Source organism: Notolepis coatsorum, assembly GCF_963971535.1.
Source record: "Notolepis coatsorum genome assembly, chromosome: 18".
Classification (NCBI taxonomy): Eukaryota; Metazoa; Chordata; class Actinopteri; order Aulopiformes; family Paralepididae; genus Notolepis; species Notolepis coatsorum.
In genome coordinates, this window is record NC_140182.1 from 82793496 (window position 1) to 82861742 (window position 68247).

General features: G+C 45.4%; 1 protein-coding gene across 1 annotated transcript; it reads left to right on the plus strand.

The window, feature by feature from the left end:
* Positions 1 to 18793: 18793 nt before the first annotated feature.
* On the plus strand, positions 18794 to 60560 carry LOC311245507 (transmembrane protein 231-like; the record flags this gene model as incomplete). Its single annotated transcript, XM_084335370.1, has 7 exons — positions 18794 to 18932; positions 20237 to 20403; positions 35109 to 35237; positions 36272 to 36415; positions 49312 to 49393; positions 59142 to 59251; positions 60402 to 60560. 7 exons carry the CDS (start codon positions 18794 to 18796, stop codon positions 60558 to 60560), a joined length of 930 nt encoding a protein of 309 aa, XP_084191496.1.
* Positions 60561 to 68247: the final 7687 nt, after the last annotated feature.

Here is a 68247-nt window from a genome sequence, read left to right on the forward strand (position 1 = left end):
GATCCTGTTTTTCGTTCAGACTGTTCTCACCCTTTTTTGCCTGTTGGATATTCACTTTTGGATTACCTAATTGTTTTCACTCTGGAGACTGCTCACTGTGTGTTTCACACCGAAGATTCTGTCACTTGGATTTATTGTTTGGACACTGCTCACTGTGTGTTTCACACCGAAGATTCTGTCACTTGGATTTATTGTTTGGACAAGTCACTTCACCAGTCACCTGTCAGTTTTCAATTGTGCACTGAGCTAACTCGGACTCTCTCTCTCCCTATCCGCCTCCACCCCGGAGTATATGCTGGGAGGATCTGCAGAGCGGCTCAGACGTCACGGACAAATTCCACAAACGTAACCCTCCGGGAGAAGCTGCAGAGCAGCAAACATTCCTCACATGCCTGTTTCCCAGTTTGTTCTGTTCCACCAAATTCTTTCTGTTTACTCAGTAAATAAACACGCCCTTGATTTTGGCTAACTCTGAAACAACTCTCTCTGTGCCGTTTGCGTTTGGGGTCGGTGTCAAACCATAACATTACGATCCAACCAATATGACGACCCCAGCCGACACAGAGAGAGTCAGAACAGCACTAGCTGGCCAGATTGAGTTAACCAAGGATCACAGTCACCAACTAGACAGGGCTGCGGCTGCAGTACAGGAACTCAGGGAGCAGGTCCAGCCTATTCAGGGGTCCCTGGGCGCTCTGGCAAGCCAGCAGTCAAGTATTCTCCTCCATCTACACACGCTGAGTGACACCGTTAACGCCTTGCTTGTACCCCCACTTCCTTCAGGAACCTTGGCCGGAGCATCACCCGCAGCCCTGGCAGGCCCCGCGCTTCCCGATCCCGCACCTCGGGAGCCCCGTCTCTCCGAACCACGGCTGTTCGACGGCAACTTCGAGGATTGTGCCACATTCATCATGCAATGTGAGTTGGTTTTTCGTCATCAACCCAGTCGTTTCACTTCAAGAGGAGCCCAAGTGGCCTATATGACTAACTTGCTCTCAGGCCGGGCAGCCCAGTGGGTCACTTCCTCCTGGGCAATGGAGGCAGACTTCTGTTTCTCCTATCCAGACTTCGTGGCTGAGCTCCGCAGGGTGTTCCACCATCCAGCCCGTGGTCTGGACCCTGGAGCCCGGTTGGGTACCTTCCGGCAGGGCAGCGGCGGGGTTACCGACTACGTGCTGGAGTTCAGACTGGCGGCGGTGGAGAGCGGTTGGAACGACCAAGCACTTCGTCTTACCTTCATGAGGGGGCTCAGCGACGCAGTCAGGGACCAGCTCGCGACCCGGGAGGAACCTGAGTCCCTCGAGGACCTGTTCAGCCTCGCCATTCGCATCTACGGACGCCTCCAGGAGAGAAGACGTGAGAGAACCCGACAGGGACCTCCTGAGTTACTCCGAACCCCCCGTACTCGTGACGGTACTGCTGGTCGCCCTGCCCCCAACACGACTGGTGGTTTTTTCTCCTCCCGTTCGGTACCCGAGGAGGAACCCATGCAGCTGGGACGTTCTCATCTGAGCCAAGCTGAACGGGAGGCGAGGTTCAGGTCCGGTCTTTGCCTCTACTGCGGTCGGGAGGGACACAGAATTTTCTCATTCCCAGAGCCGTGCACCACCTGGCCATCTGATGAGCGTCACCCTGGCCTGGGCGGACCAACGGGCCACGGTGGAGGCACTCATTGACTCGGGGGCAGACGAGAGTTTCCTCGACTTCGAGTTTGCTACCCGGGCCAACATTCCACTTGAGGACCTAGTGAGGCCTTTGGAGATATTCGCGTTGGACCAACACCGCCTGGCCGACATCTCTCAACGCACCTGCCCTGTCATGCTGACCATTGCTGGTAACCACGTTGAGAGACTCCAGTTCCTTATCACCAGATCCCCTCTTGTCCCAGTGGTCCTGGGTCGGCCCTGGCTCGCGCTGCACGAGCCCCACATCGCCTGGTCCTCCGGTACCATCAAGGGCTGGAGCTCCTCCTGTCATGCCCAGTGTCTACAGGCGGCGTCCTGTCCCCCGCCCCGGAGGTCCGTTGGTGAGCCGCCTCCAGACCTTTCGACCATACCCCCCGAGTACCACGACCTCATGGAGGTTTTCAGTAAGTCCAGGGCTCAGGCCCTTCCACCCCACCGTCCGTACGACTGTGCCATCGACCTCCGCCAAGGGGCTCCCCTTCCCGGCAGCCGCCTCTACAGTCTGACCGTTCCGGAGAAGGCGGCGATGGATCAATACATCTCTGAGTCCTTGGAAGCAGGACTCATTCGGCCTTCCTCCTCCCCGGTGGCGGCCGGTTTCTTCTTTGTTGGGAAGAAGGACGGGGACCTTCGACCCTGCATCGACTATCGCCAGCTCAACGAGATCACCATTAAGAACAAGTACCCTCTACCTCTCATGAACTCCACCTTCGAGCCTCTCACCCAGGCTACCGTCTTTACCAAGCTGGACCTCCGGAGTGCCTACCATCTAGTCCGTATCCGTGAGGGCGATGAATGGAAGACCGCCTTCAAGACTCCCAGGGGCCACTACGAGTACCTGGTGATGCCGTTCGGCCTCACCAACGCTCCGGCGGTATTCCAGGCGCTCATGAACAACGTCCTTCGTGACATGCTGGAGGAGTTTGTGGTAGTGTACCTGGACGACATCCTCATCTTCTCCAAGACCCTCGAGGAGCACATCCAGCATGTCCGCTGTGTGCTGGAGCGCCTCCTCCACAATCGGCTCTTCGTCAAGGCGGAGAAGTGCCGATTCCACTCCGACTCCGTCGATTACCTGGGCTTCATCGTGGAGAAGGGCTTGACCCGAGCTGATCCTCGCAAGATCCAAGCAGTGGAGGAATGGCCTGAACCCACCTCTCGGAAGGAGTTACAGAGTTTCCTCGGGTTCGCCAACTTCTACCGAAGGTTCATCCGGAACTACAGTCAAGTGGCGGAACCGCTTACCAGACTGACCTCTCCCGCCCTGCCGTTCGACTGGTCCCCAGCGGCGTGTGCTGCGTTCCGCTCCCTCAAGAAGAGGTTCACTTCCGCCCCGATCTTGCTCCACCCAGACCCCAAGAGACAGTTCATCGTTGAGGTGGACGCCTCGGATACTGGACTGGGAGCTATCTTATCCCAGCGATCGGCAACGGACCAGAAGGTACATCCGTGCGCCTTCTACTCGCGTCGGTTCCTCCCTGCCGAGAGGAACTATGACATCGGCAATCGGGAGCTGCTGGCGGTCGTGGCTGCTTTGGAGGAGTGGCGTCATTGGCTTGAGGGGGCCGAGGAGCCGTTTACCATCTGGACGGACCACAAGAACCTGACGTACATCCGTGCTTCCAATCGCCTCAACGGCCGGCAGGCAAGATGGGCCAGCTTCCTCAGTCGGTTCGACTTCTCGCTGACGTTTCGTCCTGGTTCCCGCAACACGAAGGCCGACTCCCTGTCCCGGTTACACTCCAAGGGGGCTCCAACCACTGAGGACCCGACTCCCATCCTCCCGGAGGCCAGGGTGGTAGGAGTCGTCACCTTGGGCATCGAGGGGGTGGTAAGGCGTGCCCTACGCTTCCATCGTGCTCCAAGCAATGTACCGATTCATCGTCTCTTCGTCCCCGACTCAGTCCGGTCCCGGGTCCTCCAGTGGGGCCATACCAGCCGGTTCGCCTGCCACCCGGGCGTTCATCGCACGTTCTCCTTCCTGGCTCGTCGATTCTGGTGGCCCACCATGAGGAACGACGTCAAGGAGTTCGTACTGGCCTGCGCGGTCTGCGCCCGCAGCAAGGCCTCCCACCAGGCACCCTCCGGGCTGTTACAGCCACTTCCCGTTCCGAGCCGTCCTTGGTCACATGTGGCGCTGGACTTCGTCACAGGTCTTCCCTCCTCCCAGGGGAACACTTGCCTTCTGACCGTGGTGGATCGGTTCAGCAAGGGGGTTCACCTCGTGGCCCTTTCCAAGCTTCCCTCGGCGGCCGAGACGGCGGACCTCCTGACACACCACGTGTTTTGCCTCCATGGTTTTCCCCAGGACATCGTCTCGGACCGGGGGCCCCAGTTCACTTCCCAGATATGGCGGGCTTTTTGCAAGGGATTGGGGGCGACGGTCAGTCTTTCCTCTGGTTATCATCCCCAGACTAACGGACAAACGGAGAGGATGAACCAGAGCGTGGAGTCTGCTCTTCGGTGTGTGGCAGCCGAGAGACCAGCTTCTTGGAGCCGTTTCCTTCCCTGGGTCGAGTACTCCATCAACTCCATGGTCAGTTTCCGCCACCGGCCTCTCACCCTTTGAGGTATCCCTGGGCTACCAACCCCCTCTTTTCCCTGCACAGGAGACGGAGGTGGCAGTTCCCTCCGTGCAGGACCACCTCGACCGGTGCCGACGGGTCTGGGAGATCACCAGGACCGCGCTGCTCCGGACATCAGAGCGCGCCTGTCGTGGGGCTGACCGGCGCCGGGTTCCTGCGCCGACGTACCACCCTGGGCAGAGGGTGTGGCTTTCCGCGAGGGACCTCCCGCTTTGGTCCTCGGCCAAGAAACTTAACCCCCGGTTCGTCGGACCTTTCGAGGTTCTGAAGGTACTCAGTCCGGCGGCGGTGCGTCTTAAACTTCCTGCGTCCATGCACATTCACCCCGTTTTCCATGTGTCCCGGGTTAAGCCTGTCTCCCTCAGTCCCCTGATGCCTCCTGCTCCGGATCCACCACCTCCCAAGATGGTGGACGGTCACCCCCAGTGGCAGGTCCGCCGGTTGATGGGCGTTCGACGGCGGGGTCGGGGGTTCCAGTACCTGGTGGACTGGGAGGGTTACGGCCCGGAGGAACGGAGCTGGGTCTCCCGCCAGCTCATCGTGGATCCCGGCCTGATCACAGACTTCCATCGTGCCCATCCGGGCGAGCCGAGTCGGCCTGGTCGCCGGGTGGCTCCCGTGGAGGGGGGGGTACTGTGAGGTTTTGTCCGCTGCTCACCCACTCGCTCTGTTCCTTTAAGGTATTTCGGTTAATTAATTGCATTCTCCTCTCCACACGCTTCTTCCTGTAGATGCCGTTTGATTGGTGCTCTCCCAACCACACGCTTCTGGAGCAATGATCAATTTCATCCCGCAGCTGTCACAGCTTGTCATTAAGCACCCCTTTGCTTTATATACCCTGATCCCCCTATTATTGATGTTGGATCGTTCTGAAATATTCTCTGCATTTGCCTGTTTCCTTCCGTCGCTGCTTTCCCTGTTCTTTGCCTCCCAGGACTCTCGAGAAAGATTCCGTTTGGAGAACCTGCTTCCCCGTTACGAAGCGTTCGCCCTGTTTGATCCGCCCGCTTCACGCGCTGCGCTCTGGTGAGTTTTTTGTAAAACAGTCTTTTGGATTCAATCGTTTTTTGTGTGTGTTAAAGCACTGAAGAGATCCTGTTTTTCGTTCAGACTGTTCTCACCCTTTTTTGCCTGTTGGATATTCACTTTTGGATTACCTAATTGTTTTCACTCTGGAGACTGCTCACTGTGTGTTTCACACCGAAGATTCTGTCACTTGGATTTATTGTTTGGACACTGCTCACTGTGTGTTTCACACCGAAGATTCTGTCACTTGGATTTATTGTTTGGACAAGTCACTTCACCAGTCACCTGTCAGTTTTCAATTGTGCACTGAGCTAACTCGGACTCTCTCTCTCCCTATCCGCCTCCACCCCGGAGTATATGCTGGGAGGATCTGCAGAGCGGCTCAGACGTCACGGACAAATTCCACAAACGTAACCCTCCGGGAGAAGCTGCAGAGCAGCAAACATTCCTCACATGCCTGTTTCCCAGTTTGTTCTGTTCTCCACCAAATTCTTTCTGTTTACTCAGTAAATAAACACGCCCTTGATTTTGGCTAACTCTGAAACAACTCTCTCTGTGCCATTTGCGTTTGGGGTCGGTGTCAAACCATAACAGGTAGCATTGAGCTGAAGAAGTTGATTCTAGGTAGGACGTCCATCTTAACTATTGATACCCATGCCTGTACTGAGTTTTTAAGTTTTGACCACCTGTCAAGGTCGTATTTGATTTTATTTTGGATTTTTATGTAATTGTGCTTCACCGTTTGGCTTATGGTAGGGAATACTTCTACTCCCAAGGATGCCATTTTGTCACAGGAAAGATTTGCCTCTAGGATGGAACCCAGGTAGGTAATTTCATCTTTCCTTGTGACAATATTGTCACCCACTGTAACCGAGAAGCCGTCGGTCTTGCTGAGTTTGTTATTTGAACCGAAGAGAATGGACTCTGTTTAGCCAATGTGTAATGATAGTTTGTTGTCGGCAAGCCATATGCAGATTTTGCCTAGTTCCGAGCTGAGGGCTTTTTCAACCTGTAACTTGTTCTTGTCAGAGACCAGCAGGGCTGAGTCGTCCGCAAACAGGAACAAGTTGCAGTCACAAGCTGACGACATGTCATTTGCATAAATTAGGAATAGTAGCGGTCCTAGTATGCTTCCTTGTGGAACACCACAGCTCACTGTGAGGGGGGGGGGATAGGGTACCGTTTACCTCCACCATCTGTTCTCTCCCCTCCAGGTAGGATTGTATCCAGCTCACTGATAGACTATCAAAACCAATTGCTTTTAGCTTGTCAATCAGAATGGTGTGATTGACAGTGTCGAAGGCCTTTTGTAGGTCCAGCATGACCACCATGCCGCAGTATTTGCCCGCGTCCACCTCTTGTTTGATGTGGTCGTTTAAATAGAGAAGGCATGTGTCAGTGGAGTGGGATGTTCTGAAGCCAGATTGGAATTTGTAGATTAGATTTTTTTCCGCAAGGTATTTTTCGACCTGTTCATATACAATTTTTTCCATGACTTTCGAGATGGAGGTAAGGATAGAAACAGGGCGGTAGTTGTCAGGGTCTAATTTACTGCCTTTTTTGTGCAGGGGTGTTACTCTCGCAATTTTGAAGTCCTTGGGGACGTGTCCCTGTTTTATGGAGAGGTTTATTATGTGTGTGATGACTGGGGTGATGGCGGCTGCTGAGTCTCTGAGGAATTTGGAGGGGATGTTGTCATGGCCAGTGGCCTTGTTAGGTTGGAGGGCACTCAGTTTTTTGAGTACCTCATCTGTTGTTACCATTTCCAGTTTGAAGTCGTCTTTGTGGACCCCTAGGTTCTTGTAGTATGCTACTATGTGTTCTACCCCATACTGCCCTGAGTGGGAGGGTAGTTTGTTTACCAGTGTTGTGGCTATGTTTGTGAAGAAACTGTTTAAGTAATTGGCTACATCCAGCTTGTCTGTGATGAGCGTGTTGTCCGTCTTTATGTTTATGTTTGAGAATCTGGTTTTAAGTTTTTACTGCAGCCTAGTTGGTTATTGAGTAATTTCCAAAGTTCACATGGTTTGTTTTTGTTTTCCTCGGTTTTGTCATTGATGATTTTTTTTTGCTGTTTTGATCATGGAGTTTACGTCATTTCTTAGTCTGTTTCTTTCCAGTTTTACCGGCTCAGTGGCCTCGTGGGTAGAGTGTCCGCCCTGAGTTCGCGAGGCTGGGAGTTCAAGCCCCGGCCGAGTCATACCAAAGACTATTTAAAATAGTACCCATAGCCTCCCTGCTTGACACTCAGCATCAAGGGTTGGTTTGGGGGGAAGTCCTTGCGACATACTAGCGTCATGTCCAAGGGATGTACTTGTACATCAAGCTGCCTCACGCTACAGAAACAGGAGATAGGCTCCTGCCCCATGTGCCGTTACGGCTTGAGAACCATTGGTTTCTCAAAGGCAAACTTCTTTCCAGTTTGAGTTCAGTCACGTGGGCTTGGAGTTCACTGCTCGTGCTTTTGGTAAGCTTTGACTGACTTTTACGAAACTCAGAGCATTTTTTGTCTCTGGTTTTCATAGCGGTCAGTATTTCAGCGTGCATCCACGGCTCAGCGCGATTTTTTACCCTGGTGGTTCTTAGGGGGGCCATGTTGTTTAGTATTGTTGAAAATTTGGTTTTGAAACCAAGCCATGTTTCTTCAACCAGTGTACTCATCTGACCAGTCCAGACTCTCCAGTTCAAGGTTAAAGGCCTCGCTAGAGTAGGTTTTGAGGTCTCTAGATGTGACTGTTTTGTGACAGCCAGCCTTTTGTTTTAGCTTTTTGCGGGTACAGAATATCATATAATGATCACTTAACCCGCATGCTATAACCCCTTTATTGGAGATCTTGGACTTGTCAGAGGTCAGGATGAGGTGACGTCAATGGTAGTCTGAGTTGACTCACATACACGTGTGGGTTGGGTGATTAGCTGGCTGAGGCCTTGCAGATCACAAAACCTATTGAAGGATTTGAAGACGGTGCATCTTTTTGTTGCATATCCGTGTTCCAATCCCCAATAAGGATCTTTTCTGCATCCTCAGCTCCAGCTAAGCACGCATCCAACACATCATAAAAGCCATTTTGGTCTGGCGGTCTGTAAATTGTGCCGACTATCACCTAGTCTTTGCATAGCATAACAAAGAAAGAGAAGTGCAAGACCAAAATACAAGCCCTGTGGGGGGTTTGCTTGAGCTGGTCTGTGCACACACGAGGGAACATGTATGCGCGTGCACGTGGCGTCCAGGCAGTTCTGATATTACGAATGCACCCCTGGAAATAACAACCATCGGCTTTCCTTTTCTAAGCATTTTCGGTGATAGAAGTGATTGGGGAACAGTTGCGGGACGCCAAGATGTACCCACAGTAGAAAGCTCGCGTGGATCCTTATATTGGTTCTTTTAATACAGCGTTTTTTAAATCACGCGAAACAAATAACCTCTGTTCTCCTTGCAATGCGTTTTTAATTCTTTCTTATACAGTAGGAAGGGGGAAGAACACTATATCGTGGGTGTTCCTATGACTTGTATTCTGCTTACAGCTTCGAAACTCCACTTATTTCGTTTTACAATGTCAAAGCCTTTTAAATATAATCAAAACGTTCCCGTATTTCTGCAATCTATGCGCCAATAACAACGAGTTGAGTTCTATTACATGCTGGGTAGGCTGATAGAGTGTCTGCGCGTTCAACCGAGAGGAGTCGGATTCTGCAACTGCCAGTGGCCACTCCCCCCCGCGATTTATATTTTGTTTTACAATGAGTCATGACAAACTAATTACATAATCCAACATTGTGTAAACAACTAACATATTCCAGGTAAATTTATCTATTTTGAATGAGTCGTTATGACTGAATCAATACATCCATTCATAAAGATTATTGTCCGCCATCTTGGTTTCATTCAGTAAAAGAATGAACGGCGGAGTGATTCGGAAACAAAGTAATTCGGTTGTGGGCGGGTTCTGGGATCATGTGGAGTGTGTTATGAGAAATAACAACGTCTGAAACAAGTGTTTCAGCCAATCAGAATCAAGAAATTTGAATGCCATTGTATAAATTTCAACAAACCACATTCTAAAAGTGACTAATTGATAACTGTGACCGACGAACCCCATTCTGTGTTTCTGGATTAAAATATTGGAAGATAATCACTTTAGTGGTCTAACAATCTATGTATTTATTTTGAATAAGTTCATGGTGTGGATCCAGGGAGGAGGAATAATTATGGGTTACAATGATTGTACCATATACGTAATCATAAAGTTTTGAAAATATCCTTCAAAATGTCCTACATTTTTAGATTCTCATGTGTTAGTTGGCTGTTTATTTTTTCCTCATATTTATATATTCAGATCTAATTCTATTGCCTATATTTATGTCTTTCTACTATTACCCTGCCTATACCTGTACCTCCCATCCCCCATGCGGCTATGATGTGGGATGAGGGGATCAATAAAGGAATTTATCTCTATGGTATAATTGATTAGCATTTGAATAGTGGTAACCAGAAATGTTCAATATCACAAAACAATATTTATTATAAATATATTGTTATAAAACAATATTTATTTTGTGCTTAAACATCCATTTCATTTTCGCTGGATCCTCACACTTGAGGCGTGCTGCTAAAAATCTGACGTGGGCGTGTGAATACCGTGGGTTTATGCCGGTATAACATAGCAAATCCAGAGAGAAGCATGCAGCTGCAGAGACGCAGAGCCGCTGAGCCGCAGAGCCGCAGAGCCACAGAGCCAGCGGCGCTCTCAGGGCCGTGCTCTGACGGCCGCGCTGTGAGGGCCGCTCAGCAGCGCCACCCAACCAATGGCTGAATTGGAGTATTGCACTGTGCGGGCACAGCTGTGAGATCCGCGTGAGGCCAGAGGATGTGTATACTGTATGAGTAAATTAACTATACTTTTGCTCACACAATATCTTGAATGAATGCGTTTATTTATTTCGAACATAAATTGAAAATAAATAATAATAAAAAACAAGTAATAAACAGATAAAAAAACAAACAAGCAGGATAGGAGGATGAAGTGTAAACGTATGTATTCCTACCCCCTTGATTGATTGATTGATTGATTGAAAACTTTATTAACAGATTGCCGAATGGGTACAATACAGTACGGCTCAATACACACAATTGTTAAGGGGATGCAGACCAGAGAGACTTCCTTGTCTTGTTTACATCAGGGTCCCCCATTTTCAATTCATCATAACTGTTAACAGAACTCGCTTTGGGGCGTCAATAATGTGGTCAAGAGGCATGGATTCTCTAATGTGCCTGAACTGGCTTGGCTTCTTTTATTCACATATGATCAGTAGCTGTACAACACTCTACTCTCGTTGAGAGCCATTGAGGGAGAGAAAGAGTTGAGAGCCATTGAGGGAGAGAAAGAAAGGGGTGGGGACATTCTCTTTTATAGTCACCTCTAAGGTAGAATACCTTGGTAGCTACGACTAGAGCGCCCTCCAGTGGAGACAGATATATACAAATGGCAATATCTGGTGGAGACAATGATCTACACAGGTAAACAACTACAAGTGTAAACAGTCTTATGTACAGTTGGACAGTCACTAACAGCCCCACACAGATTCTCTTAACTCAACACTCCCACTTGTTAGTGCACTGGCTGACTTCTTGGAAAGACATTTTAGTAACAAAAGAAATAACATATATATATATATATATATATATATATATATATATATATATATATATAATATATATATATATATATATATATATATATATATATATATATATATATAAACTCAAAAACAATCATAGGGTATGGCATTCAATATCTTCACTTTAAACATGACCCTTGCAAACTACCTTCACAATACCTATTACCCTGTTGTCCGTTGGATAGTAAATCGGTGTCATTCTTTCTTATCCGATGACATACCTGATGAGGGGATATTATTTTTGATGACATGTTTACATCTATATTGACACCTCGGGTTCCTAATAACCACAATGGTTCCCTGGTTAGGTTACCCTTATGAACAACAGTTTCCATATATACACAATGTCTATCATTTTAAATGGTTTAGACAGAACGCCCATTCTACAAAAACACCATATTTGGTAGAGAGGATATATTTCAATTACCTACTACATCTTGAACAATGTATTCATAACCTTATCTCCATTACTTCGAACAGTTGCTCTAGATCAGGGGTTCCCAACCTTTTTTCCCCCAGGGACCCCCAAACATCTCTGATGAAATTCCTGGACCCCCCTCCTAATAAAATACCATAAAATACTTTTTTTGTTGTCATTTTAATACTTTTTTTTGTCATTTTAATAACAAACTGCTTATACACAGGCATATGCATCATAATTAGACCCACTATGCTTCTTTGACTTGTGCCTTCAATCAACAAATCTCATCTTGCACCATATGTATTTCAAAATGTTGGCCAATATTCAAATCCTGTATTCATCCTCTCAAATCAGGCCCTAATGGTGAACGGTTTGCATTTATGTTGAATGAAGTAAGAATCCACTGCAGTAAAAATATCCTCACCTCGAGTGGTGGTAGTAAGGTTGACTGACATGAGAATGTCCTGCTTCAGATCCTCATTTTCGATATACTGCACATAAACGATGAGCACAGCCTCGTCTGCGACAGTTGTAGTTTCATCAAGTTGTATGGCAAATGGACCCTTTCTAAGCCTTTCTGACAGCTGCTGCTCGCAATCACTTGACATCTTATCAATTCGGTCTTTCACTACATTGTTCGAGAGTGGTACTGATTTTAGTTTATCCGCCACCTGTGGGCCGCACAGTTTTTAAACCATTTTGATGCAGGCTGGTTTGATGAGCTGCTCGCCAATATTGTGCGGTTTCTTTGCTTTTGCAATTAAAAGCGAACACTCAAAGGAGGCTTCGGTAGCCTTCTGTAAATTACTGCCACCCCTGCTCCACGCTACTCTAACATCAACGGGCTTGTTCGCCTTGAGAGACTGTTCTTTCCTCCAAAAAAAGTCTGGATCCTTCCCAACGGTTTCTGGGTGCTTAGACGCCTGATGTCTCTTCAGCTTGCTGGGCTTCAGGCTCGAGTTTGCCAACTTTTCTCCACAAATCACACACTCAGGTCGTTTGTCTGGTCCCTCAGTGAAGCCCATGGTGATGTAATTTTCGCGATTGCTGTAGGTCCTAACTTTTTTTGCAGATGAGCTGCCGTCATCTCCTTTTAGTTTGTCAAACATTTTCGCCTCTGGCGGCTGACTGCAGACGAGCCGAGAAAGTTAACTAGCATGCTAGGCTAGCTACGGAAAGTGATATAGTCAACTGATTCGCGTTTTAGCGGCTACCCGGTAGCCTACTGTTAACGTTCAAAAATCATGTCTAGATGTTTATTTATTTATCTTTATTTTTTATTGTAGTGGAGAGACTATTCATGCTTCTGATGATAAAAATATGCTAATTAAATATTTCTCTGAAAAAAAAAAAAAAAAAAAAAAAAAGGGACCTCATCTGTGGTCTGGCGGACCCCCTGCGCCCCCTGGTGGACCCCAGGTTGGGAATCACTGCTCTAGATAAACATCTTTTATTGTCATAGAGATATATACTCAGCCCCACACAGCTGACAATATCTTTGTAGGCTCTAAGCCTTTAAGTTCTTGCTGTCCACCTGCAGCACCTCTGGGGTAACAAAAAAAAGAAAACAAATTTGATGAAGTTCAATGATTCTCTGTGTGATCAACAAAGGGATACTATGACATCCTTACTCACCACAGAACATAGGTCACGGCGAGTACAGGCTGTCTAATAGAATGAAGTTACCCACAGGTTATCTATACATTTTCACTTCAGTCAAACACAAAAAAAAAATTAAGACCCTCTGGGGTATCTCTTACACAAATGGCAGATTGTTCGAAGTCCATACCTATAAAATGGTTTAACTTGCCTAGGTCTTTCTTTTGTGGTCTGGAGTGATGATAAGATCCTCCACTTTTGTATTTTAAACATAGATCAAATATATGGCTAAATCTTTAACATTTCCGTGGTCTTCAATACCTTCCTGGGTTGAACACCTCCCCATCCACCTCCCACTGACTGCCTGTCCTCCAGTGGCTTGGTTGAATACATCCATTTTTCTCTCCCACTGTATGCCCTCTATGGGGATATGTGTGTAGCAGGGTGGATTATCCCTGCTTCGTGGGAACGGGTGTGCACAGTCACTGGGTAGCGAGACACAGTAGAACTCTGGCTAGCTGCACCTCCGTCTTTGGGTCTGGAGCGTCAACTGGAGGCTGGCAGTGGGAGTGGATGGGGCCCGGGATTTACGAACCTGGTCCGGTACTCTGGTCTTCCTCTCCCTTCCAGGGCGGTCAGCAGTACTCCCCAACACGCTCTCACTTCCCCCAATTACTCCTCTAGCACCCTCCCACACCTAGTGACTGGATTGTAAATAAATAACTTGGTTCCCCCCGCAAGCAGTACCCTCCCTCGTTGACACTAGAAACCTTACAGTAGGAAAGGGAAGGTTGAATAGGAAGGGGTTAATAGTATATATGTTACCCACACCAAAATAGTTAATACGGCTCAGGAATGGACACGCACACAGAACTCCCATCTAATTCTTTACTGTTATTTGGTACCGTTTAGTTACAAGGATGAAAGCAACACAGACCATGTCTACGTATATTCTACACACACCTCTGTGTTAGTGCCAGGGCTAATATACGTCAATGTGTTGGACTCCTCACCCACGTCTGGGTCAGTACCCGGTATAATACCTCTTATCAGGCTTTAATTATATGGCAAGCATAATACCTCCCTAAGGCTTTGCTTATGATGCGCCAGGTCTGTAACCTCCCCAACAGGGAAAGGGTTAATTAAATGGGAAAATATTATTAAAGAGCAAACATGTTATCACACTCAAAGAAAATGAAAAGGAATCAAAAGGTGGGCCCACAAATACCAAACACAAGTCCTATCTTAATGCCGGCATATATTGTTTGGGGTTCCCCTTATGAACTGTAGTAGCAACGTTAACTTCGCCCGCAGGCTGCACCACACTGTGTACAGTGTAATAGCTCCGGAGCATAGATGCTCATTTGTACTCATCCAAAATGGCGGCCTCGCCGCGCCACCGTCGTCCGGAAGGCAAGATGGCGTCGAACGCTCTTGGCGAGGGCGCTAGCAAGCGGGGTTGGAGCAGAGGGCAGTGTTGGGCTGAGAGCGTGTGCTGGGTGGTAGCGACCTCTGTCGGTCGGGAAGAACTCCCACTCTCTGAAGGCAGCCGGGTGCAGATCTGGTTGTAGACAGCCGGAGCGGACTGGTTGTAGAGCTGATGCTGGGTCGACACGCGGATCTAACTTGCCCTCACTCACACTGCAGCTACACTCTGGGTCCCAAACAGCCCTCCTTCTAGACGGGATATATCATAACGCAGGGTGTTCCTAAAACACCGGTCCTCTTCGCGCCACGCTGGCGGGGCGCCTCGCTAGAGGGAATAACTTTAACTTAAGCCCAACTCGGCTATACCGTCCTTGTTCTAGGATAACTCGTGGTATATCACTAGGGATATTCAGGGGAGAAACATGCAAGGCTCCACTACGAGTACGTTCATAGGATAACCTGTAATATACTCAAGTTCATATATATATATATATATATATATATATATATATATTTCAGGTTGCTACATGTGTATTGTCCTCGTCGTCACTCCCTTCCCGGGCATGGCCTGTCAGACGTTCTGGGGGTCTGTGTCTCCCTTTGGAATACCTCCCACTGCTTGAGGCGCTTGACGTCACCCTCAGGTGCTTCTCGTCATCGCCCCCTGGGGGTTGCTGACTGTCTGTCTGCATAACCGTACTGGGTACACTGGGGTGTTGTGTTTCTATTTCTACACACCATGTTCTGGAGTCCAGCTCTGGCTCCTCTGTCTGTGCCTCGTCCTCACAAGTTGCCTTTGTGGCAAACTTGACTAGCATGTGTTTCTGCACTGTCCCTTTACCGGGATGATAAACTAGGAGAGCAGGACTTCCTCTGTTCTACTGTAACTCTCTTTGGACTTGGGTTTCCCCCTGTCCTGCAGGCACACATAACACTTCCCCTGTCCTGCAGGTACACATAACATACTGATCCAAATCGGTGCATTCTGGCTAGATTACACTCCTTTCCTGTCGGCGCTGTATATGGAGTGGTGCCCGAGTGCTTATTAAAGCACCTGTTTCTGGTGTAAGCGGCTTCTTGTACCGCATAATGCCACAGGCTCTTTGGTAAGTTACTATCTGCTAGCTTGCATCTAGCCATTTCGAAAAGGGTGTGCCATTCCCTCTCTGCTGCCCCGCTCTGGTGTGGGGGAATATGGACGTGACGTCTCGTATTTTATCTTATACCTTCACAATAGTGATTGGAACTTTCTATTTGCAAACTCAGTTTCGTGGTCAGATCTCAAACATCTTACTGTACCATAAGGGGTTACGTCTGCCAGGATAAAAGTAAACAGACACTGTAAATAAAGTAAACAGACACTGCCCCTATACGCACGTCTGTAAAAGACTGTACATATCCAAAACGTGTCACTCTTTTCTTTGATAAAGTAAACAAACACTGCCCCTATACACACGTCTGTAAAAGACTGTACATATCTAAAACCTCCTATTTACTCGTTGCTTACTGGGCCGTCTAGGTCCATGTCAACTAGTACAAGTGATAGTATCTCGTTTGGGTAAACTTCCCCGTTTTGCACATTGCACAATATTTGTTAGGTAAACTTCCCCTCAATGTGCATACCCTCTGAATCAGATACTACTTGCAGTTTCAGTAAATCCTCATAATTACAATGACCCATAATCTTGTGCCATGTCTGAATATCGTGACTGGCCGTCCCGCTATACACATCATCATTATCACACTGGTCGTTGTCATTACACTCCGTTTTCAGATAATATATTCTCTGGTACATCTCTATGTCAAATCGGGTACCGTCAGGTTCTACAATAAAATGTTTACCTTTATCGAAGAATACCTTGGCGCCGCTTGCAGTAGCAGCTATTACAGAGAATAGTCCTTGTAAGAACGATGGTCCGTATAGAGCGCTCCTCGCTGTCCGTGGGCATACCTGTGCGTCCCCCCTCTCCTGCGCCAACCCGCAGGTGCGTCTCCCGGTGGAAAGTGTCGTCAAAGTTCTTGAACCGATGCCTGTCGTTGATGGCATGGGACGACGCACCTGTGTCCAGCCCACAATCAGACCCCTTCTCTGGGTCCGCTGCGGCTGGGCCGGTCCGGCGATGTCCGCCGTCCGCGCTCCAAAAGCGCAGTCTCCTTGCCCCGTTATCCTCCGGGCGTCGTCTCGACTCGCCTCACGTCGATTGTCGCCGCCATCGATTCTCCGGGCGTCGTCTCAATTCATCTCACGTCGATAGTTGCCGCCATCGATTCTCCGGGCGTCATCTTGATTCATCTCACGTCGATAGTCACCGTCGTGTCCGCTGTTGTCATCCTGTCCACAGCCTTTATCTTGTCCGTAGTCGCCATTTTGTTCGTGGCCTCCGACTCGTCTGTAACCGCCATTTTGTTCGTGGCCTTTATCTCGTCTGTAGTCGCCATCTTGTCCATGCGCGTATCGCGCGCTCTGGTCGAGGTTCCTTCATGCACGCTCTGTCTGTGTGCCCCGTGTATTTGCAGGAGACACACCAGACAATCTCTGTGCATTCGCCTCTCCGATGGCTCCTATCTCCGCCCCGCCAGCACGCCAGGTCCGCCGTGGTCCTGGTTCTCTCTCTTGGCGTTGCTCGGGCCCTCAGCACCCTCTCCCCCTCCTCCGTGGCGGCGGGGTGGGTGTCTTCTGAGGCCTCGAAGTTCCTTAAATTAGCTTTGGACCGTCCCAACGTAATGTCCGTTGAACCGTGTGTTATCAGGAGTGTGAACGGCCTGTACAGCTCCGGTAGTCCTCTCACCGTCATTGTCAACATTAGCCCGTCGCTCTGTGCTTCTCCGGCACTCCTCAGGCCCGTTAGTGCTCTGTAGAGAGCCACGATTCTGGGTCCTCCTCGCCCGATGAGATGCTTTCTCAGTACCGCCAGGTGCCCCTCCGCCGTCAGCTCTCCCGTCCCGTGCATGCAGCACAGCATGCGCTCTCCCCAGAGCTCACAGTCCTCTGCTTTTCCGTTGAATATCGGCCATCCGTCTTCTCTTTTGCCTTCCATCCTCTTCGTTAATGGTATGCTTAGCTTTTTACTCTGGTCGGCCTAGCGACTAGCCACGCGGTGTTCCCGGCGCTATCCTAGCCTATAACTCAGCTAAGCTTGATACAGTACCTCCACTATTCCGCCCCGGCGTTATCTGGGCCCATAACCTGTTAACAGAACTCGCTTTGGGGCGTCAATAATGTGGTCAAGAGGCATGGATTCTCTAATGTGCCTGAACTGGCTTGGCTTCTTTTATTCACATATGATCAGTAGCTGTACAACACTCTACTCTCGTTGAGAGCCGTTGAGGGAGAGAAATAAAGGGGTGGGGACATTCTCTTTTATAGTCACCTCTAAGGTAGAATACCTTGGTAGCTACGCCTAGAGCGCCCTCCAGTGGAGACAGATATATATACACAAATGGCAATATCTGGTGGAGACAATGATCTAATCTACACAGTGTAAACAGTCTTATGTACAGTTGGACAGTCACTAACACAGTCTCTTAACTCAACAATAACATATAATGACATACATGACATACAGATAGACAGTATTCAGTATACCTTCACACCCTATTATCTTATGCAACTCATATTCACTCCACAAACTGAAATATACATACATTGTTGAATGAACAGCCTGTTTCTTGAAGTTAGACTCTCCTCTAAATTGAACCGTTTGTCGTAGAGACTTGCGGGTTGTACCATTGTACTCAGTAGGGATATCCTCTTTCATTGGTCTATACTGACCACGTCCTTAGGCCGCGCCCCCTTTTTGTATCTTTTGAACCATTTGTCATAGAGACAATACAGACCCTCTCCCGTTGGCCGGCGGTGCACAGGCATCACCCACACTTTCACAATTTCCCCGTGCGGAATTGTCTATTTTTTGTCTATTTGTCTAATTGTCTATTTTTTTTATTTAAATTTTTTAATTAAAAATTAAGGTTCGAACCCTGACGAAGTTAGAATCCCAAAAACAGGCTTCGGGGACAGCCTTACCAAACATATTATTTATATTATTCAAATGGTACTCAAACATGTTCCATTGTGATGTCACAGTATGATGTCATAATAGAACATTCTAGAACATTTGTGATCACAGTATGATGTCATAATCAAACATTCTAGAACATTTGTGATGTCACAGTATGATGTCATAATAGAACATTCTAGAACATTTGTGATGTCACAGTATGATGTCATAATCAAACATTCTAGAACATTTGTGTTCTATATATATTCAACAATTCTCTCAGAAGAATCTCACTGGACATCGTTGCAGCAATAGTCACAGCTAATTGTATGGTAGCAAAAGCATTTTCACACCAAGGCTGGTTCTTTTGTTATGGCTTCCTATGAAGTATATTCTCACCCGGCTTTGATTCGGTACAGAACCAGTGTTTGCACAAAAGCCACGCTGTTTGTCATTGCTGTCTTGTGCCTGACATACATCCTTCCTCTTCTCGTTGCTTACAGGAGTCAAGGTAACTAACACTAATCTTCTAAACTGTTGTACAGGAGTGATGGTAGCTAACACTAATCTTCTAAACTGTTGTACAGGAGTCACGGTACTAAACTTCTAAACTGTTGTACAGGAGTCAAGGTAGCTAACACTAAACTTCTAAACTGTTGTACAGGAGTCAAGGTAGCTAACACTAAACTTCTAAACTGTTGTACAGGAGGCAAGGTAGCTAACAATAAACTGTTGTACAGGAGTCAAGGTAGCTAACACTAAACTGTTGTACAGGAGTAATGTAGCTAACACCAATCGTCTAAAATGTTGTACAACAGGAGTCATGGTTGGTAGCTAACACTAAACTTCTAAACTGTTGTACAGGAGTCAAGGTAGCTAACACTAATCTTCTAAACTGTTAAGGTACTGTAGCTAACACTAATCTTCTAAATTGTTAAGGTAGTTAAGGTACTAATACTAAACGAATAGACTGTTGTACATTACATTACATTTACATTTAGTCATTTAGCTGACGCTTTTATCCAAAGCGACTTACAAGTTCTGTACGACAAGACAGCAAGAAGGGTACAACTCTATCAGCTGAGTAACAATGTTTATCAAAGTGTTGCGTGTTACAGTGTATGTTAGTTTATTAGGACAAGTGCATGACAGTAAGGTTAGTCAGGTTTTTTTTATTTTTTTTTTTTTTTACACAAGTCAATGTAGCGAACACCAAACTAATAAACTGTATGTGTTGACGCAGCTGATGTTATTGCTGCTGTTCTTGTTAATAAAACGTTTGTGACTACGAAAGATTATCCTAACAAGTGTGATTTGAGTGTGAGAATAGATTTTCCTCTAACATCTACTCTCAGAAACCTTTAATAAGCGTTTTATAACCTCACCTACAGTGACCTTGACCAAGTAGACATAGTCGTATTTTGAATATTCTACTGAGAGAACATAGACAAGAAAAATCTATTGAATCAAGCCATACATTCAATTGAGTCTAAATTCTAATTGCTGTGTATAGAGCGTCCATCCTACGGGGGCGACAGTGGCTCAGGAGGTAGAGCATTCGTTTGGTAATCCGGAGGTTCCCGGTTTGATTCCGGCTCCTCCCAGGCAGCCTGTCGAAGTGTCCTTGAGCAAGACACTTAACCCCTAATTGCTCCCGGTGAGCAGGTTGGCACCTTGCGTGGTTGCCTCCGCCTTTGGTGTGTGAATGTGTGAGTGAATGGGTCAAATGTGAGGAACAATTTGTAAAGCGCTTTGGATAAAAGCTCTATATAAATGCAGCCATTGCTCAAGGTTTAACTGTGGCTTTTATACCAGGCTTCTGGATAAAGAGGAGTACCTATGAGGAGCAGCCTGTCGTAAGGTATCAATACCAGGCTCTCCTGGTAGCAGCCACCAGCACCCAGGGAGATTATGTTGCCTGGAGCACCTTTCCCCACTTCAACAACATGCAAGGTGCCAACCTCCGGATCCCCGCCATCACCGTAAGAACAGGCTCTTCTTTTTTTAATTATTTCTTTATTATCTTTTTCCCCCATCTTTTCCCGTTTTTCTCCCCTCCCAATGTTAGTCGTTATGCCAATTCCCAATCCCCTTCCTGGTCGTTGCGTACTCTACCCCCTACCGTCGGTCCAGGAGGGCGGAGACTATCACATGCTTCCTCCGACACTCAGCCCACCACTTCTTTTCACCTGGCAGCGCGGACTCTCACTGGGAGAGTGTAACGTGTGGAAGGTCACACTACCTCCCCCAGATCCTTCCCTTGCTGTGCAGGCGCCCCGACCGAACTGTAGGAGTCGCTGTTTACAACGACCAGGACCCACCCTCGCCGGGTTTCCCACCACTAACACTACCAATTGTGTTAGTATGGACGGTCAGCCAACCCGGAAGCACCACAGCTGGATTCGATCCCACTGTCTCTGTGGTGGTAGACAGACGCTTAGTCCGCTGCGCTACAAAGAAGAACAGGCTCTTCTAAGTTGTGCTTGTTGTGTGTGTAGCTGTAGTGTTTCCTGCACTTAGCGGCCTGCCCTGATATCAGACCCGGTGCACTGCAAATACATACAGGGTTCGCACAAGGTCCTTGAAGTGCTTAAAGTGCTTGATGTTTGAAAAAAAAAGTCAAGGCCTGGAATTCCTTGAAAACAGCCAATTATTTTAACAAGGTGCTTAAAAGGTAATTGAAATTCAAATCAACCATTCATATTTTAAAGTTTTGTTCATCCATGATAAAATAGTTCTGAATCAAGAAATATATTTTTTAAATCTAACTAATTGTCAGAAATTGGTTTTAAGCCATAAATATTGGATCTGAATTATTATAAAAAATTATTTAAACTGCATATATATAAAACATATAAAGTGCTTTTAAAATGAAAAATAATGCTTGGAAAAGTACTTGAAAGTCCTTGAATTCCATTTTGCAATGTCTGTGGGAACCCTGTACATACCCCAAGCGGCAAGCGGACACGGTAAAATTTCTCCAATCTCCAGTTTTATTACATTTTCTTTTTTTACGTTCCTTCCGCTCTTCATTCTGAGGGAAACGGCCACCCAAATGAGTAGGGGTGTAATTAAGGCCACTCAAATGAGGGATTTCTTGTATGTTATTTACATTTCCAAGGAAAAGGTCACTCAGTCAATAATGTCAGTACACAAGCTATTCTCCCCCAAAGCCAGAAACCAGAGAAGTAAGACTCAAACTTGCAATGTCATCAGTGACGTGCTCAATAGACGGCGAATGTGAGACAAATTTGGTGGAGCCACAGAATGTTTGTTTTCATTTTCTTTTTTTTTTAACACCCAAATTAGCTTCATTCTATATAATAGTAGTGTTCTCAGTTCTGAAACAGAATATATACCTGTATACTCAGAGAACATCCCTCTGGGTGTCTCTCAGTGTCATCTATAACATCATATACTCAGAACATTCCTCTGGGTGTCTCTCAGTGTCATCTATAACATCATACAGTATACTCAGAACATCCCTCTGGGTGCTCTCATAGCCCTTTCACACCGCCAGCTCCGTTCTGGAGCCTCTGAACCTTGGTGCTCTCTGGCAAACCAGCCCGCATTTACACAACACCCATTTAAGCAGAACCAATATTCCACCGTGTCCGTCATTAATGGGGGTGTTAAAAATAATGCATGGAGAAAGGCTTAGCAAGTCTCAACGCGCGAGCACACACACAAAAACGCACACACACGCACTGTATACATTTTAAATGAATGTTCCAGCAAAGTAGGCTTCTATTATTCGAATGACTTGTTTTTGTATTTTATTTTTTTATTATTTTTTAAACAAACACATAAACAAACATGACAACATACGATAAGATATACAAGCATTAGTTGACAGTGCACATCCAATGAAATCACATTTTAGTTAATTGTCTTATACAGGATATACCCTTAATACCTGTTATCTAAAAACCTACACACATTTATGCTCTAGCTCGTACCCCACCCTCCCGGACCCCCCATTGGATAATCCATCCATTTTCCCTCGCTCCTAACCAGACATTACCATTATATGCTAGCTTTTATTTTCTCCACCACTTCTAACCACAATGTCATTTTGGATTCATTGAGACCCAAAATTCTTGCTGTAGATATTTCTTGATAGATCACATCGAGATATGTAATAATCCAGACCTTTCGGCACATTTTTTCCGGTTGGAACCATCGTGATGCTATCAGCTTTTTAGCCACTGTGATACCCGATAAAACCAATCTCTTTAGCTGTGGATGTACTGCACACTCAAAAACATCATTCAGCAGTAATACAGAGGGGTGTACAGGTATATTCCAAGTTAAGAGATTTGATAATTGCTGGGTCACCTCTTTCCAGAATATCTTAACTGGTGGGCAGTCCCAGTACATGTGCATAAATGTCCCCTCGTCCCCATTTGTACATAAGGAGCATTTGGAGTCTTGTATAAGACCCATTTCTTTCAGTCTTATAGGAGTCAAGTATGTCCTGTGAATATAGTTAAGATTGATTTGTTGATGGTCCGAAACAAGAATGACTTGTTTTAATGGGTATCATAGTAGTAAGTCCTACTGTAGAACATGACATATTAGCATGACATCTGATTTATTAATGCCAATACTGGACGATAAGCGCAATTGGCACTTGAAAAGTGTAAATGATGGATTAGTCAGTAGTCTACAATGGACTGTTTAGCTCAATGGGTTAGTGCACTCCCTGTGGATCATATGGTCCCAGGTTCAAATCTCTTGGTAACATTTATTTTTTTGTAACGTTAATTAATTTATCCACTCTGGTGTCCCAAAAAGGACAATAACACTACCTTATGCATACTGCACCTTATGTGAATACTGTGATACTGTAAATACTATTTCAGTTAGTTAGATAGTAAATTATATTGACTTATTTGTTTACACTGCTTGTGTTGTTTTTACTACCTGTGTCTCCAGCATTTCGTGGCGAGCGCCTTGCCCACTACGCCACGTAGCCGCCCTAGGAATATCTTATCTTATCAACCAGAGTGTATAAATGAATTAACGTTACAAAAAAAATAAAAAATTTAACCAAGAGATTTGAACCTGGGACGAGAGGCTTGACATGCAGACGCACTAACTGGTTGAGCTAAACAGCCCATGATGAATGCTAATCCATGATTTACACTTTTCAAGTGCCAATTGCGCTTGTCATCCAGTATTGGCATTAATAAATCAGATGTCATGCTAATATGTCATGTTCTACAGTAGGACTTACTATGATACCCATATAAAACAAGTCATTCGAATAATAGAAGCCGACTTTGCTGGAACGATTCATTTCAAACGTATACAGCGTGTGTGTGCGTGTATTCTTTTGTGTGTGCGCTCGCGAGCTGACTCGCTAAGCCTTTCCCTATGCATATTAATTTCTGGAGAATTTATTTATCCACTCTGGTTGGATGGTGTATTGTACTTGTGCTGTATCATAACAATACATTTGAATCTGATCTCGTTTTGAGATCAGTCGCAAATCGCTTCCTGTTGAATGGATCGGTTGAGTGCAATGCCGACTCTCTACTTTCCCCCGTTTGCTCGTCTTCACAGCCTAGAATATGACACGCCCACTGATGATGTCACGGTTCGTGAGGAAAAACCAACTTACTTTCGGTGCCAGCTGAGCACCGATTTGTCACGTTCTGAACCAATCCCGGTGTGAACGCGCCGGCCGGTGCAAGATTACGTTCGGGAACCGGCTCCAGCACGGAGCCTGGCTGGTGTGAAAGGTCTATCAGTGTCATCTTATACTTATACATCATATACTCAGAACATTCCCCTGGGTGTCTCTCAGTGTCATATATAACATCATATACTCAAAACATCCCTCTGGGTGTCTCTCAGTGTCATCTATACAGTGTTTCTCAACTGGTGGGTCGCGACCCAAAAGTGGGTCGCGGGGCCATTTTGAGTGGGTCGCGGATGTGTGTGAAAATAAAATAAAATAAAGTAATTTTCTTTTTTTTTATATAATTTTTTTTCTTGCACTAGCTATCTTTGTGAAAGTGGCTTCTCAGCTCTGGTCCAGCTGAAGACAAAGCAGAGGAACAGATTGGACATTGAGCATGACCTCGGAGTTGCTTTGTCTACCATCACCCCAGACTTTGAGACTCTTGTCAGGAGCAAACAACATCCCCAGTTATCCCATTAGTTCCCTGGGATGTTTAAGCTAAGAAGTCTGCTAAGAAGGATATATTATTTATTATTATTTTATTTCATTGGGTTTTTAGCCCTAGTTGCACTTTTGTTGCACTTTTTTGTGTTTATTTCATGTTTTTAACAGTGCATGAAAGATTGTGTATTACTGCAATTATATATATATATATATATATATATATATATATATATATACTGCCAACGGGACGCCCCACCCCTCCAGAAAAAATGATAATAAAAAAAAGACTATAAAAAAAAATTTATATATATTTTTTTATATATATATATATTTTTTATTAAAGCTTGCTTTAATCACAGTAACGTTGGCGAGCTTTGTGTGTGAAACACTGGAGTGGATTCATTTGAGTTGTGCTTGAGTGTATAACGATATATATATATATATATATATATATATATATATATATATATATATATATATATATATATATATATATATATATATATATATATATATATATATATATATGTATATAACCTAGTTATATGAGTATTGGCTGAGCGTCCCGCTCAAGCCTATTGAGATATCCCTTATCTCCTAGTACCTACTGTACACCACCACGAAACAACTTATGCACCCACACCTGACCGGGTCCCGCCTCTATGGAGGCGTAGCCTATAAGACCATGGTCCTGGTCACCAAACACCCTTCCTCGCCAAAATCCTGTTCCAGTAAAAGATCCCTCAAATGGGAACTCAGGGCCGCTTAGAGCGGGACGCTCAGCCAATACTCATATAACTAGGTTATATACATAACCTATCGTTATATTTCGTATGGCTATCGCGTCCCGCTCAAGCCTATTGAGATATGGGTTAGAGCGGATGCGAGCCCCGACAGATGTACCCCCTGAGGACCCGTAAGCCCACATCAAGGGGTGCGGGGAGCCCTGTCACCCCATTCTTCCTAACAAAGGGGGGGGCGCAGTCAACTCCACCTGAATGCGAACAAGAGGGAACTAGAACCCCTTGAACACACCGCACAGGCGGAACCACGTGTGACCTAACACACTGTGGCCCATACCCACACACTCCTGCTACCCTACCAAAGGACGGGAAGCAGGAAAGGCCACAGACCCCAGAACCGCCTGGGAGACAGAACCCCCGGTCATGTCCATGAGGTAAAACCTTACAAAGGGGCCCGGGGAGGACCATGAAGCTGCAGCACAGATGTCCTCCACCGAGGCCCCACCCAAGAGAGCGGCAGAGGCAGCCACCCCACGAGTGGAGTGCGCCCTGATGCCCCCAGGGGGATCCTGCCCAGCCAATGTGTAGCAGAGGGCAATGCCCTCGCACAACCAATGGGACAGGCGCTGTTTCGACAGTGCCTTACCGGCACGAGAACCACCGTAACATGCAAAAAGCTGATCGGTAACCCTGAGGTCCTGAGTACGGCTGAGGTAAATTCCCAATGCACGGACTGGACATGACAGGTGAAGGCCCGCATCCAACTTACTGGCGTGAGGAGGAGGACGAAACGCCTGAACCACAATATCCCAGGAGCGGAAGGAACTCCGGATATTCTTAGGCATGAAAGCAGGATTAGGTCGCAGAGTGGCACCGCAATCGGCCCGAAAAGACAGGCACTCTGGACGTACCGAGAGAGCACAGAGCTCACCCACGCGTTTAGCGGAAGTGACAGCCAGTAGGAACGCGGTCTTGAAAGACAGCCGTTCCAACGGCGCCTGCTCGAGCGGCTCAAACGGGGCCAAGGACAACTGACGAGGACCAATTGAAGATCCCAAGTCGGAGCCAAGGAGCGTTGCACCGGCTTAACGCGTCGAGCGCCAAGCAGGAAACGCTTCACAAGAGGGTGGCTGAACAAAACAGTCCCCTCAATTCCCTCATGATAGGAGGATATAGCCGCCGCATATACCCTCACCGTCGAAGCCGACAGTCTACCAAGAAGAGACTGGAGATAACTCAGGACAGCATCCAGGGGGCAGGAGACTGGGTCCCAGCCCCCCGCCTTACACCACTCTTGGAACGCACGCCATCTGCCCGCGTAAACCACGACAGTAGAGGGAGCATGCGCACACCGGATGGTATCAACCACCGAAGGGTCCATCCTCTCCAGACTCACCCTCACACCAGCCACACCAACAGCCGTTGGCCCAACACCGGAAACTGGAACAGTGACCCGTCGTGCTGTGAGAGGGCCGTCGCTGACCAAGGAATGACCCAAGGAGGAGTGACCAGAAGCTGGATCAAGACCGGGAACCATACTGACTTGCCCTGGTCCGGCGCGACCAGGATCACCGTCCTGCGCTCCCTCCGTATCCGTTCCAACAGCTGACTCAACAGCTGTACAGGAGGAAAGGCGTACAGAAGACCGGGCGGCCATGGAAAGGTCGAGAAGGCATCCACCCCCAAGGGGGGATGATCTGCTCGACTGAGCGAGAACCACAAGGGGCACTTGTGAGAGCGTCGGCACGCAAACAGATCTACCGAGGCCTCCCCGAACCGATCCCAGATCTGTCTGACTATGCCCCGAGACATCATATCCGCCCCCATATTCTCTGTACCAGGAATGTGGAGCGCCCTCAGACTGCGCAGCCTGCGGGATGCCCATAGCCAAAGTACGACCGCCACCCGGAGCAGGCGGATGGAACGAGTCCCACCCTGCCTGTTGATATACGCCGCTGCCGTCATACTGTCTGTCCTGACCAAAACGGGTTCGCCTACCACCAGGTGGTCGAACCGTTTGAGGACCAGGAGGACCGCCTTCAACTCCAACACATTGATATGCAGGGTAGCTGGGCCAGCATGACCCGTCCAGCTGCCCCCCACTGCGTGGGTCCGACACGTCCCTCCCCAACCCATGAGAGAGGCGTCGGTGAAGACCGTGACGTGTGAGCTCCTGCTGCCTATGGGGACCCCAATGGTGAGGATACCCAGCCTCCTCCAGTGGGCGAGATCTCCCCATATTGACAAAGGAACCGTCAACCGTTTCCTTTTGTCCCTCACCGGATCTATTCTCATAGAGAGAAACCACCTCTGTATCCTCCTCATGAAGAGGAGGCCAAGAGGAACCACCGTGTGAGCAGATGCCATAATGCCTAGCAGACGCATCACTTGCAGCGCCGTGACCGTCCCTCCGAAACGGAAACCCCCGAGCGCGTGACGGAGAACCACCCGACGCTGCTCCGAGAGGGTTGCAATCATGGGCCTTGACCTCAACGTCAAGCCCAAGTACTCCACCTGTTGACTGGGAAGAGGGGTACTCTTCTTCCAATTCACAGCAAAACCCAGGCTGGTGAGGAATTCCACCACCAGCCTGGTATGAGACCTGGCAACCTCCTCCGAACGACTGAGGAGTAGAATGTCGTCGAGATAGAATAGAACTCGTAACCCCCGACGACACAAGGGCTCCAGTGCAGTCGCCACGCACTTGGTGAATGTGCGGGGAGCCAGAGAATAACCGAACGGCATCCTCTGGTACTCGTACGCTACGCCCTGAAACAGGAACCGTAGGAATTTCCTGTGAGGAGGGTAAATGGGGATGTGAAAATACGCATCCTTCAGGTCTATGGAGGTGAACCAGTCTCCCCTCCTGACAGCAAGCAGAAGGAGTTTGACGGTCAACATTCTGAACGGTCTCGCTACAATCAACCGATTGAACGCGGACAGATCCAGTATAGGTCTGACCCCCCCTGTTTTCTTGGGTATCAGAAAATAACGGGAGTAGACGCCTGACATTGCGTCCTCTCTCGGAACCACAACGACGGCCTGCTTCGCCAACAGAGATTGGATCTTGTCTGTCACTGCGTCTGACCCTGACAATAGGGTCGGCACCAAACCTGAGAACGGAGGATGGGGTTGTGCGAACTGCAAAACAAGCCCCTCCTCCAATGTTCTCTCCATCCACCGATCCAGACGGCATTCCTGTCGCCATATGTGAAAATAATCCCACAGCGCACCCGCCGTCAACTGACGCTGGGCCGCAAGGAACAGTAGATAGTGGGCCCGGTCCCTCCCGCTGTGCGACGCACCCAAGGGGGGACCCCGACAGAAAGGGCCGGTTTGATACGGGAGAAGCTGTCATCAAACTGGTTGACACACCCCCCCCCCCTGAACACCCCTCTAGCACATGCTGAGGAGTTGTTCCGCAGCTAGACACGCAAGGCATGAGGACCCCATGGGCTCCTACACGCCGAAGCCCTGCAGTGATATTGCTACCACCCAAATCACGCTCGCCTCTCCTTTGCAGACCACTGCCGCTGTGACGGGAGTGGGAGGCATCAGCGCGATACCCCGCCTGGCGAAGGCGAAGCCGGGGTAACCCCTGCTGTGCATTCAACAGAAGAGGCCTCGAGTCCCCCAGCTGACCACTGTAGCTAATGGCAGCTGTAACACCAGGCTCCTCCAACACACAACGTGTGGTGTTGGAACCACGCGACGGAACATTCTCACGGACAGACCCAGGCTCAGCCATCAACTGGGTGTCAGCCCCTGTCCCCATGAGAAGTGAAGAATGGGGCCGCATACGCTTCAATGAAGGTTCGCGGCCTGCAGCCAAAGGAGAACGATCAGAGCCCCGCTTCCGTGAGTAACAGAGAGAGGATTGAGCGGGCTGCTCGCGGCAAAATGACGACGGCTTGTTTTACCAAACTCGAATTCACCCAAAATGGCCGATCCCTCGGCCGCCAAGGCTGTCGGCCTTGTGGTACCCTGTTGACTCTCCACCCAGGGCACCACTGGCGGGGGAAACATGGCCGCCTGTTGAGGATCTCGCCACAGTCGTTGACGAGACCGTGCTCCCACCTCTGGCTGCACAGCGTGAGGCGGTGTAGGACCCAGATCAACAACCGCCTGCGCCTCCACAGAATGCCCAAAAAGACTATCTGTGGAAAAAGGAGTCGTGAGGAGAGAAAACCTATCCTCTTCCCCAAGAGGAGATTGCTCCAACCAAACAGGCCTAACAACCAAAGTTGATAGCATCCTAATCCTCCCCGCAGTTATAGCTTGCGACTGAGTCAAGATCTCCATAACACCACAAACATGAACCATGTTTACAATGTCGGCTGGACCCAAAGTCCTACTACCCGACGCCAATGTGGATAGGAAACTAGCCAGCTGAGCCATAACGCTGGCCGCCGCTAAATACCATCTTGTAGCAGTATACCACTCATCCGTCCATACTGCCTCCCTCCGAGCCGATTCGCTATCAAGCATCGGCCGGGCGGGACGTCGTTCATCCCCGCCGGGGCACAGGAACAAATCTACCTGGCTGCTTAGCCACGGTACCCCCGGCCTGCACCCTGTTGTTAGCCCATTCACCTGTAAAAAAGGTAAATAGGACTCAGCGAAACCCCCCACATCCACCACCGACTGACCTTCATCAATGAAGCTGGTAAGAGGAGGGAAAAACGGTATCCCGCGGCGGGGATTATTAGAACAACGACCCATTTCAGCGTCAACATTAGCATTAGCAGAAGTAGCAGTAGCAGCATTAACGTTATAGCAGCGTGCTCCAGGATTGCCAGGAAACCGTCCACTGCAGTGGAACGATCACCAAGCCGCCCCGGCCCTGGCGCCGAAACATACTTCACAGCATTACCAATACTGACATTGATGACACAGGCCTTACCTTTGTACAAGCCGACTTGCTAGTCAAACCTTGTACGCTGCCCCTCGGTCTGCCGTCGTCAGCCGAGGAAACATCAGCACAGGCCCCATGTGTCGCTGAAACATGCTCCGAAGATGCCAGAGAAAAGCAAACCTCCGGTAAGCTTTCAACATTACGAACCTTCTCTAATCTTTTCATACTACTAGTTACATACGGTGCACAGCATCCAATATGATGGAACGAAAATAGAGGAAGGGTGTTTGGTGACCAGGACGCGTGAATATTAAAGGCAACCAACTTGTGTTCGGCTTTTCTCTGATTGGCCGCGACCCCCCGCCCCCACGTGCAGGCAAGCGGCAGTCGTCCCACGTCCCAAATGAAATCCAAGGAGCAAGCGAGCGGCAGCGCGGGCAACCAACTTGTGTACCAACCAACTTGTGTTCAGCTGTTGTTCCAACCAACTTGTGTTCAGCTGTTGTTCCAACCAACTTGTGTTCAGCTGCGGTAGCAGTGGAGCGCTATGAAATGCGCTGAACTAGAAAGCGTAACGTTATTATGTTTCGCATTTTTAACAACCAACTACCAGATTCACTCGTACCAGATTCACTCGTGTATAAACAAAGCCCATACAGTTATGAAATGCGCTAAACTAGAAAGCGTAACGTTATTATGTTTCGCGTTTTTAACAACCAACTACCAGATTCACTCGTCACTGTACATCACCTCTGAAGTATAAACAAAGCCCATACAGTTATGAAATGCGCTGAACTACAAAGCGTAACGTTATTATGTTTCGCGTTTTTAACAACCAACTACCAGATTCAATCGTCACTGTACATCACTTCAGCTCCAGCAGCAGCAGCAGCAGCAGCACCGTTGTAGGAAGCCCTTCAATGACAGCGCTCTCATATTTTGCGAATGCATAAACTGTACATCACTTCAGCTCCAGCAGCAGCACCGTTGTAGGAAGCCCTTCAATGACAGCGCTCTCATATTTTGCGAATGCATAAACTATATCTTAAATTATGGCTATGTGTCTAATATGGCTGTCGCTTATCAATGACTTCGCGACAGCCATATTAGACACATCGCCATAATTTAATATATAGTTTATGCATTCGCAAATATGAGAGCTCTGTCATTGAAGTGGGTGGTGGCACTAACAGTAGCGATTTTTATTGTTTTGTCATGACCAAACATAATCCCAACATAGATAGGAGGTGTACTGTATGTCAAATGTCGGTCATGTGGTGGAAGAGTTTAGTACAGTCACACAACAGAACACCAGTGTTTCTAGTAGATATGTTTATTAATATAAATAAACACCTCTGTCTGAACTGGTTCGACCAGCGCGTTGGTTCGACCAGCGCTTCTGCCGCGTCTCTCAGCGGAAAAGGGCGTGTGCTAGGGCGGTCACGTGGCCATGTGGCCAATCAGAGAAACGCTGAACGAAAAGCTGAACACAAGTTGGTTGCCTTTAATATTCACGCGACCAGGACCATGGTCTTATAGGCTATGCCTCCATAGAGGCGGGACCCGGTCAGGTGTGGGTGCATAAGTTGTTTCGTGGTGGTGTACAGTAGGTACTAGGAGATAAGGGATATCTCAATAGGCTTGAGCGGGACGCGATAGCCATACGAAATATAACTAGCAGTGTGCATGAAACACTGGAGTGGATTCTTTTGAGTTGTGCTTGAGTGTATAACTGTAGCAGTGTGCATGAAACACTGGAGTGGATTCTTTTGAGTTGTGCTTGAGTGTATAATGTGAAACACTGGAGTGGATTCTTTTGAGTTGTGCTTGAGTGTATAACCGTAACTAGAGGCAACTCACTTACTCTGGCCTCCGTTGTCGTTATGATCCTGTTTACAGATTGTTGTTACATTTGGTGTTAAACTATCCACAGTTCACGTATAATACAGAGGAGAACTGACCCTAGCTAGTCATTTTGATAATGACTTATGAGATATAGTGCTACAGATATGGTATTTTTATGACTCATAGGTTAAAGGCGCTGTAAGTGGCATTTTTATGTTAAAATAATTGGTCTACGTGTTGAAATAATAGCTCTACATTCCAACAGCCATCACTGATATAAAGTGTTTAGTCAGTAACATGGGTCACCCAGTCCCTCCACTGTGCAGTAAACAGAAAATCCATGTTCTGGTATCCCTTTCTCATGCTTATCCAATCTATAATTAAAATATATCTTTGAAACAAGAAAGATTATCTGCTAGTGCAGTAAGCAAATTTGCCTTGGCAAGATGTCTTGAAATAAATCAAATCAAATCAAATGTATTTGTAAACACACGTTAAGGTCCCCATGGGCTGGACACGTGTTCTTTAAACAAGTCAAGAAGAAACATCACATTTAATCAAGAACAAAACAAAAAACACCATGAAATCCAAAATAAAATGTTAAATAAATAAATGCAACACAGACATACCCCACACGAAGGTAAGAAACAACTCTAGTAATAGGACAAAAGCACCACAGGCAATGTGGAGGGGAGAAACCTTAGAAGGGCCATTCAAAGCGGGATCTCCCTTCTAAAGGTGCTCCCATGGTCGAGCGGATTGTACGCGGACTGGACTCTGCGAGGTCCGCGTGGACTCTTTGAGCTTTCATAGTCGAGCGTACCTCCGCGGACCTCCGCAGACCAATTTCCTACATGTCTCGCGCCAGTTTACACAATTCTTCCCACGCTGTTCAACTTCTGTCACGTCGTCGTCATCCGATGTCAAAATAAAGAGTATGTTATCTCCGTTTCCAATATTTAGATAATAAAACTGGCAGTTTTACACACTTCATTTAGAAAAGCCATTCTCTTTTGCGAGTGAAAAAGCGAGTGGTCAGAGTAAAATGCAGATCGGCGTCACATTAAATGCAGGTCGATGTCAACCAAAACGCCAAGCAGCGTTTTGTGTGACACCAAGTGAGCGGCGCGGACGTCCGCGCATTAGAAAATTGGAGCTTTGCACTTGGAGTCCGCTTTGGGTCTGCTTTAAGTCTGCTCTGTGTACGCTCCGTGTACGGTCCGCTCGACTATGGGAGCACCTTTAGATGTTGGTGATAGTAGTGTTGCTATAAAACAGGCAAAACAGTTTATAAGCATGTACATATACGTGTAATGAAACACAAATATGGACATGCAATAGCAACTGGGGTACATAAGAACATTTTGAAAGATTGAAAATAGAATAGAGCTAATGACGGATCCATTTGAGCTAGGGGGGCGACGTAGAGAGGATTGCATCCTCCCAGCAATCACCACGGGACGTCCACCACTCTGGTCATCACCACGGGACGTCCACCACTCCGGTCATCACCACGGGACGTCCACCACTCCGGTCATCACCACGGGACGTCCACCACTCCGGTCATCACCACGGGACGTCCACCACTCCGGTCATCACCACGGGACTTCCACCACTCCGGTCATCACCACGGGACGTCCACCACTCCGGTCATCATCACGGGACGTCCACCACGGGACGTCCACTCACAGGGGGACAGGCGTTAGACCGTTTGCGTGTTTGTGATTGGCGGACATAGCAATAGATACATGTAGTAAGCATATATGTGAATAGAATAGAAGTACTTAACCCAGCAATGAACTAGAACAGGCATGGTTTAGACGTTGTAGGTCGGACAGAAGATGGTATGAAGCTGATCCATGACCTCAATGGTGCTCATAACCAATGTGGGGGTAGAACAGTCATTGCAATCACCCTGAGACATCCACCACCTTGGCCAACACTATGAGACAACCACTCAGGGAGATGGGGACAGGGGTTATAGAGTTTCCATGTTTGTAGTGGGTGGAGTAAAATAATAGTTTTTTTTAATAAGTTAAAAAAAATATATATATCTAAAGTTCTCTCTCCTGATTGGATAAAGTGGGAAGGGATACCAGAAAATGTATATTCTATTCTATTCTATTCTATTCTATTCTATTAGTATTGGCACTGGTGTGGAAAATCAGCCTTAAAGGGTGGTGGGGAAAGCGTTTCTCATTCTCTTCACCACCCACATTTTGCCTGCCGTTCCAGAGGATTTGAGGAAAACAAACAGCTGGCGAGATTTAGTTTGACCTGCACTCGATAGGGTAGCAGTCACACAGTGGGGCGGAGACTTTAGTTTGACATGCACTCGATAGGGTAGCAGTCACACAGTGGGGCGGAGACTTTAGTTTGACCTGCACTCGATAGGGTAGCAGTCACACAGTGGGGCGGAGACTTTAGTTTGACCTGCACTCGATAGGGTAGCAGTCACACAGTGGGGCGGAGACTTTAGTTTGACCTGCACTCGATAGGGTAGCAGTCACACAGTGGGGCGGAGACTTTAGTTTGACCTGCACTCGATAGGGTAGCAGTCACACAGTTGGGCGGAGACTTTAGTTTGACCTGCACTCGATAGGGTAGCAGTCACACGGTGTGGCGGAGACCATGTTTGACCTGCACTCGATAGGGTAGCAGTCACACAGTGGGGCGGAGACTTTAGTTTGACCTGCACTCGATAGGGTAGCAGTCACACGGTGTGGCGGAGACTTTAGTTTGACCTGCACTCGATAGGGTAGCAGTCACACAGTGGGGCGGAGACTTTAGTTTGACCTGCACTCGATAGGGTAGCAGTCACACAGTGGGGCGGAGACTTTAGTTTGACCTGCACTCGATAGGGTAGCAGTCACACGGTGTGGCGGAGACTTTAGTTTGACCTGCACTCGATAGGGTAGCAGTCACACAGTGGGGCGGAGACTTTAGTTTGACCTGCACTCGATAGGGTAGCAGTCACACGGTGTGGCGGAGACTTTAGTTTGACGTCCTGCACTCGATAGGGTAGCCAAGTATCCAAGTCCTCAAAGGTATATTGACCCTCCTGTATGTGTGATTCTGATCTGTGGCTTGTTGCACCATGTTGCTCCCCAGGTGCGAGAGGAGGATCAGAACCAGGATGGGAAGTTGGACCGTTTGATCTTTAAGCTCCAGCTTCCTCTTCAACCTGAGGAGCATGTTTACAGCATCCAGCTGCTCCTCACGTTCTCCTACCAGCTCTATGTAAGAGAGCTGTCTGTCTGTCTGTCTGTCTGTCTGTCTGTCTGTCTGTCTGTCTGTCTGTCTGTCTGTCTGTCTGTCTGTGTCTGTCTGTCTATCTATCTATCTATCTATCTATCTATCTATCTATCTATCTATCTATCTATCTATCTATCTATCTATCTATCTATCTATCTATCTATCTATCTATCTATCTATCTATCTATCTATCTATCTATCTATCTATCTATCAGTCTGTCTGTTTGTTTGTCTATCTACAGCAGGGGTTCTCAAACTTTTTCATACCGTGACCCCATTTTATTTAGGAATCTTTTTGGGGACCCCACATCGCGTAATTTCAACACGGAATTAAGGAATATCAAAATAAAAGCACACGTTGTTGAACTTGATCATGCATATTTATTAGAAAATGTAATTACAGCACTATGTTATCAATACACATTTATAAAACGAGGCATATTTAGCCAGGATATGTTGCCAGAACATTAAAAAAAAATATATATATATTTTTTTTTTACTTGCCAATGCGCACTGTCACCTACCCGCGACCCCAATTTGACCCGTAGTTTGAGAACCACTGATCTACAGGATATCTTTACACTTTACATTTTACACTTATTACTGTACATTTTACTGTATATTTCTGTATATTTTTGGCTGTATAGTTTATATTTCAGATTTTAGAATGTATATACATACCAGAGAATGTATATCCCGGACCGTATTTTATTATTTATTCTATTTTGTTTTTATTTTTAATATTAATATATTATCTTCTTCTTATTTTTGTCCTATTCACTACCTAAATGTTTATCGTTGTTCAACGTGAGCGATCTGTGGTGCCGAATCTCCCTCTGGATTATTAACCATTTCACTGCCGCGCTACCAAAACGGTTAACCCTTTCACTGCGACACCACACAGAAGGCGACCGACCGTTGGTTGTGTGATAGTAAAGGGTTGACCTTCTGTCGTGTGGCAGTGAAAGGGTTAAATTATTTCTATTCTATCTATTCTATTCTAAATGTGTGTCCTCCAGAGGATGTCCCACGTGGCGATGCAGAGTCTGGCCTACGTGCAGCACTCCTCCTCGGTCCCGGGAGCTCAGCTGTTCGTCAGCGGAGACCTGAGGCTACAGCAGAGAACTCCACTGCCTCACCAAGGACTCAACAGCGTGTATAATGTGAGAGGATACCTGTACAGTACAGTGTGTATAATGTGAGAGGATACCTGTACAGTACAGTGTGTATAATGTGAGAGGATACCTGTACAGTACAGTGTGTATAATGTTTCAAGTTTCAAGTTTCAAGTTTCTTTAATAGTTGTCATACAGAAGTACAGAATACTTTCATACAAAATGCTTCTTACTGTTACGCTCCAGAGACTTTGCTAGACAAGATAGTATCAAATAACATAGTATAGCATGTAAATTAGAAGTAGAAAATGAGGTCACAGTGTTCAGTATAGACATATGTACAATGTTCGATGCAGAATAGACGTAACTGAGTTACCATATAATATACAATACTATGCAGTGTACTAATGTACAATATTATATAGTGCAAAGCAGAAATGCAGAAATGCAGAAATGGGATGAGGCACAATTTAGGTACAATTTACAGTACGAGTTGTAGTGCAATCCTTCATCAATAAATATAAAGTGTGGGGAGTGGGTGCTACAGTGTGTTTGTTTAAAGTGAGTGTGTGCTATAAAGTGTGGGGAGTGGGTGCTACAGTGTGTTTGTTTAAAGTGAGTGTGTGCGTGTGGATGTGTGTGCTATGTGCGTTTGATGGTTGTTGTTGTGTAGTGTTCATTGTTCGTTAAGCAGCCTGATGGCCTGGGGATAGAAGCTTCTTCTGAGTCTTTCTGTGCTCGCCTTGAGACTCCGGTATCGCTTGCCTGACCGCAGCAGTTCAAAGAGGCAGTTGTTCGGGTGGCTCGAGTCCTTAATAATTCTCTTAGCCTTCCCCCTGCACCGCTTGTTGTAAATGTTCTGGAGGGTGGGGAGCCCCCCTCTGATTGTGCGTTCGGCTGAACGTGTCACTCTTTGTAGTCTGCTTCGGTCTTGTGCAGTGCTATTCCCAAACCAGGAGGTGATGTTGCCAGTCAGGATGCTCTCTATTGTACATGAGTAGAAGTTCTTAAGGATCTTCTGACTGACTTGGAACTTCCTTAGGCGCCTGAGGAAGTAGAGGCGTTGTCGTGCCTTCCTCACAACACTGTCAATGTGAGAGGATACCTGTACAGTACAGTGTTTATAATGTGAGAGGATACCTGTACAGTACAGTGTGTATAATGTGAGAGGATACATGTACACAGGGCCGCCTGGGAGAAATGCGAGGCCCTGTGCGAGATTTAAACGCGAGCCCCCCCCCCCCCCCCCCCCCCCCCCAAAAGGTAACAAAAAAATATATATATATATATAATTTTTTTTTTTTCATACAGTCAACATATTCTTAAATAATAGCGCTGCCCGAGGCTGGGCATGATACAGTCAACATATAGCAAGAGAGAGAGCGAGAGAGAGCTCCCGTTCTACAGTCAATATACAGTGTACAGAGAGAGAGAGAGAGAGAGAGACACATTGGAAAGAAATTGAAATGCTATTTGGCCCTAAACAGAGAGTACACAGTGGCAGAATACCTGAGCACTGTGACTGAAGATCCTTGACTAGGTACAGACTCAGCGAGCACAGCCTAGCCATCGAGAAAGGCCGCCATAGGCAGACTGTGTGTGTTAGAAAGAGAGAGAGAGAGAGAGAGAGCATGTGTGTTTGTGTGTTAGAGAGAGAGAGCATGTCTGTGTGTCGTGTGTGTGTGTGTTAGAGAGAGAGCATGTATGAGAGAGATAAGCGAAGATGAGCCCCTAAAGGATATTCAACTTTTAATGGAAGAACAAAACAGAAGGAAAAGATAACTTCACAAAGGCAACATGAATATACATAGATCCAAAAGGACAAAGATCAACACTTAAATCCAAAGAGAAGAGGGTCTATACCAGAGAAAACAAAGCAGCAAGGAGCCAATGGCCGACATCAGCTAAATAGGCTAGCCAGGTACTGACACCAGGCCACACACAGCTTTGGCCAACGCTACCCAAGCTACACAAACGACCAAGACAATACACACACAGCACATGTCGTATCTCCAAATGTTGTGAAGTAACATATGTTTTGCCTGGAAAAAAACATCGTTATTAACAAAACATTCGGGAGGGGAAGGAAGGAAGAGTGGGGTAATGTCATGACATCTTACCTGCACCAAGGAACGCAGGGCGAAAGGCCGCAACACAGGTCTCCACGTTGACGAAAGGCCTCTCGCTGGCGGGACAAAAAGAAGCTATGGCCGGAGCCTTGTCATGGTGCAGGCCCGACTACATCTTCTGTCAAAGATGATGTCGTAGTCAGAGAGTGCCAGGGCCCGCTATTCTCACGGCTAATGTCAATGGTCGTAGCACAAGCTAACAGCTAACTCTAGGCTAACTGATAGCATCAAGCTGACGTTCCCAGGCGAGCGAAAACGAGCAGCTAACGTCGTAGCTAAACAGCTAACTGGCTAACAGTTAGCTCAACCCGGCTATCGCTAACCACTAGCTAACGCAGAAGCAAGCTATGCGGCTACCACTGAAAAACTGTACAATGTGAGAAAAGCAATACAGGCCAACACTTCAGACAGCCGCTGTGTTTTCCTCTTCTCATACGAAGAGAGAAGGGAAAAAGAAGGCAATACACGTCCCACTACAGAGTGGTGTTTACCATAGCGGTGCCGGCAACAAGTCCCTCGCGGACTATAGCCGACTTGAGCATGGAGATATTCTCATAATGAAACACCAAGCTCACAGGGACGCGGGAAGGGGGGGTGCGGGGGGTGCTGCAGCACCCCCTCTCAATTATTGCAAAAAAAAAAAAAAAAAAAAATGTTATGGCAGTATTTATATATTTGTATATACTGTAACTGTATAACTGTAACACTGTATATTATAAGTTTATCCTGCTCAAAGCACGTCACCATTTTAATATTGTGTGTATTGAGCCGTACTGTAGCCATTCTCCAATCTGTTAAATAAAGTTTTCATTCATTCATTACACTACTGTATGTACACAATCATACATGTAAAACCGAGTAGATTTTCGAGTGATGACAGACTGTCACAGACTGATTGAATGACAGGTGAAACAACTAATTGTATTCACCTCCTGTCTCCCGCCCTTCCCACGCGCCACGAACCACTGAGCTACTGTGATACAGTGCTTGCGCAGTCAGTCGATTTGAGCTAGTAGTCAGACTTTGCTAGCACAGAATGTCTCACTCGCAGAAAAGAAAAATATCAGATTTATTTTCGAAACGTCCCGCCGGTCCCAGTGACAGTCCCACTAAATCTGATAAACGTCAGAGAGAGACAGAGACGACAGGTTCAGCCTCAGCATCAGGTATTGAAGAGTTAACTGAGTCTGTTCCCCTATACCCCCCCTCGGGCGCCAGGGGCTTCCACTGAGGGGTGATGCAAATAGGGATGGGGTGTTATGGCAGCTCATGATGGAAAGAGTGCGCACCGAGTCTGATCCCGAGTTGAAGAATTGGCTCCAAAAGAGAGACAAATGGATGTCCAACAACATCCAAAACGAAATCTTACAGCTGCTTGCCCATGATATTCAGCGACAAATTAGAGGCAAAGCATCCAAAAGCCCAATCTTTGGCTTGAGCGCTGACGGAACCACTGATGTCACTCACTGGAAAAGAACAATTCTCGTGTAATATACAGTTAGCCGATGACAACTTGGAAGCTCAGAACTTCTTTTGGGGTTTTTACAATGCCCGGCCCAGACACAACAGCCGAGACGCTGTTTTTGTGTATAAAATACTTTTACGCCTCGACCTGCCCATGGAGAGGCTGATAGGATACTGTTTTGACGGGCCAGAAACATGTCTGGGGGGTACGGGCTAGACCAGGGGTTCCCAAATTTGTCAGGCCGCGACCCAAAAAAAACTGTGTCAGAGAGCCGCGACCCCCACTATTATAGGAGGTAAAAAAAATTATTTTAAATGGAAATGTATGGTTGAAACATGCAAACGTTCAAACGCACACACACTAATAAGCATTGGAGGCTTTTAACCAGGGCCGGACTGGGGAAATCATTCAGGCCAGGAAATATAGCCCCAGTCAGGCCACTTTTTAAGCAGGGGGTCTGGGGGTCCCCCACCAGGATTTTTTTTGTTACAAAGACTTAATTTCCTGTATTCTGGTGCAGGCATTTTTTTTATTTGTACCCTTTAAATGCCAGTGTTTGTGATGGCATCACAACTTATTGTTAAAAAACAGGCTAGCATATGTATGATTAGCAACAACACAGATTTTTTTGGATTTTCAGTTTTTTGTAATTGATAAATACAATATTTTATTCAACTTCAGCCCTGATCATAACACCACATATTCATTTTATAATTCTAACCCTTTAAATGCCAGTGTGTGTGATGGCATATATTTGCAATATATCAAATGCAAAGTAAATTTTTCTGGGGGGGATTATTACAGGCTAGCATGTGTCAATGATTAGCAGTTTTTCGTAAGGATCCTGCCTCCACCAATCACATGCGGCTCCCTTTGTGTGTGTGTGAGAGCAAGAGAGAGAGAGAGAGAGATAGTTCTCCAACTTGTGTGAGTTGCAGTGATCTCCTGGTTGTTCCCCACCTAGGTTATCTAACTATTGCGCTGGTGCAAATAGAAACACTGGCCTGGCCTGCTTCTAAGTTCAGTGGCCTGACCGAATTTTTTTTTTTTTCTTTTTTTTCATCTGGCGACCCCCCAGCACCCCCTGCCGTTTTATAGTTCCCGCGTGCCTGCAAGCTCACCTCCCTCGCACCAGGTGCTGACACCAGGCCACACACCTTTAGCTACTAGTACTACAATAGCTAGTCGGCCCATTTGGCTCCCGAGAGAGAGAGAGAGAGAGATATCCACGGCGGGAATAGAATAGAGTGCATTAAAAACTCACCAAACGTCCAAGAGGATGGAGACAACCGCGTGGAGTTGACGAAGTTCATCTGCCAAACGACCGTCCTCTTCATCTTGGCATAACAATGCTGCACGCGCTGTCTCTAGGTTAGCTAACGCTAGTTAGCCTTTAGCTAAGCTAGCTACTAGCCGACATCATCATGGCTATATCCCGACTGAACCACACGTTAGCACTCAATATTATAACGTAGCTAAAGCTAACTAGCTGTCCCTGTCTTTAGCCGGGATGGCTAGCCTGACTGAACTGTCTAACATGCAACAACTTTCATCTTCAGTCCATCTGCCGAACGATGTCCTCTTCATCTTGGCTGGCATAACCTCCAATGCTGCACGTGCGAAATAGTCAGACTCTACCTTACCTGTAACCCCTCCCCTCATTGAAACCAATTCTGCTGCAGAGCCTCAGAGCTGCCTCCAATAGTGTATCTGCAGAGCCAATAGTGTATCTGCAGAGCCGCAGAGCCAGGAACAAGTCAGACACATTCTACAAACGTGTCTAATGTGAAATATATAAGCATATAAGCAAAACTAGATTTTAGGTCTGTGATGAAAAAGGGCCTCGCGGGAAGGGGGGCCTCGCACAAATAAAAAAAAAATTAAAAAAATAATAAATAATTTTTTATTTTTTTTTGTGCGAGGCCCCCCTTCCCGCGAGGCACTGTGCGACCGCACTGCTCGCACACCCCCTGAGGCGGCCCTGCATGTACAGTACAGTGTGCATAATGTGAGAGTATACCTGTACAGTGTGTATAATGTGAGAGGATACCTGTACAGTACAGTGTGTATAATGTGAGAGGATACCTGTACAGTACAGTGTGTATAATGTGAGAGGATACCTGTACAGTACAGTGTGTATAATGTGAGAGGATACCTGTACAGTACAGTGTGTATAATGTGAGAGGATACTTGTACAGTACAGTGTGTATAATGTGAGAGGATACCTGTACAGTGTGTATAATGTGAGAGGATACCTGTACAGTGTGTATAATGTGAAAGGATACCTGTACAGTGTGTATAATGTGAGAGGATACCAGTACAGTGTGTATAATGTGAGAGGATACCTGTACAGTGTGTATAATGTGAGAGGATACCTGTACAGTGTGTATAATGTGAGAGGATACCTGTACAGTGTGTATAATGTGAGAGGATACCTGTACAGTGTGTATAATGTGAGAGGATACCTGTACAGCGTGTATAATGTGAGAGGATACCTGTACAGTGTGTATAATGTGAGAGGATACCTGTACAGTGTGTATAATGTGAGAGGATACCTGTACAGTGTGTATAATGTGAGAGGATACCTGTACAGCGTGTATAATGTGAGAGGATACCTGTACAGTGTGGACTTAGCATTGGGTCGGAACCGTTTCGCTTTTGGAACCGGTTCCAAGTTGGTGAAATACCCAGATTTGTTTACAAATCCTCTTGATAAAATGTCTTTCCTTCCAGTAGGTTATTTATGACTTGTTGTCGGGCTGAACAATTCATCAAAATCTTATCTAAATCGACTACCCCCCCCCCGAATGCAAAAAGAAATATGTATGTGCTTAATGTCTGAAGAAGTTGACTGAAGGCTTCTTGTCCTCTGCGAAAGCATGCAATTGGTCCACTGATGGATATACATCTTGATCTTGATATATCTAGTGCAGGGGTCAGCAACCTTTACTATCAAAAGAGCCCCCTCCCACAAAATAAAATGCTCAGGGAGCCGCACAACCTATTTACCCTTAAAATTAAGATAACACAGTGTATAACGTTTTATATATCCCCAAGCATACCCCACATTTAGCATAAAATGCCTGACAATTGCTTACCCAAAGTAATTAGCGATTTATTATACTTTATACTTATAGCACACAGTTTGTTGCATTAATGGAATTATAAAGCAACAGAAAGAAAATAATTTACTTTTTATTGCTGTTTTTACCTGTTATAACAAAGGAAAACCTCAAACTCTTATGAAGAGGAGAAAAAATACTGGCTGTGTAGACCTATTTTTAAATAAAACACAGAAGAGGAGACAAAACACTGGTGTCTGTAGACCGACTTTGAAATAAAACCCTGAACTATTCAGGTATATTTGAGTCCTTCCCTTATTTGTGGAACATTTATAAAATAAAAAGTAGTCCACTTTGAAAAAAGACTACCATGTGTAGACCTACTTTGAAATAAAACACAGAAAAGGAGAAAAAACACTGGCATCTGTAGACCTACTTTGAAATAAAACCCTGAACTATGCAGCTCTATTTGAGTCCTTCCCTTATTTGTGGAAAATCTATAAAATAAAAAGTACATTTTTCGTTGTTCGCAAATTTCGCACCACTTATCAGGCATACAGGTAAGCCTGCATCGTTAGTCGTGAAAGCAAATTAATCTGTCCACGCTGAAATAAACCCTGTATTTTCCTCAGACTTTCCTTTTTTTGGATTTATCCATGGTTAGCTTACTGGGGGGTCGGAAACTCAAGATTAGCCACTTGCAGACGGCAGGGAGAGGCGCGGGGTGTGACGTACTGTATATTTTAGTTGATGAAATATTTTTGTTGATGAAATATTTTTTCATTTCAGTGCCACAGTATGACATTGATCTCCAAAATAAGAGGAAACATTATTTAAAAAAAAAAAAAAAAAAAAAAAAAAAATGTATTCGTTTTTTTTGGGCCAGGGAGCCGCAGCTGATTGGCTAAAGATTGGCTCCGGAGCTGCAGGTTGCCGACCCCTGGTGTAGTGTGTGAAATCCAGTGCCTCTGTGCCCGTTTTCTTAGGCAGTTAGCCTCGCTGGTATGCACGCCATTAGCGTTATCACACTTCTAGGCCTCTTTGCTTTTGGGAAGAATGATTAAAAAATATATTATATATTATAATCTTTTTTTTTCTTTTTTTTTGGCATTCGGCTAAGAGGTTGGCAGTCGACTACGACTCATTTCGATCGATTAGTCGACTATTCGACTAGTTGAGGTCAGCCCTAGATCAGTGTAATGTCCATATTGCACAAATTGTGTCCAAATGATAAATACTAGGTGCTAGACAGAAGAACATGTGAAATACGGAATATTATAATCCATGAATATTTATTAGTATAGTTTAATTCCCGCTGGAAACTATTTTTCCGTTTTGCAAAAATTATCATTCGCTCCAATATTGAGAATCATATCGCAATTGCAATATCAGTCTAAACGATCGCAATTCAATATTTCTTCCCAAATGATTCAGCTCTAAGTTGTTGAGTTACTTACAAAATTGAATAGTCACTCCCTGAGTAGTCACTCTTATGAATAGTCACTCCCTGAGTAGTCACTCTTATGAATAGTCACTCTCTGAGTAGTCACTCCCTGAGTAGTCACTCTTATGAATAGTCACTCTCTGAGTAGTCACTCTTATGAATAGTCACTATTTGAGTAGTCACTCTTATGAATAGTCACTCTCTGAGTAGTCACTCTTATGAATAGTCACTCTCTGAGTAGTCACTCTTATGAATAGTCACTCTCTGAGTAGTCACTCTTATGAATAGTCACTCTGAGTAGTCACTCTTATGAATAGTCACTCTCTGAGTAGTCACTCTTATGAATAGTCACTCTCTGAGTAGTCACTCTTATGAATAGTCACTCTTATGAATAGTCACTCTGAATAGTCACTCTTATGAATAGTCACTCTCTGAGTAGTCACTCTTATGAATAGTCACTCTCTGATTATTGTCACTCTTATGAATAGTCACTCTCCGAGTAGTCACTCTTATGAATAGTCACTCTGAGTAGTCACTCTTGTGAATAGTCACTCTTATGAATAGTCACTCTGAGTAGTCACTCTTGTGAATAGTCACTCTTATGAATAGTCACTCCCTGAGTAGTCACTCTTATGAATAGTCACTCTTATGAATAGTCACTCTGAATAGTCACTCTCTGAGTAGTCACTCTTATGAATAGTCACTCTCTGAGTAGTCACTCTTATGAATAGTCACTCTCCGAGTAGTCACTCTTATGAATAGTCACTCTGAGTAGTCACTCTTGTGAATAGTCACTCTTATGAATAGTCACTCTGAGTAGTCACTCTTATGAATAGTCACTCTGAGTAGTCACTCTTATGAATAGTCACTCTGAATAGTCACTCGTATGAAGTCACTCTGAGTAGTCACTCTTATGAATAGTCACTCTCTGAGTAGTCACTCTTATGAATAGTCACTCTCTGAGTAGTCACTCTTATGAATAGTCACTCTGAGTAGTCACTCTTATGGATAGTCACTCTCTGAGTAGTCACTCTTATGAATAGTCACTCTTATGAATAGTCACTCTGAGTAGTCACTCTCTGAGTAGTCAATCTTATGAATAGTCACTCTCTGAGTAGTCACTCTGAGTAGTCAATCTTATGAATAGTCACTCTCTGAGTAGTCACTCTTATGAATAGTTATTCTCAGTCACTCTTATGAATAGTCACTCCCTAACTAGTCACTCTTATAATAATAATAATAATAATAAATTGGATTTATAGAGAGAAGCGCCTTTCTCAGACTCAAGGACACTTTACAAAGAGAGAGAAGCTATATAAAAGAAAGGGTAAAAATATGAATATATATATATATGTAGTAACAACAGACATTTTTTGTTTTAAAAAGGAAGCAAGGTGCTGTCCAATTGGACAAAACGGTAACAATAAAAAATAAACAAACCACGGGATCAGTAGTTTAAAAGAAAAGAGTCAGGGGAGAAGGGGAGAAGGGGATGGGCTACTTGGGAGCAGGGCCATGTTGCGAGAAGGCAAGTGTGAACAGGTGTGTTTTTAGGTGTGCTTTGAAGAGGTTGATGGTGTCGGAGCCTCAGATGGAGGGGGAGAGGGAGTTCCACAGCCTGGGGCAGCTACGGAGAAAGATTGGTCTCCCAGTGTGGAACGCCTGGTGCGGGGGATGGGTAGGAGGTCGGAGTTGGAGGAGCGGAGGCCTCGTGCTGGAGTGTAGGGGTGGAGTAGGTCAGGTAGGAAGGGGCTAACCCGTGCAGGGATTTGTAGGTGAGGAGGAGGATCTTGTAGGGGATTCGGTAGTTGATTGGGAACCAGTGGAGTTTTTGCAGGGTGGGGGTGATGTGCTGCCAGGGTATGATGCCCGTGAGGACCCTCGCAGCTGAGTTTTGGACGTACTGTAAGCGATCCAGAACCTTCATTCTCAGAGTAGTCACTCTTATGAATAGTTATTCTCAGAGTAGTCACTCTTATGAATAGTCATTCTCTGAGTAGTCACTCTTATGAATAGTCACTCTGAGTAGTTGAATAGCTTTGGATTAACTATTGAGAATAAAGGCGGTTAGGTGGCCGAGCGGAGATTGCGTTCGTCACCAACCCCGGAGCTGTGAGCTGGATTCGCCTGTTCGAATCCAGCTCACAGCTCCGGGGTTGTCACCAGCTTGGCTGGCCGTTCACACTAATACAATTGGCTGTATTAGAGGGTGGGAGAAGCTGGCGGGGTGGGTCCGGGTCGTTGTAAACAGCGACTCCTACAGTTCGGTTGGGGCGCCTGCTAAGCGCGGATAGGACCTGAGGGGGATAGTGTGATCCTCCCACACGCTACGCCCTCTCAATGAGAATCCGCGCTGCCAGGTGAAAAGAAGCGGTGATTGGCTGGACGTGTGTCGGAGGAAGCACGTGGTAGCCTCCACTCTCCCAGATGATCTGACTGTGGGGGGTAAGTGCGCAGCGACCAGGAAGGGATTGGGAATTGGCATACGACTAACATTGGGATGGGAGAAAAATCGGAGGAAAATGGAGGGGGAAAAAGATCAATAAAAAAAAAAAACGATTGAGAATAAAACAAACTAATCCCATTGTATTCCTAAATACAAAGGGACTTCACCACTAATCCGTCTTTACCCACTATTCCAATATTGTTGTAATAATCACTGGCAAATCTCCACATATCCCTGGCATCCTCGACACCCGTTGAACCATCACACTCATGGCGGGACACAATGTGTGTGACTGTGGGTGCCACACCTCACTGCACCATCACACAGGGTTCGCACAAGGTCCTTGAAGTGCTTAAAGTGCTTGATGGCAAGCACAGAGAGACTCAGAAGGAGCTTCTATCCCCAGGCCATTAGGATGCTCAATGAACAATGATTGAACAATGAACAATAACAGGCCATCAACACACCCACAGCACACACACACTCACTTTAAATAAACAACCCACTTTACCACACTTTACACTTTACACGTTATATTTATATTATTGGTAAGGAAATTGCACATCTCTCATTCCTTATTCCTTATTGCACCTCACGACCACAAGGTGGCACCACAAGCTAAGCTATACCTCACCATTTTTGTACCAGCTGTACATACTGTATATAGAGGTATACTGAACAAAATTGTTGTTTACACTTGTTTACGTACTTGACTTTCTATTTTATACTTATTATACTTATTTATACTATCTTGTTATTATCTAGCACACTCTCAGGAGCAAAACAGAAAGAAACATTTCATGCAAAGTATTCTGTATTTCTGTATGACAAATAATAAAGAAACTTGAACTTGATTTCTGACCAAAAAAAGTCAAGGCCTGGAATTCCTTGAAAACAGTCCTTGAAATTCAAATAAACCATTCGCATTGAAAGTTTTGTTCATCTATGATAAAATTGTTCTGAATCAAGAAATAGTTTTTTTTTATTATCTTAAGTGTAACTAATTGTCGGAAATTGGTTTTAAGCCATTGGAGAAAAAAAGGCCATTTTTATATTGGATCCGATTTTTTTTCAATAAAAAACAGAATTGTATCCTTTTAAATGCCATTTTAGAAAAATAAATAGTGCTTGGGAAAGTACTTGAAAGTCCTTGAATTTAATTTTGCAATGTCTGTGGGAACCCTGTATATAGCTGGTAGAACACGTCGCTCTCGTTTTCCTTCGTGACCTATATATACGTGGTTGGCCCTCAAGCGTTGGATCCGAAACAGGTTGGCCCCGAATGTGTTAATGTCTGAAGGAGTCGACTGAAGGCTTCTTGTCCTCTGCAAAAGCATGCAATTGGTCCACTGATGGCTACATCTTGATATTTGTCTAGTGTGTTCATTAGATGGGTGAAATCGTCTTTCAGTGCCTCTGTGCCCGTTTTCTTAGGCAGTTAGCCTCGCTGGTATGCGCGCCATTAGCGTTAGCCACACTTCTAGGCCTCTTTGCTTTTCCAAAGATTTTTTTTTTTGCATTCGACTAATAGGTTGGCAGTCGACTACGGCTCCTTTGTCGAGGTCAGCCCTAGCGTTTAGTAGTAGCTATCCGCCTGCAAGCGGAAGTGGATACAGACCAGCTAGCTTAACTGTTGGCCAAAAACACCTCTCCCAGAGTTTTAAGCTAGGCTAGTGGTCTGTATCCGCTTCCATTCATTTGTGCTAAGCTAGGCTAGTTTACGGCCCGATCGCTTTCTACTGAACACACAGAGGAAACTGTTACCTAACTGTTATCTTCTTGTCTGACTCTGGAGAAGACGGTTTCCATTCCCATAAAGTTGGCGTGTTTCTTTAAGATTTTCGACTCAACCGCGTACAATTGACTCGCCCTCTTTTCTTGATCGTTCAATCACAACTGTTGCTTTCCAGTTGGGATTGGAGGATGAAGGAAAGAGGGCAGGGCTTGTAATTTAGCAGTTGAGTCTGCGCGGTCCTCACCACCATCGGGCCGCCAATAAGGACCTCATAGATGGAACCACTGAATGTTGTGCCTAATATCGTGCTAAATTACGGGATAAAAATGTAAAAAAGCACGTCGATACCCTCATGATACCCTACTTAAGATGCTAAAGAGACTTTCAACCTTGATGACTTGGACTCGGACTAGGGTAATGGGGACTCGACTCGGACTCGACTCAGGCTCTTCTTTGGTGACTCGGACTCGAACACTGGGGACTCATTTAGTGACTCGACTACAACACTGGTGTCTTGTCACGTGCAGGACGTGTAATGAGCGTGTTGTCTGTGTGTCTGTCACGTGCAGGACGTGTAACGAGCGCGTTGTCTGTCTGTGTCACGTGCAGGACGTGTAACAAGCGGGTTGTCTGTGTGTTGTTTGGTTTGTCTTTGTGACCCAGGTGTCGGTGATCGACGGCTCCAGCCCCTTCGCGAGTGCCTATGATCTTGTCAGCATCATCAGGGCCTATCAGGAGAGAGACTGTGAGTTGAACATTTTAAATTTGAGCTGTTACCATTAGAAAATGTACACCGATATTACACCATCACCGTCCGAGATGTTTGACAGTCGTTCAACTCTCTCCGTAGGAGTGTGGCTCATGTTAAACATCATCATCTCATTTACAATAACATGGATAAGCTCTTATCCCTATTATGAGAACGGTGAATGTGATAGCTGGGATATAATGTTACCCCCGACACCACCAGTCATATGCAGGCGCAGTGTAGGCCTCATCCAGTCCTCATCCAGCTGCCATTTGGTTTCTGTGGTAATAATCTAATCAAATCAAATCAAATTTATTTGTAAGGCCCGACAACACACGTTAATGTCCCCATGGGCCGGACACGTCTTCTTTAAACAAGTCAAGAAGAAACATAACAATAAGTCAAGAACAAAACAAGAACACCATAAGGTCCAAATTTAAAATAAATGCTAAATAAATGAATGAATGCAAACACTCCCAGACATACCCCACGCGAAGGTAAGGAAAAACTCACTAAAACCTAACAATAGGAAAAAATGCACCACAGGCAGTGTGGAGAGAAACCTCAGAAGGGCCATTCAAGGGGGGATCTCCCTTCTTAGATGTCGGTGATAGTAGTGTTGCAGACTGACAGTTGGTAAGCATGCACTCATGTGTGTAGTGAAATATTCTGAGTATTGTGGTTATTATCTCTCTAAACCCTGCATTGTGCGAGTTCCTTGGCTGGTTGGTTGGGGCATGTACACCAGGGCTCCATAAGAAGTCTTTAATTGTCATGCAGATTAACACACACATGTGATGAAATCATCCCGTCGCCCTTCCCCCCCCCCCCCCCCCCACCACCCCCCCCCCCCCCCCCAGGGCAGCTGGGAGCAAATATGGGCTGCGGCATGAGCCGGGGACCAATCCAAGTGCTCCTGTCCGTCTTCGTCAGGGATGCGACAGCGTTAGCGATCTGTTCTGCATGTTTTTCCATTGGTTTTATCTTATCAGGAGGGGAAACCCTTGCGAGCACAGGGGGAGAACATGCAAACTCCACACAGAAAGGCCCGGGAGATACCCCACCTGGGTATCTGGCAACGCGGCGACCTGGTCCACAAGCGGGAATCGAATCCACAACCTTCTAGCTGTGAGGCGACAGTGTTAACCACTACACCACCGTGCTGCCATTTTATATAAGGTGCCGGTGTCTTATATATGGATCAGCTTGAAATGTGGATGATTGCCAAGGTAACACACTGCCAACACTGTTGTAAATGACAGGAAATCAATAAAATACATATTACTGTTTAATCTAATCTAGTTTCAATATTAGGCACGTTACCATACTAGCCAGGGAAAATAAGAACGGGCGCCTGCGTAGTGTAGAAGAGGACCTGTCTACCACCACAGAGACCCGGGTTCAATTCCCGGCAGCGGTACCTCCAGCTTGGTCAGTCGTTGCTACAGACACAATTGTCAGTGTTCTCAGGTGGGAAGCCGGTGGGGTATGAGTCCTGGTCGTTGTAACAGCGACTCCTGCCTGTTCAGCAGGGAGGGGATCTGGGAGAGATAGCGTGAACCTCCGCACACGTTACACTCTCCCAGTGAAACTCCTAGCTGTCAGGTGAAAAGATGCGGCTGGCGACTCCACATGTATTGGAGGAGATGTGTGATAGTCTACACACCCTCCCAGACCGACAGTAGGGCAGCGCAACAACTAGGAAGGTACTTGGCATAACAAGAGAGATTGGAGAAAAACTAAAAAGAATAAGAATAACAACATGCTTTACCTTTACAGCCTACCATATCCTATCTTACTCTATTTCATATTTTAGGGTATTTGTCTCTGTTTGAATGTCTTATTGATCAAGATCAATCCCAGGATATGTTTTAAAGTGGTTGTACGTGATTTCACCATATTGTGGACGTTTACAAATGTGAAATGAAGTGCTATATATGCAGAAGTAATCTATATTCAAGCTATGAATATGTAAAGGTGGAGTTTTTGAACATTAGTTGATGAAAGTGGCACTATAGTGCATAGTAGGAGGAAAGGGAAATCCCAGAGAACTGTTTATTACGTGTTGTTCCAGCACACTACGAGGACACATGAACACACCTACGAGGACACATGAACACGCCTATGAGGACACTAACACACCTACGAGGACACATGAACACACCTATGAGGACACATGAACACGCCTATGAGTACACTAACACACCTACGAGGACACATGAACACACCTACGAGGACACATGAACACATCTATGAGGACACATGAACACACCTACGAGGACACATGAACACATCTATGAGGACACATGAACACATCTATGAGGACACATGAACACACCTACGAGGACACATGAACACACCTACGAGGACACATGAACACACCTACGAGGACACATGAACACATCTATGAGGACCAGTGATGCCGGTAACGCGTTACTAAGTAACGCGTTATTGTAATCTGATTACTTTCCCCCGAAAATAGTAATCTAACGCGTTAATCTTTAAAAGCCAGTAATCTGATTGCAGTTACTTGTCCAAGTGGCTGTGCATTACTATTTCGTTACTATCTCATCATAAATTCATAATGCAGGCGGAATGCAGTATTTTATTTCGTTTTCGACAGTCAAAAATACATTTTTTAGCTGTTTTTCTTATTTGGGAGTGACGTGGTGTGGCAGTGAAAGGGTTACACAAGAATGTGTCCTCGCGGCGTGACTGGACTCTCTGTCTGTGAGTGACTCTGCTTTGGCCCAATCACATTCCCCATCCACAGTCTGCGAATCAGAGGCAGAGTAGGGCGGGTCTTCACAGCACGTCATGTGACATATGCGCCAATCGTCTGACAGCAGGGCTCCGTTGCATTCGTCTGAGAATTCCACCCCAAAACGCTTGTCTAAACGAAGTGAAACCGCAAGAAGACTAGAGAGACATTTATAAAAACAATTTAATAGTTACAGTTGATATAATTGAATAGTTCAGCCTGCATTTGTTAGATGTGAATGGATACACTGGTTTTGTAAAACCACTGGCTGGCTGCTCTAATGCTCTCCCACAGTTCTCCAGGTGGGAGAACACGAGTGACAGAGAGAGGGGAGAGAGACACACACACACACACGCACACACGCGCACACACACACACACACATACACACAGAGAGGGAGAGAAGGGATTATATTATAATAATAATAATAATAATAATAATTATTATTATTATTATTATTATTATTATATTAGAGATGTAGGCTGTCTGGGTGGGGTTGGAGAGAAAGAGGCATGGGGTGAGAGAGAGAGAGAGAGAGAGAGAGGGGTGAGAGAGAGAGAGAGAGAGAGAGAGAGAGAGAGAGAGAGAGAGAGAGAGAGAGAGAGAGAGAGAGAAAAGCTCTTATTTGCCAGATTTACAGTTAATTTACATGTTAAAGAGAGACTGCTTGTATGTTTATAGAGAGACATTTATAAAAACAATTTAATAGTTACAGTTGATATAATTGAATAGTTCAGCCTGCATTTGTTAGATGTGAATGGATACACTGGTTTTGTAAAACCACTGGCTGGCTGCTCTAATGCTGTGAGCATCATAGACTGTTGCTTTACCATACTTGATGGTACAGAAGCTGAAGCACTAGTTTAACAATTTACGTTATGTGCAGAGAAACAAGTTAAAAACAATTTATGCACTTTCAATAAAGCGTTTAAAAAAAACTGTTGGGGGAACGACGACGACTTCGTAACCTAGTTACTTTCAAAGTAACTAAGTTACTCTGATAATCAAGTAATCAGTAAAGTAACTTGGATTACTTTTTAAAGGAGTAATCAGTAATCAGTAATCGGATTACTTTTACAAGTAATCTGTGGCATCACTGATGAGGACACATGAACACGCCTATGAGGACACATGAACACACCTACGAGGACACATGAACACATCTATGAGGACACATGAACACACCTACGAGGACACATGAACACACCTATGAGGACACATGAACACGCCTATGAGGACACATGAACACACCTACGAGGACACATGAACACACCTACGAGGACACATGAACACACCTACGAGGACACATGAACACATCTATGAGGACACATGAACACACCTACGAGGACACATGAACACATCTATGAGGACACATGAACACATCTATGAGGACACATGAACACGCCTATGAGGACACTAACACACCTACGAGGACAAGTCAAGTCAAGTAAATTTTATTTATATAGCACATTTCCAGGCAGCGGCAGCTGGCACCAAAGTGCTTCACAGGCAGGTTGATAAAAACAAAATAATATGATGCAAGATATAAGATTTTAAAACATAGTAAAGCAATGAAAGTAATAAAAACAAAATAATATGACGCAAGATATAAGATTAAAAACATAGTAAAGCAATGAAAGTAATAAAAAAACAGGTAGGACACAGTAAAACAAAGAGGATAGAAGGGCCAGGGGTCTAGTGGTGATTAAGTGGGGGGGAAGGCCAAGGAGAACAGGTAGGTTTTTAAAAGTGATTTAAAAGCCTGCACGGTCTGGGCGGTCCGTACGCTGAGGGGGAGGCTGTTCCTCTAGGCCAGGGGTGGCCAACCCGCGGCTCGCGACCCGCATGCGGCTCTTTGCCCGTCAATGTGCGTGAAAGCAATTTAACAATATAATTTATTTAAACCTATATAACAAACAATAATTTACATAAACAATGAATATGTATGTACTGTATAAGAATCAGTGATGAATCCAGTGTGTGGATGAGTGAAAAAGTGAAGTGTGGTGTAAGTAGGAAAACTATAATTCAATGGGTGGTGGATAACCTGTTCAGAGGAGATGGAGAAGCAGAGAGAGAAGGTTAACGAGGGACATTATTTATACAGGCAGCTCTCCATGCCCAGGTGAGTAATTGGGCTGACGAGCCACCCACTCTGCCATGCTCCCTAGAGAGGCAGCAGACTAACCACCCACTCTGCCATGCTCCCTAGAGAGGCAGCAGACTCACCACCCACTCTGCCATGCTCCCTAGAGAGGCAGCAGACTAACCACCCACTCTGCCATGCTCCCTAGAGAGGCAGCAGACTCACCACCCACTCTGCCATGCTCCCTAGAGAGGCAGCAGACTCACCACCCACTCAGCCATGCTCCCTAGAGAGGCAGCAGACTAACCACCCACTCTGCCATGCTCCCTAGAGAGGCAGCAGACTCACCACCCACTCTGCCATGCTCCCTAGAGAGGCAGCAGACTCACCACCCACTCTGCCATGCTCCCTAGAGAGGCAGCAGACTCACCACCCACTCTGCCATGCTCCCTAGAGGCAGCAGACTCACCACCCACTCTGCCATGCTCCCTAGAGAGGCAGCAGACTAACCACCCACTCTGCCATGCTCCCTAGAGAGGCAGCAGACTCACCACCCACTCTGCCATGCTCCCTAGAGAGGCAGCAGACTCACCACCCACTCTGCCATGCTCCCTAGAGAGGCAGCAGACTCACCACCCACTCTGCCATGCTCCCTAGAGAGGCAGCAGACTAACCACCCACTCTGCCATGCTCCCTAGAGAGGCAGCAGACTCACCACCCACTCTGCCATGCTCCCTAGAGAGGCAGCAGACTCACCACCCACTCTGCCATGCTCCCTAGAGAGGCAGCAGACTAACCACCCACTCTGCCATGCTCCCTAGAGAGGCAGCAGACTCACCACCCACTCTGCCATGCTCCCTAGAGAGGCAGCAGACTCACCACCCACTCTGCCATGCTCCCTAGAGAGACAGCAGACTCACCACCCACTCTGCCATGCTCCCTAGAGAGGCAGCAGACTAACCACCCACTCTGCCATGCTCCCTAGAGAGGCAGCAGACTAACCACCCACTCTGCCATGCTCCCTAGAGAGGCAGCAGACTCACCACCCACTCTGCCATGCTCCCTAGAGAGGCAGCAGACTCACCACCCACTCTGCCATGCTCCCTAGAGAGGCAGCAGACTAACCACCCACTCTGCCATGCTCCCTAGAGAGGCAGCAGACTAACCACCCACTCTGCCATGCTCCCTAGAGAGGCAGCAGACTCACCAATAAGCAGGCAGAATGGGGGACATCACAGTAAGCTATGTTCAGGGTTAGGGTTAGATGTTCCTTATATCTATCTAGGTCGTCCTCGCACGAGCCCTCCATCGGTGCTTCCAGTCATCCCGATCCTCCATGCATCTGGCTAGCTCGCCGGTGCTTTCTGCTCCCGCATCTCTCCTGAGTACGTCCACATAATGTTAATGTGGGACGTCCTCGTGATCGATGTTTAGGGTTATGGTTAGGTGTTTATTGGTAAGCTATGTTTAGGGTTATGGTTAGGTGTTTATTGGTAAGCTATGTTTAGGGTTATGTACTGTTTATTGATAAGCTATGTTTAGGGTTATGGTTAGGTGTTTATTGGTAAGCTATGTTTAGGGTTATGGTTAGGTGTTTATTGGTAAGCTATGTTTAGGGTTATGGTTAGGTGTTTATTGATAAGCTATGTTTAGGGTTATGGTTAGGTGTTTATTGATAAGCTATGTTTAGGGTTATGGTTAGGTGTTTATTGGTAAGCTATGTTTAGGGTTATGGTTAGGTGTTTATTGATAAGCTATGTTTAGGGTTATGGTTAGGTGTTTATTGGTAAGCTATGTTTAGGGTTATGGTTAGGTGTTTATTGATAAGCTATGTTTAGGGTTATGTTTAGGTGTTTATTGGTAAGCTATGTTTAGGGTTATGGTTAGGTGTTTATTGGTAAGCTATGTTTAGGGTTAGGTGTTAAGCACACCTGCAACTCTCACCCAGCCTTTTAACCGACCTTTACATTAGTCTGTTCTGCTTCGTGTCTCGCATGACTTAATAATTATTATTTTAATTTAATTAATTCTATTTGGTTGTTTGTTTGGTGTGTGTGTGTTTTAATTACTTCCCTTGTTTATTTAGTGTGTTTTTATCATTTCCCTTACCTCTGTGGTGTACAGTATGTATCATCTGTGTCCTATAGTCTTATCTGGATTGTTATTTTATGGTTTATTTATTTATTTATTTAATTTTCTATTTTCTTGTCCCCCTTTTCCCTTGTTACCCTTCGAGGGGCCCCTTTGTCCTCTCACCAGGCCGTCGTTGTAAATGCAAATGTTTTCTTATTTGACCTGCCCGGTTAAATAAATACAAATAAAATAAACCACACATTGTAGAGGACATGAAGTTGTCAACATAGCAATATAAAGTAGTAGTAGTTTTTCTTCTTTTTACTTCCCAGAATGCCTTAGCTCACTGGACTAACACACACACACACACACACACACACACACACACACACACACACACACACACACACACACACACACACACACACACACACACACACACACACACACACACACACACACACACACACACACACACACACACACACACACACACACACACACACACACACACACACACACACACACACACACACACACACACACACACACACACACACACACACACACACACACACGTTTATCTTCAAAGGTTATATTTGACCTTATTATTGTCTGTAACCACCAAACATAAAATGATTGCATCTTACTGAAAAGAAAAGAAATATAAAGTGGACTGCCTTACAAAACTGTTGCTGCCCATTTTCATACAAATAAAAGAAAATACGGTTCTCTATTTCCAAAACCTTGACCTTATATCACCCATATCCTATGTGTCTAAGGTGTCTTTGATCTTATATCACCTGTATCCTATGTGTCTGAGATGTGTTTGATCTTATATCACCTGTATCCTATGTGTCTGAGATGTGTTTGATCTTATATCACCTGTATCCTATGTGTCTGAGATGTGTTTGATCTTATATCACCTGTATCCTATGTGTCTGAGATGTGTTTGATTTTATATCACCTGTATCCTATGTGTCTGAGATGTGTTTGATCTTATATCACCTGTATCCTATGTGTCTGATCTTATATCAGAAATAGATAAATAAACATTCTCCATCACCAACCTACTAAATGTGACTATTAAAGGCCAAAAATAAAAGTATTGCATCTTACAGAAAATCGAAAGAAATCAACAGCAAGTGGAATGCCATGAAAAACGTTCCCATTTTCATTTTTAAAAAGTACTCTTTCCAAAAGATGTCTTTGACCTTGACTATATATACTGTACTGTATACTGTATCCTGTATGTCTAAGCACAATCCAGGCCTTCATCCATCAATTGCCTTTAGGAAAAGGTTCCCTGATTCGTTTAGCAGACCACTGACACATCTGGCAGCTTTATACAGCTTCATAATACTAACTGAACTGTCACTGACATGATCAAATCCACAACGTTCAGCCAACAAATCTCTCACAGATCCAGGGTAGTTATGGCTTAGGAATGTTCCAATCATAGATGTCCAGTTCAAGGGACATTATTCGGAATATCAAGTTATTACATTATCCGTAAAACGTTGTTACATTATCCGTTCCACATATTTATCACATTATCCGGCAAGTTATTACATGATCCGATTGTATTACATTTGAAAAATCCTTCTAAAGGAAAAGGTTATTACATTTAGAAAAGTTATTACATTCTCCAGTGTTACACACCCAGGTACAGCTGCACCAGACTGTCACTCAGCAGCCGGGCTCAGTCGGCCTCAAACAGGCCGTTTTGGCTCCTGTCTCTAAATGGAAACGAGCTGCTTTTCCCCTGTGCGGCTGCACGTCCTGGTTCACAACATTCTGATAAAACTGTATACATCTTATTTCTTGCCTAACATGCTGTCAGAAACATATTTTAGTTAACTGTTTAGGTGGAAAAAGATAAAGAAAAGAGTTTATGAGCTTTCAATGCTTTCAAACCCTAACTTACATGCATGTGCACAGTGCATTCTAAAGTTAACCAATCGAAGAACGCTTTTAGTGGTTGAATCCAATGCTGCCTTCAAATGGAACTTGTAAGTTTGTGGTCTCGACATGGGAAGTCAAATACACAATATGCTTGGCGTTCAAGTGGTTAAAGTCGCGAGGACACTGTCGCTAGGCAACTGAGCGATTGATGGGTCACACAGACAACAATGTTCCTCCTCTTCTTCTCTTCTCGCTTACTCACTTCCTCTCTCGTTCCGTACAGGTTTTGCCTCAGCTGCTCCAATGATTCTGTCTCTCTGTCTCCATTTTCTATGCTGCTTGATTGTGTGGTGACCGCGCTCACCTGTCTCGGGCGCGCTTCATTGGCGCTGACGTGCTCTGCTCTGCCTGGAGTCTCATCGGATCTCCTAATATGAGCATATGCCCCAGTACCTTGGCCGATACATAGCGGCCGTCTATTACCACGCCAGCCGGTCTGCCACAATATAATGACCTCAGATGTGTTATTAACCCTTTCACAACCACACTAGAGAAGGTTAATCCTTTCACTACCACACTACATACGGTTAACCCTTTCACTACCACCCTACAGCCGGTTAACCGGGGCGCAAATCGATACAGCAATATATCGCAATATTTTGCGTGCCGATATTATATCGATACAGTGACGGCAAGTATCGATATATTTTGTTTTAATCTGATGATTTCTAGCTTGACAATTGCATTTTACTGCAATATAGATGATTGGAATGCGGTGAACAGACTGAAAACGTTATCCTGTTAAATAAAACAGATGATTTATATATATTTCTTATTGCAGATGTTAACAGAGTTTTCCGTTGGGGACATAATATTATTTTATAACTCTCTCTCTCTCTCTCTCTCTCTCTCTCTCTCAGTGAGCACAGTGCTGGACTGTCCCATCCCAGTGTGGACTGTGGGACGAGCTCTTGGCTCTCCCTTTCAGCTCAATGCAGAGATCCGCTACCCTATGGAGGTCATCAGATATCCTTTTATTTGTGTGTGGTCCTTTCTAACCTTTATTAACCCAGACTCGGATGCTCCTTTTCTGCAACGGCCTGTGTGTTTAAATTATTACAGCATATCCATCGCTGATGGCAAACTACATCCCACCTTCTTTTTGCATCTCTGCCAACTACAGCCTGAGATAATCCCATTAAGCCACCCCTCTATTCCCACAGTAATGCCACTATTATGAAACGGGTGAAATATGAGCGCCTGATAATTGGATTCAGAGAGTCAATATTGTCACTGGGAATAAATACATGTTAGAAGAGCCTCCAGGATCCTGGTTAAAGGAACACGGCAACATTTTGGGAAATTAGCTTACTGTCTTCTCCAGAGAGAGACAAGACGATAGATACCATTTATATATATATATATATATAAAGGGGTGGGGCTTGTGCTGAACTCTTTGTTGGTGTTGTTATAAAGGGGTGGAGCTTGTGCTGAACTCTTTGTTGGTGTTGTTATAAAGGGGTGGGGCTTGTGCTGAACTCTTTGTTGGTGTTATAAAGGGGTGGAGCTTGTGCTGAACTCTTTGTTGGTGTTGTTATAAAGGGGTGGGGCCTGTGCTGACCTCTTTGTTGGTGTTGTTCGCCCTCAAGTGCAGAGTGAAGCAACTCCTTTTCCCAGGAAGATAATCTTTTATTATTTTCTTTAGACTGAAATAAAAAGGAAATTTTTTTTGGCACGTAGTGATAAGTAGATAAAAACTACGTCCAGATTTTTTTTTTCATTTCATGGGATGTTTAAAATACATATCAAAAGTGACTGCCGCAATGTCCAGGGCAAAATTGGACCTATCTTTTCTTGATCCTCCAATCCCAACCATTCTGATTGGAGGATCAAGAAAAGAGGGCAGGGTTTGAGACAGGCCCATTGTCGAGGATCAGTGGCAATAAGGTGCTGGTGGGGGGGGGGGGGGGGGTATTTAAAATGAATGATGGAATGCAATGTTTATGGATCTCTGTGTGTGCGCGGGGGGGGGGGGGGGGGGGTAGTAGACCAGTAGCAGCTTCACCTACACTCATGTAACTAGAGTTACGATAAGTGACTGTCATTTTAACCCTTTGCCGTGTGGCAGCGAAAGGGTTAAACCGTGTGGCATTTGCTTTAACCACACGTCCTCCACCTACCGCCCCGGGTTCTGGGAGACCATCAAGTTTGCCTGGATCCAGTACGTCAGCGTTCTGCTCATCTTCCTCTGGGTCTTCAACCGGATCCAGACCTTCCTCTTCCAGAACCAGGTTCTGCACACGGTTCCCATCCCGCTGGTGAAACCTCACCTCTCCTGATCCAGCAGGACTCGCTCTCGGACTCTACCGCGTCAACGTCATTTTCACCAGAGATTAATACTTTTTTGTCACTGTAACGTGTAGTCTTCTGCCCTGTTGGAACCCGAAGCCCTTGTTGGAGCCCTAAGCCCTTGATGGAGCCCTAAGCCCTTGTTGGAGCCCTAAGCGAGCTTCCATCCTTCTCTCCACCCGACCTCACGGCCTAGCCGCTTTTATCGATCGCCACGCATATTATACATCACCCCCTGACCGTGAAGTATAGCTTTACTTTTTTATGTTTTAAAATTGTTTTGTTTACCCTTTTTTTTTTTTTTTACCAAACATAATTGTATAGAAGAAAATTACCCCAAATGATCTCCTTTCTGCCTCTTTCTGGTGACGGTGATGTTTCGGCTCGTTCGGTTCCTCCAGTGCCGGCTGCCCTGGCTGGGGGTCTGTTGAGAATCACAGCCAGCGTGACACAGCATTTGCCATCCCGTTCTCCCTCACAGATGTTATTAGGACAGTGACCTCTGTGCTTACTGTACTTTCTTTCACCGTTGATGATATGATTGAAGAACATGTATTATCTTGTATATCACAGCAGTGCAATTGTTCCGTTCTCTGTTACTGCTGTGTGCTCCAGGACACTCTCCCCCGGACAGGGCCTCACTACTGCAGGGCACATTCCAAATGGCAGAATGAGGAGCTTTTCCAAGGACAGTAGCACTCTGTGCCTACACTACGTTCTTTCACTGTGTGTATAAACGTATAACTAAAATGATCAGTATGTTGATTGCACATGTTAAATAAACTAGAAAGTATAATCAATACTTAGTATACTTACATACTGTATACATACTCCCAAGCAGGAAGGCTTGCATCAGTATTAGGGTGCATTATCTTTCCCTCCCCTGTGTGTGGCCTTGTAGCCTGCTATCACTCTGCTCCGGTCGGCGCCCCAGGACCCTATACTGCTGTGTGCTGATTGGTCGCTATGACCTTATCTCGGGAGAGGAGTTGTTGCTGTCTCACTTTACAACAGTTCAACCTCCGGTCGTGTCCGAGAATCCTATACTGCAGCTAGCTGATTGGTGCATCAGAGGGTTAACCCTTTACTATCACACTACCGATGGTCTCTGCACAATGCTGTACGTGTGTTTAAAACACAACGGGTGATGATTAAGCTTAACCATGATTAAGTATATGTTTATTGTATATGCCTGTATAGTACCTGTATATATATATCTGTATATATCTATAGCTTACAGGCTATCCCTCCTAGACCAGTCTCCCTCACTAGCCTGCTGATAAGGCCGGGGACCAGTGCAAAAGCACATGACATTGATGAGAGGGATCCTAGGGGATTTCTGAAGTACAGTAATCCTTTTCAGTTAAACTGATTACTTTTAAAGTTACTAACCGTTGGAGTAGCGATAAGCCAATGGCAAGTCACATTTTGAAAGAAGGAGTGTATCTTTGCTTGCAATGTGACGCTACGGACCTGTGTATAAAGAGCGCATGAAAAGGTCTCTTCTTTTTCTTTGTGACTTTTTTTTATCTCCATTCCAAAATCGTGCGGTGTAAGGGATTTGGAACTGGAAGTTTTCAGTGCAGGCTTTTCCCTATGATGGCCAGCTCTCAACATAGGTATCCTGTCTGTTTAAATTTGAAGAGCTGTGCTTGGCTCTCCGCTCACTTTTTGTGATGATTCTTAAACTATAGAGGTTTTATTGTTCTTCTTGAGAAAGATGTTGACTTCGACTTTGATGAGTTTTTATATTCATGCTTTATTATTTTCCTGGATTGGATCTTTCCAAGACAGTATTATTGTAACTACTTTTTCTAATTAAACCAAACTTTGTTAAATACTTTTATTCAACTCTTGGACCGCGTTCTTTCACAAGCATCATCATCTTTCAAAACGCTGGCCACGCCTTGCTTTCATCTGAAGTAAGCGTGATGGAATTAAATATGTCCTGGTAGCCTGATTACAGATTCAATAAATTGCTGGTACTGCTTCTAGCTAAAGTTATACCCAATGACTATTCAGTATTCTTACGTCTGTACCCAGGTTGGAGTCAAAATAGTTGGGCTCTGATGTGGATACCCTTGTATGGAGCGTGTTTTGACCTGGTCCTATGGAAATTATTATTAATATTATACACTAATATTATACTATTATTAATAGTACTAACTATTAAATAGTATTGCTGTAATTATGACAATTCAATGAAAGGAGTTTTCCCAAGCAGACACTGTTTATTACAACAATAGAGGTTAACAACTCTTTTTAAGTTTATATTTCATATGAAATGGATAACCAGTGACTATGAAATAAGAATTAAATAAAATACAGACTTGGCGACTTCCATGAAGAATTAAGCAAATCTCCTGGAAGGGATTCCAATGGTGGATGTGTTAAGAGGGTAAATAGGAGACAACACAGAGCACCTACAGTAGGAGTGTTCTGAGTATACATGTTCTGTTCTGAGTATACACGTTCTGTTACCCAGGAGTGTTCTGAGTATACATGTTCTGTTCTCAGTATACATGTTCTGTTACCCAGGAGTGTTCTGAGTATACATGTTCTGTTACCCAGGAGTGTTCTCAGTATACATGTTCTGTTACCCAGGAGTGTTCCGAGTATACATGTTCTGTTCTCAGTATACATGTTCTGTTACCCAGGAGTGTTCTGAGTATACATGTTCTGTTACCCAGGAGTGTTCTGAGTATACATGTTCTGTTACCCAGGAGTGTTCTCAGTATACATGTTCTGTTACCCAGGAGTGTTCCGAGTATACATGTTCTGTTCTCAGTATACATGTTCTGTTACCCAGGAGTGTTCTGAGTATACATGTTCTGTTACCCAGGAGTGTTCTCAGTATACATGTTCTGTTACCCAGGAGTGTTCCGAGTATACATGTTCTGTTACCCAGGAGTGTTCTGCGTATACATGTACATGTTCTGTCTCAGAACGGAGACCACTACTAGACAATAAAGCTAATTTTGGTATAAGAAAAAGAAAACAAACGTTCTGTGCGTCCACAAAATCTCATTCAAAGTCTCCCATTCATTGTCTACAGAGCAGCTCCAGACGTTATACTTTGTTTATACTTTACAGGTTTGGTTGTTACTCCTCTGGTTTCTGGCTTTGGGAGAAGATAGCAGCTCATGTTCACATAATATTGACTGAACTTCCCATGGCCATGGAAACAACGCGTGCGTTCACCTTTTTAATAACAACTAGTGCCGTGTGTCCATTAGAAATGTGCCCCCTGGAGGCAGCGCTCTCGAGAACCACTCGTCCAGTTCACTTCACACTGCACTCCCTTGGGTCCTCAGTAATACACTGCACTCCCTTGGGTCCTCAGTAATACACTGCACTCCCTTGGGTCCTCAGTAATACACTGCACTCCCTTGGGTCCCCTCAGTAATACACTGCACTCCCTTGGGTCCTCAGTAATACACTGCACTCCCTTGGGTCCTCAGTAATACACTGCACTCCCTTGGGTCCTCAGTAATACACTGCACTACCTTTGGTCCTCAGTAATACACTGCACTCCCTTGGGTCCTCAGTAATACACTGCACTCCCTTGGGTCCTCAGTAATACACTGCACTCCCTTGGGTCCTCAGTAATACACTGCACTCCCTTGGGTCCTCAGTAATACACTGCACTCCCTTGGGTCCTCAGTAATACACTGCACTCCCTTGGGTCCTCAGTAATACACTGCACTCCCTTGGGTCCTCAGTAATACACTGCACTACCTTTGGTCCTCAGTAATACACTGCACTCCCTTGGGTCCTCAGTAATACACTGCACTCCCTTGGGTCCTCAGTAATACACTGCACTCCCTTGGGTCCTCAGTAATACACTGCACTACCTTTGGTCCTCAGTAATACACTGCACTACCTTTGGTCCTCAGTAATACACTGCACTCCCTTGGGTCCTCAGTAATACACTGCACTCCCTTGGGTCCTCAGTAATCGCTTAAACTGGTTAATACCTCGGATGTCAGAATCATCCGACATTTGTCGAATTGTTAACTAGCTAACGCTTGATATATTTGTTGATGTATATTTACTCAGATAAATTGTATATTTTGAATTGTAATACAGGCTTCAATAGAGCTGGCAATGTATGGCACCAAGCAGAGCATAGAACGCTCGCATTCTGACGTGATGACTCTTCCTTCTTTTATAGTTTCCTTGGTTCTCATCCCCCTAGTAAATCAACCGTTTTGCTTGAATTACAGGCCAAAACATTTGTTGTTATAGCACCACCATCTGGCCAAATGGCACCACATTTGACACTGCACTCCCTTGGGTCCTCAGCAATACACCCACCAAGTGTGAAGCTGATTGGATGATCAGTTCTCGAGATGTACGTAAAGTTTGTTGTTATACGGCCACCATCGGACCAAATGTTTTACCATTGGCAATTAGTAACTTTTTGTTACGGACATGACCCCCCCCCCCCCTTCCACCCTCCCACTTATCCTGCAGTTCCACAGAGAATGATCGGAAATGCAATCCGTTCAATCATTCCACAGCTATTATGTACAGGGACTAGGGGTGTAAAGGTACACGTATCCGTACCGAACCGAACCGCTTAAGTGTGTACCGTACCGTACCGAGCGGCTGTGTAGTGTAGTGTACCGAACGAATACAACGGTATGTTAACCACTAACGACCACCCACCGGGGGCTGTTTTTTTCACAATCTAATATAATTATTATTATTTTAAAGAAAATGTACAAGTTGATTATTAATTTCAATATAGAATATTCATTGACAGCCCTACAAGTACAATTAGTTACTGCACACTACATCACCCGAGTGGAACATGGAAAGCCAAACGTTCCCCCACTGTACCGAAAACCCGTACCGAACCGTGACTTCAAAACCAAGGTATGTACCGTACCATGGCTTTTGTGTACCATTACACCCCTAACAGGGACAGTTCATTTGACAAGAACTGCTTTTTGTGATCTTTGTAGCTGAATTTAGATTATTTGTAAATCTGGTTGTGATGATCATTAAGTGATAAGTTATGATAAAGAAATTTCTTCAAGTACCCGATTGGTTACTTTTTGTACTGTACATAGCTTCTAGAGAGAGAATCTTACTTTGTGGTTAATTAATAAAAGAAATATTATACATTTGTACATTCCGTTCCTTCATCTTTTAATCATTTGTGTGCTTTTGCAGAGAATGGGGTAGATGGTGACATAGAAGCAACGTGGGATCAATTTAAATGACATTGAATCAACTTTGAAGTTTAGTTGTCAATAGGGATGTCCGATATTATCGGCCGATATTGGCATTAAAATGTGATATCGGAAATTATCTGTATCGGTTTTTTAAAAAAAAATTATTTATTTTTTTTACATTTATTTAACCTTTATTTACCCAGTGTAACAAGTGTTAATTGAACATTGTTTATTATTTTATTAAGTATTGAAATGTTACCAAATCCTGTTTACAATTGTTTACAAGTGGTTATTATTATTTATTATTTCTTTATACCAAAGGCACTTTTATCTGAACGTAACTTGGAAAGTTCACGTTCAAGAGTTTAGCACTTCCGGGTCAAATATTTGCACGTGTTAGAAGCAACCTTCCGGTTTGAGTTCAGTTTGCAACGAGAACTCAACTTGAGAGGTATGTGTATTACTGTGGCGCGCCGTACTATTGTGTTTTCACACTTATATATATATTTTGTATAAGAATTGAATGTTGATGGATAATAATTACTCAATAGTGTTGTGACGAACGGTGTGGTTATATAATATGCACAATTGAAGGTCTTAGTCGGTGTATTTCACCGAGGCAATATAGTCAACTATTGTTCTCTGTCAACAGACGTGACTGAGAGCACATGTGTGACGCTGTTTCCTTTTGTGGTATTCACCATTCGTTCCATGCAGGTATGTGCCTTAATTTGATTTATTGTGCGAATATAATTGTTTATCAGTTTGCAACGAGAACTCAACTTGAGAGACGTGACTGAGAGCACATGTGTGACGCTGTTTCCTTTTGTGGTATTCACCATTCGTTCCATGCAGGTGGCTCCATTGCAGTCCATCCAATAAATGATTGAACAGTGTCCACGTGTGCCGACTCGTCCCTAAGCATCACACCAGAACACAACGCAACAGGATACATGGCAGAACGTCCGTTACATTGGTGCCGTTTCGGACCCGGATTTTGATCAAAGAAAGGAGAACGTCATCAGATCGTTCGCCGGGGGACTGCAGCTTACCTCCACAGTCAACCAACACAGCCTCATCAGTGGTGAGATGCTGCCATCTAGTGGCCGGTGAAAAGAACTTTTCATCCTACGTGGCTCCAGTACAGTGCAAGGTATGTCACAGCAGACAGTGAATGGCCCTGGAGAGGTGGACAGGCCACTGTTTTGTAAATTGTGAATAAAGACAATTAAAGAGGACAATGAACTTGTGAAGAAGAAAAAAGACATGAAGATGAGGATGCCAGTGAATGTGTAAAAGACATTTAGGTATTAATTTAATTGGTTAATCTCTTATGTAATTTCATTCCTATTCATTTTTTTATTTTATTTTTATTTTTTCTACTACAGTAATTAGAAGTTGAACAGGTTATTTAATTTTTTTCTGTTAAGCCAAAGCACCTAAGGGTGAAAGTAGGACAATGGCAGAAGGTGGGAATACAGATGTGGTAGTAGAGATGGACTTGGATGCGGGGGGGGGATTTTACAACCGGCTCTCAGAGACGGAAGCAACAGGACCAGATCCAGTAACATTTGACACTCCACAGCTTACGAGGTATGTGAATCGTGCCAGGCCAAGTCTACCACCAGTTGATGGGCGGCTAACAGGTGAAAGGCCAGGGGTAGAGTATGTGGACCGTGCCGGGCCAAGTCAATCACCAGTTAGTGGGCGGCTAACAGGTGAACGGCCAGAGTTAGGGTATGTGGACCGTGCCGGGCCAAGCCAATCACCAGTTAGTGAGCGGCTAACAGGTGAACAGCCAGAGTTAAGTGCGCTCATCACACAGCTGGCAGAAAAGATTGGTGAGTCCATCACAGCTAAGCTGCAGTTTAGCAGGAGCACAGACAGTATTAGGTCTATTGAGCATCCCTCAGAGGTGACAGTGCCACACAGAATAGTCGTGCACTCAGATGCCAGAGAGCCCCCTATATTCAGGGGTGATAATTCAGACAAATTCACTGTTTATGAGTGGGAGAATTTGGTTACCTCGTACATGAGGAAACGAGCCACTCCAGTTAGTGAGCAATCACAGGAGATTCTATCTAAGCTCATGGGTAAAGCAGGGGATGTGGTAAGGATAAAGCTGCGTAACAACAAGTCTATTGACCACACAAGGAACCCTCACATGATTTTTGACATACTAAAACAACATTTTGGTGAACTCTCATACTCAAGCATGCCCCTGGCGGACTTTTATGGTACACTACCAAGGCCAGGCGAGGATGCTATGGAGTTTTGGATCAGGTTAAATAGGACAGTGGAAGTAGCTGATGAGTGCTTGAGGAGGCAAGGCCGTAGTATCGAGGACCCGAGCCACGAGGTTAGCATGATGTTTATCAAACACTGCCCCGTTCAGTCACTCACTAACGTTTTTAAGTTCAAGTCTGCTGGGCAATGGTCTGCTTGCGAGATCCAGGAGAGACTCGATGAGCACATGCAGGACAGGAAGTCTCGA